This window comes from Schistocerca cancellata, chromosome 8 (assembly GCF_023864275.1).
Source record: "Schistocerca cancellata isolate TAMUIC-IGC-003103 chromosome 8, iqSchCanc2.1, whole genome shotgun sequence".
Taxonomy (NCBI): domain Eukaryota; kingdom Metazoa; phylum Arthropoda; class Insecta; order Orthoptera; family Acrididae; genus Schistocerca; species Schistocerca cancellata.
In genome coordinates this window covers 334,351,318-334,423,406 of record NC_064633.1, presented here as the reverse complement: position 1 = coordinate 334,423,406, position 72,089 = coordinate 334,351,318, and positions in this window count along the sequence as shown.

Below are 72,089 nucleotides of genomic sequence, written 5' to 3'. Positions count from 1 at the left end.
AAGCACCTACCGCCAAGCCGCTGTTATCTGGACAGTGTTTCAATTTCTCCTCCGCTATCACCGACTGCAGTCTGCGCCTTCTCTTAGTGCGCCAATATGTAGTTCCATTCCATGACGGAGTTCACTTTTCACGCTTGTACACTTATTCTTTTCTTGTTTTGTAGTGAGAACTAAAACGCGGCAAGCAGGTAACTTTCATGTGTCAGCTCACCTGCCGTGATGTTCTACGTGCATGCAGCCAGTGGAAAATACGACTAGTAAGTTATTTATGGAGTGCAAAGCTATTTTGAAACTGTACTGGTGTAAGGAGTGGAGCTTTGTCAGGAAGGCAGAGGAAGGCATCGGAAGGGACAGTTCAGACATAAAAGGGTGTACTGAAGTAAACTTTGCCTATATTCTGAATTTACGGGTTACATAAGCGTTCCTTCGGGTCGGACTTTGAGGGCGTTCGGGCAGTCTGGTTTATAGTTGCACACAGGAACGGGAAGAGGGTGAGAACATGGCTAACGTTCGAAGTAGCCGATGGCCGGTCGAGGAGACCAGAGACATGGGCAGATGGAGAGAAGCTTGTTTGCTCGGTCTGAAAGTCACAAGAGAGCGACGACCCTTCCCCACGCGGGGTGTCGCCAGCAACCACCGTGCGATTCCTTTATCGCGTCTCCTCTGTCTGCTTACGGGCGCCTGTGACTAGCTAATTCTGCACGGTGGTAGCGTCATGCTGGTTTATTGAGCAAAAAGCAGCAAATGTGGCGTGACGCTAACGCTGACAGGTTCCATCAAGCATGGATGTCACTGTGGGAAACATGCAGGTAGTTTGGTTGAAAGACGTACGAGAAAACTCTTCTTTTTAGTCATTATTGTCTTCTGACAGGTTCGATGCGGCCCGGCACGAATTCCCCTCCTGTGCCAACCTCTTCATCTCCCAATAGCAATTACAACCTACGTCCTCAACTATTTGTTCGATGTATTCCAGTCACTGTCTCCCTCTACAGTTTTTACCCTCTACAGCTCCCTCTAGTACCGAAGAAGTTAATCCCGAATGTCTTAACAGATGTCCTATCATCCAATTCCTTCCTCTTGTCAGTATTTTCTATATATTCCTTTCCTAGCCGATTCTGCGGAGAACCTCCTACTTTCTTTTCTTATCAGTCTGCCTAATTTTCAACCTTCTTCTGTAATGCTACATCACAAATGCTTCGATTCTCTTCTGGTCCCTATTTCACTACCATACAATGCTGGGCTCCAAACGGCCATTCACAGAAATTTCTTTCTAAAATTAAGACCTACGTTTGATATTAGCAGACTTCTATTAGCCAAGAATGCTCTTTTAGCTAATGCTAGTCTGCTTTTTACGTCTTCCATGCTCCGTCCGTCATGGGTTGGTTTGCTGCCTACGTAGCAGAATTCCTTCATCTGTTTCGTGACCATCAGTCCTGATGTTAAGTTTCTCGCTGTCCTCATCTCTGGTACTTCTCATTACTTTTGACTTCCTTCACGTTTTTCTCTATCCGTCCTCATTAGACTGTTCATTACATTCAACAGGTACTGTAATTTTTTTTCACTTCCAATCATAGCAGTGCCATCCGCGAATCTTATGATTGATATCGTTTCATAATGAATTTTAATCTCTCTCTCGAACATTTCTTTTATATCCCTCATTCCTTCTTCGATGTACAGATTGAATAGTAGGGCGGAAGACAGCATCCCTGTCTTACACCTTTTTTAATCCTCACAATTCGTCTTGGTCTCCCCTCTTACTGTTCCCTCTTGGTTCTCTTACATACTGTATACTATCCGTCTTTCCCTATAGGTTACCCCTATTTTCACAGAACTTCGAACATCTTGCACCACTTTACATCGTCGAACTCTTTTTCCAGGTAGACAGATCCTAAGAAGGTGTCTTGATTTTCTTTTTTTTTCAGTGTTGCTTCCGTTATCAACCGTAATGTAAGGACTCCCTTGCTGGTGCTTTTGTCTTTCCTAAAGCCAAACTGTTCGTTGTCTAACACATCCTCAATTTTCTTTTACATTTTCCTGTACATTATTCCTGTCGGCAGCTTAGATGCATGAGCCGGTAAGGTAACTGTGCGGCAGTTGTAGCACTTATCGACTGTAGTCGTCTGTTGCAAAATTTGTTAGGGACTCCAAATTCTTCCCAGACTCTCTGGTATTTGTGCAATACTACCAGCTTTCATAAGACCCACATTAGCGGTGGATGACCCTGGTGGGGACTTTACGGGAGGAATCTGTTTGTGTTTAATGTTGTAAAGAGGGGCTAACTGCTAATAGTCAAAAAAGTAATTCATCTCAGTTGTCACAATATATATGGTCCACTTACTTTAGTGCGACCACTGCCTATGTTTGACTTCATCGTGCAATACTCATCCACAGACAGAGGCGGCGGCACTAACAGTATATTACCCTACACGACTCAAAAGGTAGACATTATTATAAACTGTTGCAAGGAGCTTCCTTCGGAGCTCATTCACCAAAACAATTTTCAAGCGGCAAAATAGCTCTTGTTTTAGGGGACTTGCTCCAGTCTAGATCCCATTTATCAGGAGTACTACGCCACTGACGTCAGTGGTGCAAACAACACTGCTATTAGTCCGTGGAGAAGCTGAAGATGACTTCATGTACCACTCTGATGGCAGTGTGAGTATCTTCTGAATCGTATTTAGCAGAAAATGTAGCGACGACGGTGTTTGTGTAGGGCTGTTTCCCTAGTTTGCATCTGTGCTGTTAGATCAATGGCGGCAGAATGAACACAAATGCTTACGCACGTCTTTCCCAAAGTAGTATGTTTTTAACGAAAAATAGCGTTGTTGATAGATTCCAGGAGAAGTTAGGTATGGAATGAAACGCTCAGTTTATGTCAGAGAAGAATGAGCATACCAGCGCCGAAGCTACACTACTGGCCATTAAAATTGCTACACCAAGAAGAAATGCAGATGATAAACGGGTATTCATTGGACAAATATATTATGCTAGAACTGACATGTGATCACGTTTTCACGCAAGTTGGGTGCATAGATCCTGAGAAATCAGTACACAGAACAACCACCTCTGGCCATAATAATGGCCTTGATACGCCTGAACATTGAGTCAAAGAGAGTTTGGATGGCGTGTACAGGTACAGCTGCCCATACAACTTCAACACGATACCACATCAAGAGTAGTGACTGGCGTACTGTGACGAGCCAGTTGCTCGGCCACCATTGACCAGACGTTTTCAATTGGTGAGAGATCTGGAGAAGGTGCTGGCCAGGACAGTAGTCGAACATTTTCTGTATCCAGAAAGGCCCGTACAGGACCTGCAATATGCGGTCGTGCATTATCCTGCTGAAATGTAGGGTTTCGCAGGGACCGAATGAAGGGTAGAGCCACGGGTCGTAACACATCTGAAATGTAACGTCCACTGTTCAAAGTGCCGTCAGTGCGAACAAGAGGTGACCGAGACGTGTAACCAATGGCATCCCATACCAACACGCCGGGTGATACGGCAGTTTGGCGATGACGAATACACGCTTCCAATGTGCGTTCACCGCGATGTCACCAAACACGGATGCGACTATCATGATGCTGTAAACAGAACCTGGATTCATCCGAAAAAATGACGTTTTGCCATTCATGCACCCAGGTTCGCCGTTGAGTACACCATCGCAGGCGCTCCTGTCTGTGATGCAGCGTCAAGGGTAACCGCAGCCATGGTCTCCCAGCTGATAGTCCATGCTGCTGCAAACGTCGTCGAACTGTTCGTGGAGATGATTGTTGTCTTGCAAACGTCCCCATCTGTTGACTCAGGGATCGAGACGTGGCTGCACGATCCGTTGCAGCCATGTGGATAAGATGCCTGTCATCTCGACTGCTAGTGATACGAGGCCGTTGCGATCCAGTACGGCGTTCCGTATTACCCTCCTGAACCCACCGATTCCATATTCTGCTAACAGTCAGTGTATCTCGACCAACGCGAGCAGCAATATCGCGATACGGTAAACCGCAATCGCGATAGGCTACAATCCGACGTTTATCAAAGTCGGAAACGTGATGGTACGCATTTCTCCTCCTTACACGAGGCATCACAAGAACGTTTCACCAGGCAACGCCGGTCAACTGCTGTTTGTGTATGAGAAATCGGTTGGAACCTTTCCTCATGTCAGCACGTTATAGGTGTCGCCACCGGCGCCAACCTTGTGTGAGTGCCCTGAAAAGCTAATCATTTGCATATCACAGCGTCTTCTTCCTGTCCGTTAAATCAACGTGGTGTAGCAATTTTAATGGCTGGCAGTGTACATTTACAAAGTACTTATTTGCTTCTCTAAAAGACGTATTGTCTTCACTATATACTGTAGAAGTTCACTACTTGTTTTGAAGATCACACATATTGAAATCTAATCCACTCTTACCAAGCAAGGAAAAGCCATGGGTATGCACTAGACTCGCATTCTGAAGGCGCGAATTTCAAATTAACTTTGGATTTTCCGTGGTGATCCCAGATCGGTTAAGTCAAATGCCGAGAACGCTCATTTGAAACGGACTGCTAGTTTCGTTCCCCAAACATCCATGATCTGAACTCGTGTTCTGTATTTAATTACCTCTCCGTCGACGAGACGTTAAACCCTATCTATTTTATCCTCTGGTAATACTTCAAACAAAAATAATCGGGCACGTAACGTCCCGAAAGCACTCGGACGTGGCTGCGTGGTTAAATACTAAATTAATCTGAAAACCAAAATGAAATTTAATAAAGGAAAGAAGCAGTAGGAAGAAATTTCTCGACAGGAGGACATTCCAAAACAGTAACACTTCTATCTGCCAATAAGAGACCATTGAATATGGCTTCTTATAGTCCAGCTATAGCCCTTGTGAAACATGTTTAGCGTTAGTTGAGGAGTCTAGAGGGCATCGGATCAATGTGCCCAACAACTCGGAAATTCACTAAGCTTCGGGAAGAATATGAAGGAATCCCGCTTTCACATCGTGAGAGCTTAGTGGAAAGCCTTTCTCAGAACAAAAGGTAGATGACTGAAATTATACGTTCATGGCATACACATGCAAGGAATTACGAGAACTTGTGCTATGTGTCACCGGCTTTAGATGAAGTATAATTTATCACCTAATGTGTAAGCAAATAATCTTGTAAAATATATGATTGAGAGTAAATACAAGTTCTTGTTGTTGTTTGTATTATGAAAGTATATTCAGGTCACTGTATTTCCCTTTGTAATTAAACGATCCGTAAAGTATGATAAAAGTAAATGTAGTTTACAGCGTAGTTACTGTTCGTGCCTCGATCTGGTTAGTTAACTCAGACACACACTGAGAGGAGCGGCATACATGATTTTTAGTCAAGAAGTGAATTATTCGCAAGAGTCTGCACTTGCTCCGTACACTATGTTAATGTGCTTCATGATAGTATCATCTATTAATTAAGGGCACTAATAATTCAGATGATGAAAGGTAGAATGAGAGATATTTGTTTCATACGGAAAATAGATCAGGATGCGGCCGATACATCAAGGCGAAGGTAAAATCCCAACAGTTTCTTTCATAATTTTGGAAGCCTGTACGCGATTTATTCCAGTCAAAATTAATTTGAATTGTAAATTTTTAAAAAGGCAATACCTGGTGTTAGTACACAATTTTCCCAGTTGAGAATTGCAGTCCCGTAATCCATTGTCACATAGAATTGTGAAGTATCACATTATTAAACTGGCATATAATTGAGGAATATAATTACAATTGCCAATGGTAGATTAAGTCATACGCTTTTAATTAACCGTTAATCCGTTGCGTTTCAGAACGGGACCTTGGCTATTGATTCAGACTTCCCATTCCATTTGGTCTTTAGTAATAATAACTATAGATTCGTGGTTCATCAATGTTTGTTTTTCCCGTTCAGTTGTAAGATTAGCCTCTGTCCCTTTCTACTAAACGTAGGAAGTGTCTCGGTTTAAAATGGTTCAAATGGCTCTGAGCACTATGGGACTTAACATCTGAGGTCATCAGTCCCCTAGAACTTAGACCTACTTAAACCTAACTAACCTAAAGACATCACACACATCAATGCCCGAGGCAGGATTCGAACCTGCGACCGTATCGATCGCACGGTTCCAGACTGAAGCGCTTAGAACCGCTCGGCCACGACGTCCGGCTGTCTCGGTTTAGTTATGGAGTCCCTAGAAGATGACATGAGGTGTACAGTATGACTAGTCCTGCATTTCCATCCGGGTCTTTCAGTGATTAAGACAACCCGTCCTCAGATTATCTTTGTGAGTCGTCACATAGAATTACTTCCTGTCTGTTTTTTCGCAAAGGTCTCGTAGTTGATGTCCCTCGCAGAAGTAGTGTCAGCGCCATCGGATATTCTGGAATATGCTATTCTACACCCTGTAATTTCTAAGTGATGAAAGTGGGAAGCTAAATAACTTGCAATAACATTCGTGGATGCCCTTAAGATGGTTTATTTACGAAAACACCGTTATCTGACAATAATGAAACAGTCCATCACTCTGAGTTCAGTACTAGCTGTATCCTGAGTAAGGTCTTACGACGGTGCTAGGTCGAAAGGACCCTATCGGCGTTTGGCGGTTATGGTGCGCAGCCTAGGTATCGTACATACAATCGTGGATCATCGTAACTTTCCCTAAAACTTCGTTATCTTAAACAGTGTTTATATGTTTACTATTTTCTTGCATTGCAATGTTGTAATGTTGTATATAATGGAAAAAGTGGGTTTTATTAATAACTATTTATTAAACAAAATCATTTGCTTCGCACCAGAATGGATGTGGTTCCCCTAGGTATCACGCTCTGGTGTAACCATCTACCTCACAGCTATCCTCAGCACATCTCACCGTCTAATGCCCATGCCACAAGGTCCAACGGAACCCTAATCTTACTCCCTGCAATGTGCCCCGCAGTCTTGCCTCAGCTTACTAAATGCTACTGATATCTACAGAGGCGATATGAAATGTAAATATGGAAAATAACGAAATAAAATGAAGTCTGAAAATAGTGAGTGCCTTAGAGAGTGTGAACGTGGAGTGAAATTGTGGCTGTGCTGGGGGTGATAGTGATTAATTTTTAGCTTCCTCATGTTCTGGACTCTCGTTATGCTATGCAATGCACCATTATTAAGGTAAGGTCCGAACTATGGCCCAGCTTTTTATAATGACTTGTAAATCCATGAAATAGCTGGAACAAAGAAGAATACATGCGTCATCACGCACTCAACAATGTTCAGTATTTGTGCTAAGGTAAACTTTTGTAATACCTTCATGAAGTATGTAAAAGGTAACGATAACACAAAGAAGTGGCTTTTCTTTATTTATGAGAACGGTGATCCAGGCATAGCCCTTGTGTATTAAAGGCACGCAAAATTATCAGAGCTGGTAATAAAATAAATAATAATAATAAAAAAATAAAAATTTGCAAAAGTACTAGAAAATAACCGAGTACTTACATTTAGCTTTCAAAAAAATTATGAAAATAAACATAATTTTAAGTGAAATTCGCCCATATATTTTTCATGGGCCCACAAAAAGCATTGTTATTCTCCGAATCCATTTTTGACCTTTGCTGTCTTGCGAATATAGTTCATTGCACAATTGACATTTTGTATCTTCACCGCAGTCAGTTTCTTCACCATCATCTGATTCATCAGAATTCGAATGGAAATCATCTTCAGTAACAGAATCTTCAAAGGATTCAGAGGAAGAAACTTTTCTTTTGCTGCTTCCGTTTTCACAACCTGTCTTCTTTCTTGCAGTTGCTATCTTCTTCTCTTGCTGTTTCTGATGTGACTCCACAATAATATTTTTGTAAGGTGAAACTGTGATTAGATTAGCTGAACCTAGTCAATCGGAAGAGTTTAATTGGATGACAGGCACAGATCGACTTTCCTGAGGTACTATGAAGTGATAATCAACTTCGGGTGCAGGATCTCTTTCCGTTATATGTAAGTTGAGGATATTTTCACCCAAGGGGAAAATTCTCGTGGATCTATACAGGCTGTCAGCCGTTGACATATTTGCAGCTCTTGTGTAAGCACGAGCTAGCAGAGAATAATAACTCTATTGTCTTTTGGATAGAACTCTCTTCCAGTATCTTGGGCATAGCATGATTTAGAAGCGTTCAGTGGTTGCATTATATCAGGGTAGTGAGAAGATAGGCAAATTATGGAAACCGCAAACTATGTCAGCAGCATTACATCGGCCAAACGGAACGACGTCGACATTGCGGATGTGAGTCACGTGGCCATCTTAAATCAGGAGCACTGCATCGTCGTTGGATGGTTGGTCAGTATTTGTCAACCGCTGGAACCATTTCGCGAACAAGTCCAGCCGTATTCATTCAGAAGAATTAGTTGCACCTTTTGCACCTGGAGGAGTTCCGTAGTGTAATTCGGCCTTGAAGTTCTTGTGTAGAACAATAATCATGGACTTAACAAAGTGTCCGGATGCGGACTTGCACGTTGCAGGAGCCATAAATCAACCGCGTTCAGCAGAAGACATCCGGGCTCTTACAGCAACAATTTTTCTGTATTTATACCGAACTATCGCCAGGTTCGTTTAATCGGCATTAAAGATTTTCGTAGTATTTTATTTTCTCCATGTCCAGTTTCGGAACTGAAAAAATTCCCTTCTTCTGTGCGAATCCCTGGGTCTTGCCTTAGGGAACAATGTGGTGTTCTGAAGGAGATATTATGATATCTGAAAAGCATACGTTTAACGTCGTATGCATCTAAATCATAATAGTTTTTCACCATTGTCTGACAGTACTCGACGAGCAGAGCGTATAACGTGGGAGGTAAAATAGTTATACAACCAAGCGCAACATTCAAAATATGTGCAGAATCAGCGTTTTGTAACATAAGATTCTTCGAAGAGATCCTCAGTGTTGTTCTCGGTATCCAAAATGTAACAGGAACATTTTCCTCTTGATCAGCATTAGTTTCACAAATCTTTGAATTTTAGTCGAGTTTCATCTGAAGATGGGAAGAGAAGGAACATAAAGATATAATATTTTCCCAAATGTAACCCCAGTCCATAACTAGACACTACGTCTACTTTGCTTTCCTCAGATAGAGTTTTCAAGTCTCTATAATGAAGATGTAAGGGTGTTACAATATTTCGACCTGCGTATTTGAGTCAAAGATCTTTTTTTATATATAAAACTAAATAGGTCACTATTACGTGTCTCCTTGAGTGTAAAACTCAGTGTAATTGTCTGCGTCTGTCTGCTTGCCGACAGTTTGTACCAGATAAAAATTATGTCTTCAGAGCGCCAAAAATAATTAAATAAATCTGAAAGTTCCTTTTCTTAGTAGTCCATGTTACAACTGTACTGTCATTTAAATGTGGCACGTTCGCAGATTTCCCCTCTTCTCCCTCCCTGCTCTCATACAGCATGGCGTGATAGTGTGGGAAATGTAAACCGAGGATGAGCGCTTTGGCTTTCTTGCTCGGGCACGGCCTACGAGTCGAAATCTTGGCCACCCGAGTTGTAGAGATACTGCCTCACTGTGCAAATATTCATAGAGTTTTCATTGTGTTTTGCATTTTATGACTGATCGCTGTTACTCTGGTACCGCGTTCCGCGGAATTTGAATCTCCACCAGACGTCATGGACGTCTAAGACCCATAGAGGTCTCTGCACCATCGCGCCGTAAGCTGTGGCGGCGCGCGCCTCCTGGCCCACTTTTAGTGTGAGGGCGCCACAGTGGAACATGTGGTTCCAGTGGCCAATAGCGGCGCCCCCGATAGAGTACTTAAGCGCCTGCCTCTCGCTCAGCCAGCTCCAAACCTACGCCTTTCCTGTCAATTACATCCGTCTGATGGCCTCCTTCCTCTCCCGCCGCCCCTCCTATGTTACCATCCATAACGCCAATTCCCACACCTTCTACCCCTCTGCAGGTGTGCCCCAGGGCTCTGTCCTCTCCCCTCTCCTCTACCTCCTGTACACGGCAGATATGGCCTAACCCCCCCTCCCCTCCTGCACACCTCTTGCAATATGCCGATGACACCGCATTCCTTGCCCTTGCTCCTAGCCTCCAACTGTTCCAACACCTTCTACAGAGTCATCTTGACCTTTTTGCCGCATGGTGTAACCCGTGGATCCTGAAAATCAATCCTTCCAAGACCCAGGCAATCATCATAGGTCGTACCACTCGTTCCTTCCAGCTCCTTGATTTCTCCCTTACCGTCTGCACCCGTCCTGTCTGCCCCACCCCCACCCTCACCTACCTAGGCCTCACCATTGACCGTCACCTCACCTGGATCCCTCATCTTCGCTCCACCCAATCCAAAGCCCACAACTGCCTCTGACTCCTCAAATTCCTCTCTGGCCGGACATGGGGGTTGCACCCCTCTACCATCCTCCACACCTACAAATCCTTAATCCGTCCCATCCTCTGTTATGCCAGTCCCACCTGGATATCTGCCCCCCTCCCCAAATTCTATAAGTCCCTCCAGATCCTTGAGCGTCATGCACTCCACCTTGCCTTCCTTGCCGCCCTTCCCATCCCCCACGCGAATCCTCTGTGACCTCATTCCTTTCCCCCATCTGCTCCTGTTCCTTGAACATATCTGCATACTCTACACCTCGCGCCGCTGTGATCCCCCACACCCCCTGGTTGCTCCTCTCCTCTCCCATCCCCCCCCCCTGCCACGCCTTCACTGTTGTGTCCCCCCTACCCTCCATCTCTACACCCTTCATCTCCTTTCCCAAGGTGGCTTCCATCAACTCCCCTCCCGGATGATGCTCTCTCTCCCTCCATCTATCTCTCCTATCAACTCTGATCCCCCCCCCCCCTCCTTTCCTCCGTCCTTTCCCTGGGCTCCCTCTTCCCCCCTTCCATCCTGTTTTCTCCCCACCAAACCTCTCCATACCTCCCTTCTCCTCCCCCCCCCCCCGAGTCCTTTTGTCTTCCCCTCCTCTGCCTTCCCCACTCCCTGTCGCATCTGCCCAGCACTCCCCACCCCTCTTATGGGTCCTCATCCTCAATCGGCTCCTTTCCCACCTCCCCCCCCCCCCTTCGCTTTTCCTCTCTTTCCCCCCTTTTATATTTTCCCATCATCTGTTCAGTTTCCCCCCACCTGCTCTCGGCTGTGGTATGTCACATTTGCCAACTTTTTAGTGCAGTGCTCTAGTGAATGTTCAGTTTTGTTCGTCTTTCTCGTGTTGCGAACAGAAACCATGCTGTCGCTAAGTGTGAATTTTATGTCTTTTGCGAACAGAAACCAGACTGTCGCCGTGTTTTTTAATTGTCTGTCTATCGTTTTACCTGTCTGCTTCGTATGTATTTTATTAGCATCATCATCCCTCTGTTCTATGTTTTAAGTTCACGATTTTTTTCGCCATGTTACTATTTAAGTCTCCGATTTTATCGCCAGTTTTTATTATTTATTCGCTTCATCTTTTTAACAAAATCTGTAGGCTGAAGAGCGGCATATTAAGCTGCTGCCAGCCCGCCCCCTTCGGGGGGAATCGAAATTCAATAAAGGAAAAAAACAAAAAAAAAAGCTCAGCCAGCCAGTCTAATCTTGCGTACGTCTGTGGACACATCGCCTCGAGCTAGACAGCTTACTTACTTCTTGTTCTGTGTACGAGTGGACGTGGTTGTTAGGTTTCCTTGGACTCCGTTGTTCGATCTTGTTGTTGTTCGTTCTGTCCTTCGTTGTTCGTGTCCGTCCTCTCCCGTTGTGTTGTTGTTCGCAGGCCTCTCCGCTGGTTCCGCCGCGCTTTCCGTCATTTCAACCACCCCGACCGTCCCGGTCGCAGTTACAACAGTTATTCTTCGAATAACTCTCGTATCTTATGGAGCCACAAATACGTACTTCTACACTCCTGGAAATGGAAAAAAGAACACATTGACACCGATGTGTCAGACCCACCATACTTGCTCCGGACACTGCGAGAGGGCTGTACAAGCAATGATCACACGCACGGCACAGCGGACACACCAGGAACCGCGGTGTTGGCCGTCGAATGGCGCTAGCTGCGCAGCATTTGTGCACCGCCGCCGTCAGTGTCAGCCAGTTTGCCGTGGCATACGGAGCTCCATCGCAGTCTGGTAGCATGCCGCGACAGCGTGGACGTGAACCGTATGTGCAGTTGACGGACTTTGAGCGAGGGCGTATAGTGGGCATGCGGGATGCCGGGTGGACGTACCGCCGAATTGCTCAACACGTGGGGCGTGAGGTCTCCACAGTACATCGATGTTGTCGCCAGTGGTCGGCGGAAGGTGCACGTGCCCGTCGACCTGGGACCGGACCGCAGCGACGCACGGATGCACGCCATGACCGTAGGATCCTACGCAGTGCCGTAGGGGACCGCACCGCCACTTCCCAGCAAATTAGGGACACTGTTGCTCCTGGGGTATCGGCGAGGACCATTCGCAACCGTCTCCATGAAGCTGGGCTACGGTCCCGCACACCGTTAGGCCGTCTTCCGCTCACGCCCCAACATCGTGCAGCCCGCCTTCAGTGGTGTCGCGACAGGCGTGAATGGAGGGACGAATGGAGACGTGTCGTCTTCAGCGATGAGAGTCGCTTCTGCCTTGGTGCCAATGATGGTCGTATGCGTTTTTGCATAGTGCTCAGAGCCATTTGAACTTAACATCTGAGGTCATCAGTCCCCTAGACTTAGAACTACTTAAACTTAACTAACCTAAGGACATGACACACGTCCATGCCAGAGGCAAGATTCGAACCTGTGACCGTAACAGCAGCGCGGTTCCGGACTGAAGCGTCTAGAACCGCTCGGTCACAGCTGCCGGCAGCTGAAGTGATCCAAAAGTATATTAAGAGCATCACGTCCATGTAGCCAGACGAAAATGGCACCATCCACATATCTCCACAAGCACGTTTGTTTCAGACCCAAAGTCCTCAGTGCCATATCCTGAAGTTCTCCATAAACAAATTGGCGACTATGGGTGATAAAGGGCTACCCATGGCCACTCCGTCATTCTGTTCAAAAACGTTGCGGTTAAATAAAAGGATACGTGGATGTCAGCACATGACGACAAAGCTTCACCAACTCTTCATCCAGTTTTTCACTAATCAAACTAAGGGCTGTTCCCGAGGGATTCGTGTAAACGGAGATACTCACTAACAGATCTGAAAGACTCAGCCTCAAAGAATTCAATCGTCGAATAAAATCCAACGAATTGGAGATATGGTGTTCACACTTGCCAACATATGGGCTGAGAACAGATGATAAATACTTGGCCATGTTATAAGTGGGTGCACCCGAATTACTAACAATAGGGCGTTGAGGAGCCCCTTCTATAGTTGATAATATTATGGTCATTAAAAAAGAAACTAGCCGGAAGATGTCAAATGAAAACCAGTAAAAGGATCGTAATGCCAATGCTTACGGAAGAGCGCCGAGGCCCCAAGCTTGTTGCTAGAGGGACACTGACGCACATCCAGGTCACGAGTGGCCACACGCAGCGTAGACGGTTCACTATACCGAGTCGTACTGAAAACGGAAAAATGGGGGCTCCAGAAGAAGAGCAAAAGTGTAATACTGCATTTTGTGACGGTGGAACGAGTCTGGGGAACGGAAATTCATCAACGAATGACACAGGTGTACAAAGAGCATGTCCATTGTAAGGATCAAGGCATGGCAGAAGCGATTCGAGGAAGGCACTATTTTGCAACATGTGAATGCCCTCACTACTGTAGACTTGCGAGTTTCGGTGGCAGCCATTGTTCCAGAGTCCGGGCTGGACGTCGTAATTGCCACACACTCTCAGCGCTCTCCGTACTCTTGCGCCATCCTTCGACGCATTTCCGTTCCCAGCACGAGATCCCTTTTCTCTTCGTTTGGAGCTGCCGTTCTCTGTTCTCAGCTCTAGTGAGTGCCATGGACTTTCGACGAGCGCACGAGCTCTCCCTTTCGTGATATGGGTGTGCGCCCACGTCCCTCTAGAGGCGGGTCGGGGACCTCAGCGCTCTTACAAGAACCAAATCTTCTTCCGCAGGCAACGGCATTACGGTCCGGTGATCGGTTTTCATTTTACAGCCTCCGGTGAATTTCTTTTTGAATGACCCTAATAGAAGGAAAGATCAAGGATAAAAGACGAAAAGAACGAAGAAGAATAAAGCATTGACAGGATTACAATGTGCAGACCAACTACTACATACTGCGGTTCATTGCATCATCAAGTATAATATTTCTCGAGTCAACATCCCTTTTCTCCTCACATATTAATCGCACCCGGATGAATGAGGCATCGTCAGAAAGGTTCTTTAAGCAGTTTCTGAAATTGCAAACCTATTTTGTGCTAAAACCTAGTCTTTGTGGAAAGTTTTAGCATAAAAGAGACTTTTCACTAATATACACAATAGGGGATCATGGATGCCCAGCTTCATACATATATTTTACGAACCTAGCTTATTAAGAACGAATAGGAGACTCCCTTTTCATATTATCTTATTACAAATACCATTTTATTTGTTTTAAAGTTCTAATTAACTGGATAACTTGTATACAGTATTGTCATAGTTAATAACCGTGACCCCTGGGATAGTCCATTATCTTTGCCCGTCATACAGGTTGACATTTGTACAGGGTTCAATCCCGTCTCCGGCCATCCTGATTTAGGTTTTCCGTGATTTCCCTAAATCATTTCAGGCAAATGCCGGGATGGTTCCTTTGAAAGGGCACGGCCGATTTCCTTCCCAATCCTTCCCTAACCCCAGCTTGCGCTCCGTCTCTAATGACCTTGTTGTCGAAGGGACGTTAAACACTAACCACCACCACCACCACCACGAATATACTTTCCGAAATGACGAACATATTTGACATCGTCGCCTCGAATGTGATTTACTTATTGCTACTACAGCCTACACAAAGCTTACATAAAATACAAAGTGAAATTATAGTCTCCAAATACAGTTAGAGGTTATTATCGTCTTAGTGATGTACCAGATAAGAAGCGAACCTTACGTTCTAACTTATATATTTTGCATTTCTTTACTTATTCATACTTCTCATTAAACTTCTCTACAACAACAGATAAAGGTAAAAAATATTACTGTCGATTGTTAGAAATTGCGAGCCACAATGAATGGAAATGTACATACAAGAATGTATAATAAAGTCATGACTTTTATTTCACGTCTGCTCATTTTTAAACATTTTTTCCTTCATTCCCACAACGACCCTTATTCCAACGACTACACTTATTCCAAATACTGCTATTACAGTAGAGCCTCGCTAACCCGTCCCCTACGGCATCGGGAGTATGGTCGGAATCGAAAAAAGGCGGTTTATCAGAGTAACACTTTCATTGACTCATACCACCACAACCACATTTCAACTGGAAATGCTGTCTGAAACATTATTCGATATTAAAACAGTAACAAAACGAAAAGAAAACGTTCACGCACTAATAAGTGTAAAGTACAACGGTGCCTGTACTATAAAATAAGTTTGTACCGTAAGGTATGATATTGCTACTGTGAGTGAAAGTTTAACATCCGTTCTTACAGCATGTACTGCCGTGCAACTAATTTGCACTTAACGGTTTAAAACATGAGAAACCAGACGGTAAAAAAATTTTCTGTTCTTAAGCAGGACGAAAAACGTCTGTAATGTTCGCCGACGCTTACCACACAACAACTCTGATTTTGTCGCTACGTATACCATCATTTGTTAATTCACAAAGTGTCTATTTGGGTAGATGCAGAGCTTTGCTCGATGTAGTGAAGGGCTATATAAACTGCATTTTTAGCATGTGTATGTGATACTCGAGCCGTAGCGTCATTGACTTCGTTCTCGTCATCATCTTTGTCGTTGTCATTGGTCGTTCGAATTACAATGAGTTGGACGTCAGTTAATTCTGTTTCCCTTGCACATTCAGCATCATCTATACTGATCAACTCATTTACTTCAGTTAGCTCAACGTCCGGCTGTAAAGACAGGGTCACATGTTTACACGGAATTGGTGCCATAATTTAGTTTAACATGTAAGAAAAACACTGTCACTAACTTGACTGCGTTAAAAACAACATATTTCATACTAAAACTGACCGAAGTATCACACCTAACTTTCGTTAATTGCCTACTGGTCCATATCGATGAGGTTGAGTCCTGACTGTAGTAGCTGCCTGGTAAAGATGAATCGTGTGGTCGTCAACATTAAAGGACAGGAAGAAGAAGAAGAGGAAGAAGCTACTTCGTGTTATTTAAAGGGGCTCGTGCAAACTGTCTTTCGTACGTCAAGAGGAAAGAAGCAGAAGGGTAAGCTGCTGGGGCTTGTGCATGAGCCACAGCTGTCGTCAAGTGTTTCGGCTCGTGGCCTCGTCTCCTAGCAACCGCCATGCGACCACGGCAGCGGTTTCTCTGTCTGTAGCACAACTTCCTAGGCCCTGGAGCGGGCGCACTCTGTCAATTTCCCGCACCCTACGCTGTTCCCTGTTCGAGAAACTACAGACCTGCGAGACGTAGTTACCAGAAGACACTCGGGGCTCACTTTAACGGTCCTCCGGCTGCATCGTCTGACAAACGTATTTACACACCGGTAGTAATCACGGGCTCATCGACCTGCATCTGCTGCCGGATGCAGCACGGCGTGCCCACAAAAGCGTTGGCAACAAGAAGGTGCAACGCGCTCTGGACGTGTGTTAATATGTCTAAGCCTTCACTAGTTGACAAACTCACTGAAAGTCATCAGTTTTCAGGATAAGTACATGCAGATGCCAGGGGCGTTTGAAAAGTCCGGGCAAAAATAAAAACTACTTACTTTTAGACTTATACACTTCGTCCAATGCTGTACTAATTTGTTGATCCCCTCCGAATAATAAGAATTGTCCAAGTCTGCAAAATAGCTATTAGTTGCTGCAATCACTTCCTCGTTTGAATGAAATCTTTGTCCCGCCAGTTATTTCTTCAAATTGGGGAGCCAATGGTAGTCCGAGGGAGCCAAATCTGGAAAACAGGGGGGATGTGAAACGAGTTGGAATCCTATTTGCATTAATTTTGTGACGACAACTACTGAGGTGTGTGCTGGTGCATTGTCGTGATGGAAAAGTACTTTTTGCGGCCCAATCGCCGGCGTTTTTCTTGCAGCTCTGTTTTCAAACGGTCAAATAAAGATTAATAATATGCACCTGTAATAGTTTTACCCTATTCCACATAGTCGATGAGGACTATCCCTCGCGAATCCCAAAAGACAGTCGCCGTAACCTTTCCAGAGTAAGGAACGGTTTTCGCCTTTTTTGGTGCAGATACTCCTTTGGTAACCCGTTGTTTAGATTGTTGTTTGGTTTCAGGAGTATAGTAATGTATCCATGTTTCATCCACAGTGACGAAATGACGCTTAAAGTCCTGCGGATTCTTCCTGAACAGCTGCAAACCATGCTTGCAACACTTCACACGATTTCGTTTTTGGTCAAGAGTGAGCAATCGCAGAACCCATCTTGCGGATAGCTTTCTCATGTCCAAATGCTTTTTCTTTTGAGATGCCCACAGCACTAGCAATCTCACGCACCTTAACTCTTCTGTCATCCATCACCATATCATGGATTTTATCAATGATTTCTGGAGTCGTAACCTCCACAGGGCCTCCAGAAGGTTCAGCATCACTTGTGCCCATATGGCCACACAGAAAATTTTGAAACCACTTAGAAACTGTTCTAATCGAAGGTGCAAAGTCACCGTAATGTTTATCAAGCTTCTCTTTAGTCTCCTGAGACGTTTTGCTTTTCATAAAGTAATGTCTAATCACCACACTAAATTCTTTTTCGTTCATTTTTTTACAATCACTCGACTTCCTTGGTTCACCTGAATGCCAAACACAAAGAAATAGACCAATATTGCTGAAACTTGGCGTGTGTTCTATCCAAAGATGACACTAACTAAGCATGTCCTCGATATGCGCTGGTGGTGCCATCTCTCGGACTTTGCACGAACTTTTCAAACGCTGCTCGTAAACGAGGAGTGCTGTTGCGAAACCAGGAAAAAATCCAAGTACCCGTTTTACGAGCAACTCTTAATAAACGCTAACTTCAGTGACTCGCAGACTTAGACGTACGAGGAGAAAGCGTCGAGGACGACATATCCACATCTGTGGCTATAGATGCACTTGCAAGCTGGCCGTGCCTGAGACTAGCAGTGAGGAATACATTATTTTAAAATACAACCCCAATAAAATAATATGTTTCTTCACATTTATCGAGGCTGTGGTGCCCATCCAGAAGAAAACGACAGAAGGAAATCACTTATGTAAAATGTCCTCGTTACTCCGAACCTTCAAACCTTGAAATAATCAAAGAGCTAAGGAAAATACCGAGCAAGGACGCTGTTTCTTTGTACAATAATTTCTTTCATTGTAGGACCGGTACCAGCTGAAGTCCTTTCTCATTGACAATGCTTACAGAAGACAAAAAGACTGTGGAAATGACTAAAATCCAAAGTAAAACGTCGTCGAAGTCGCGAAATACATGGATGAAGGATAAAAATTATAACAATTACATATAGTTATCACGAATAACCATGTCGATAAATAGTTACATTTTGCATTACTCACACTGTCTGATCAAAAGTATCCGAATGTCCCTACACAGTGTGAAACTGACCCTTAGATGTCAGGAGAGTCGGAGCCGCCAGTATAAAATTTCGCGGGGTGTATTGTGTCGTAAGTAGAAAAGCAATAATGGAAACGCGTTGCAACAACGACAGCTAAACCACGGTCACACAGACCACATGTAGTGACGGACAGGGTCGTACATTGCGGAGAGATGTTGTAAGAAACTCCACGAAATCAGCGTAAGGAATCACTCGTGAGTTCCAAAGTGCTGCCAGCAGTCCAGCTACCACAGTGACTTTGTGTAGGGAGTTAAAAAAAGAATGGAGTACGTCGGTCGAGCAGCTCCACATGGGCCACACATTTCTTTAATCAGTGCTAAGTGATGCTTGAGGCGGTGTAAAACGCGACACCACCGGATCGCGAATGACTGAAAAAGAGTGATTTGTAATTGAGTCATTCTACACTCTGCAGAAATCCAACGGGAGGCTCAGGGTTTGATAAATGCATGGAGAACGTACGTGTCATCATGTATAGTGCCAACAGTGAAGTACAGAATAGGTGGTGTTAAGGTATGGGGGGGAGGGGGAATTTTCATGGATGGGATGTGTTACCCTCATTTTCCTTAAGAGATGATAAATTTTGAAGGATATGAACACATTTTATAGCATTGTGTACAGTAGAGGAACATTTCGGAAGTGATGATTGTTAGTATAATAAATGCCGTGTAGCTAGGGCCTCCCGTCGGGTAGAACGTTCGCCTGCTGCAAGTCTCTCGAATTGACGCCACTTCGAAGACTTGCGCGTCGATGGTGATGAAATGATGATGATAAGGAGAACACAACACTCAGTCCCTAAGCGGAAAAAATCTCCGACCCAGCCGGGAATCGAACCCGGGCCGTTAGGTATGACATTCTGTTGTGCTGACCACTCAGTTACCAGGGGCGGACATTGTTAGCACAGTGAGGTGACTAAAGTCATGGATTAACGATATGCACATTATACAGATGGTGGTAGTATCGCGTACAAAAGATATAAAAGGGCAGTACTTTGACAGATCTGTCATTTGTACTCAGGTGGTTCATGTGAAAAGGTTTCCGCATGAGTTTAGGCGCACTACGGTAATTAACAGACTCTTAACGCGGAATGGTACTTGCAGCAGCTAGACGCGTGGGACATTCCCCTTGGGTAATCGTTCGGGAATTCTGTATACCGAGATCCACAGTGTCAAGACAGCGCTGAGGATAACAGTCTACAGTCATTAGCTCTAACCACGACAGAGAGCACCGGCGTTTGCGTCGAGTTTTCAGTGCTAACAGACAAGCAACACTGCATGAAATAACAGCAGAAATCATTGTGGGACCTACGATCGCCTACATCGTCTACAGCGCCCGTCCTGGACTCGTGACTGTATCTATTTGACCCTAGAAGACTGGAAAACCATTACACATCTCCTCCGCGTCCAATCCAACAATTTGGGGATTGTATCTGCAACTCATTTCTAGCCATCAGCGAAAAATGTACAGGACACCCATCGTGTTGATACAACATTCTGTTCCTTGTTCCTAAAGGTATTTCTTCCAATAACAGACGTAATGTTTCTTGCAGGAATGTGGTGTACTTCCTACCATTAAGATTTCCTTCGATGAAATAGGGCACTATAATTCCGTCCTCCAGAATCCCACACCATACATTCACCGACCACAGTTTTAGATGTGCAACTTGCCGCAGCCAACATAGATTTTCAGTTGCCCAATAATGCATGCTATGCAAATTAACATTTCCATGGTTCGTGAATGTAGCCTCATCAGTAAATACACTCCTGGAAATGGAAAAAAGAACACATTGACACCGGTGTGTCAGACCCACCATACTTGCTCCGGACACTGCGAGAGGGCTGTACAAGCAATGATCACACGCAAGGCACAGCGGACACACCAGGAACCGCGGTGTTGGCCGTCGAATGGCGCTAGCTGCGCAGCATTTGTGCACCGCCGCCGTCAGTGTCAGCCAGTTTGCCGTGGCATACGGAGCTCCATCGCAGTCTTTAACACTGGTAGCATGCCGCGACAGCGTGGACGTGAACCGTATGTGCAGTTGACGGACTTTGAGCGAGGGCGTATAGTGGGCATGCGGGAGGCCGGGTGGACGTACCGCCGAATTGCTCAACACGTGGGGCGTGAGGTCTCCACAGTACATCGATGTTGCCGCCAGTGGTCGGCGGAAGGTGCACGTGCCCGTCGACCTGGGACCGGACCGCAGCGACGCACGGATGCACGCCAAGACCGTAGGATCCTACGCAGTGCCGTAGGGGACCGCACCGCCACTTCCTAGCAAATTAGGGACAGTGTTGCTCCTGGGGTATCGGCGAGGACCATTCGCAACCGTCTCCATGAAGCTGGGCTACGGTCCCGCACACCGTTAGGCCGTCTTCCGCTCACGCCCCAACATCGTGCAGCCCGCCTCCAGTGGTGTCGCGACAGGCGTGAATGGAGGGACGAATGGAGACGTGTCGTCTTCAGCGATGAGAGTCGCTTCTGCCTTGGTGCCAATGATGGTCGTATGCGTGTTTGGCGCCGTGCAGTTGAGCGCCACAATCAGGACTGCATACGACCGAGGCACACAGGGCCAACCCCCGGCATCATGGTGTGGGGAGCGATCTCCTACACTGGCCGTACACCACTGGTGATCGTCGAGGGGACACTGAATAGTGCACGGTACATCCAAACCGTCATCGAACCCATCGTTCTACCATTCCTAGACCGGCAAGGGAACTTGCTGTTCCAACAGGACAATGCACGTCCGCATGTATCCCGTGCCACCCAACGTGCTCTAGAAGGTGTAAGTCAACTACCCTGGTCAGCAAGATCTCCGGATCTGTCCCCCATTGAGCATGTTTGGGACTGGATGAAGCGTCGTCTCACGAGGTCTGCACGTCCAGCACGAACGCTGGTCCAACTGAGGCGCCAGGTGGAAATGGCATGGCAAGCCGTTCCACAGGGCTACATCCAGCATCTCTACGATCGTCTCCATGGGAGAATAGCAGCCTGCATTGCTGCGAAAGGTGGATATAAACTGTACTAGTGCCGACATTGTGCATGCTCTGTTGCCTGTGTCTATGTGCCTGTGGTTTTGTCAGTGTGATCATGTGATGTATCTGACCCCAGGAATGTGTCAATAAAGTTTCCCCTTCCTGGGACAATGAATTCACGGTGTTCTTATTTCAATTTCCAGGAGTGTAAAATAAAATTAATAAATGTGTCAGGCCGGCCGGAGGGGCCGAGCGTTTCTAGGCGCTACAGTCTGGAACCGCACGACCGCTACGGTCGCAGGTTCGAATCCTGCCTCGGGCATGGATGTGTGTTGTGTTCTTAGGTTAGTCAGGTTTAAGTAGTTCTAAGTTCTAGGGGACTGATGACCTCAGAAGTTAAGTCCCATAGTGCTCAGAACCACTTGAACCATTTTTTGAATAAATGTGTCATCTCTCTCAAGCTGAAGTTGAACCCATCGCCAGAATTCAGTGCGACGCTTCTAATCCGTACCAGTTAATTCTTGGTGGAGACTGATGTGGTAAGGATGATACGTATTGCGATTCAGAACACGAACTACGCTACTCTGGCTCATGCTAGATTCCCTTGCGATTTGACGCGAACTAAAACACGGATCTCGATGGTAACTTTCCTTTGCCGGATATGTTTCCCATGCGTTATATCATACACATATTTAAATGTACGACGTGTAGGGTGGGTACGCTGAGGATATCTTTCAGCGTATAAGTCTCTAGCTCTCGTTGAATTTCTCGGTAAATGAGAAGCATATCGACTAGTTCTTCGAGGGAATACGTCATTCGCATTCGTTGGATTCGACAATACTAGTCTTATCTTTCCTATTAGTGTTGTATCGCGAAACCGTCGAATGGTATATACATGTCAACGGCAATTTAGATAGATTCGCCGTATTCGCGAATATTTATTATTTGCACGATATACGAGAGAGAATTGTCACAGCATGTGCTTCGATAAGTGCCGAAGTTCTAAGCGATACCACTAAGTCCATTATAAGAAGATTGCAACAGTACATCGATACCAATGGTCATCACTTCGAACACCTTCTGTAAATGGACGTTCGTGCCACCTTTTTGACCTTCGTTGACCTTCAAAGACCTCACTGTTACACATCAGTGGATTCGTCTCGATAGCCGCTGTCATAAAATAAGTACCGAACTACAGCTTCCCATTTAAAAAAAAAATAACAAAGTTGCCCTTCATATCTCTGACGTGACCCCACCTAGCAACAAAAAACCAACGTCATATTACGGCCCCGTTGTCCCATGCAACATTTCTCCGACAAACTTTTCAGCTGCTATCATACTTTAGGAGTTATTGTAGGTGGCAATAGTTAGTGACTCACCCTGTATATCCCTTATAGCAGCCAAATTATCAGGGACACTATTCTGTCGCCGCTGCTGTGTATCATCGAACTGAATACAGCTTGGTATTTCTGTAAAGCTGTTCAAGGCCACAGAACTATTGAAAATAGGAAGGTCTTGTTTTTTGTTCCATAAATTCACTATTCCCTCATTGTGACCTTTGTACGTCGTTGATGTTTAAGCAGGTCAAGAAAACAGTCATATTCTTCTCTATCAACATATATCCATTTGTTCCCAAACGTAATGTTATCTTCTTTGTTGGTCCACTTAAATATATTCTGGGAAATGTTGGGCTTCACATGCCGACCGCATACTATTTACATTCCTTATACTATGCCACCTTGGCCCTGGAGCAATCTCCAATATGTTTTCTCCTGGCTCCCTCACATGGAATCTAACAGGACTATTTCCCCATGTCTCTTTTCCATTTTTGAACCTGAAAACAATGTCTTCACTATATCACATATTTACTTACATATTATTATTATTATTATTTTCCTTTCTCAGACGTTATGTCTGGTTAAAAATGGAAAGTGACGCGGACCTTGATCAAGCGTGATTTCCTTTTAACTGTACGGTATATGTTACACTGCATTTAGGAACTTTCGGGTAATTGAACATGTATCAATAATTACAGATTTCTGTAGTTGTATATATGCGTTTGGATGTAGCTGTATTGCGTTGATTTACTGGTGGATATTGTGTGGTATGACTCCTGTAGTTGATAGTATAATTGGTATAATGTCAACTTTATCCTGATGCCACATGTCCTTGACTTCCTCAGCCAGTTGGATGTATTTTTCAATTTTTTCTCCTGTTTTCTTCTGTATATTTGTTGTATTGGGTATGGATATTTCGATTAGTTGTGTTAATTTCTACTTTTTATTGGTGAGTATAATGTCAGGTTTGTTATGTGACGTTGTTTTATCTGTTATAATGGTTCTGTTCCAGTACAATATGTATTCATCATTCTCCAGTACATTTTGTGGTGCATACTTGTATGTGGGAATGTGTTGTTTTATTAGTTTATGTTGTATGGCAAGTTGTTGACGTATTATTTTTGCTACATTGTCATATCTTCTGGTGTTTCTGTATTTGCTAGTGTTGTACATCCGCTTGTGATGTGATCTACTGTTTCTATTTGTTGTTTGCAAAGTCTGCATTTATCTGTTGCGGTATTGGGATCTTTAATAATATGCTTGCTGTAATATCTGGTGTTCATTGTCTGATCCTGTATTGCAATCATGAATCCTTCCGACTCACTGTATATATTGCCTTTTCTTAGCCATGTGTTGGATGCGTCTTGATCGATGTGTGGCTGTGTTAGATGATACGGGTGCTTGCCATGTAGTGTTTTCTTTTTCCAATTTACTTTCTTCGTATCTGTTGATGTTATGTGATCCAAAGGGTTGTAGAAGTGGTTATGAAATTGCAATGGTCTACCCAATGTATTTATATGAGTGATTGCTTTGTGTATTTTGCTAGTTTCTGCTCGTTCTAGAAAGAATTTTCTTAAATTGTCTACCTGTCCATAATGTAGGTTTTTTATGTCGATAAATCCCCTTCCTCCTTCCTTTGTGCTTAATGTGAATCTTTCTGTTGCTAAATGTATGTGATGTATTCTATATGTGTGGCATTGTGATCGTGTAAGTGTATTGAGAGCTTCTAGGTCTGTGTTACTCCATGTCATTACTCCAGATGAGGAGGTCAATATTGGTATAGGACAAGTATATATAGCTTTTGTCTTGTTTCTTGCTGTCAGTTATGTTTTCAGTATTTTTGTTAGTCTTTGTCTATATTTTTCTTTTAGTTCTTCTTTAATATTTGTATTATCTGTTCCTATTTTTTGTCTGTATCCGAGATATTTATAGACATCTGTTTTTTCCATCACTTCTATGCAGTCGCTGTGGTTATCCAATATGTAATCTTCTTGTTTAGTATGTTTTCCCTTGACTATGCTATTTTTCTTACATTTGTCTTTTCCAAAAGCCATATTTATATCATTGCTAAATACTTCTGTTATCTATAGTAATTGGTTGAGTTGTTGATTTGTTGGTGCCAGTAGTTTTAGATCATCCATGTATAGCAAATGTGTGATTTTTTGTTGGTATGTTCCAGTAATATTGCATCCATAATTTGTATTGTTTAGCATGTTGGATAGTGGGTTCAGAGCAATGCAGAATCAGAAAGGACTTAATGAGTCTCCTTGGTATATTCCACACTTAATATGTATTGGCTGTGATGTGCTATTATTTGAATTTATTTGGTTATCAAGTGTGGTTTTCCAATTTTTCATTACTATGTTTAGGAACTGTATCAATTTAGGATCTACTTTGTATATTTCCAATATTTTTAGTAACCTTGGGTGGGGTACACTATCAAATGCTTTTTGGTAATCAATGTATGCGTAGTGTAGCGACCTTTGTTTAGTTTTAGCTTGATATGTCACCTCTGCATCTATTATCAGTTGCTCTTTACATCCTCGTGCTCCTTTGCAAGAGCCTTTTTGTTCTTCATTTATAATTTTGTTCTGTGTTGTATGTGTCATTAATTTCTGTGTAATAACTGAAGTTAATATTTTGTACATTGTTGGAAGGCATGTTATGGGGCGATATTTTGCTGGGTTTGCTGTGTCTGCTTGATCTTTAGGTTTCAGATAAGTTATTCCATGTGTAAGTGTATCAGGGAATGTGTATGGGTCTGCAATGTAACTGTTAAATAATTTAGTTAGATGTGAATGTGTTGAGATGAACTTCTCCAGCCAGAAATTTGCTATTTTATCTTTTCCAGTGGCTTTCCAATTGTGCATAGAATTAATTATTAATATCATTATTGACTTTTTTTCCTCAGACTTAAGTCTGGTTAAAAATGGAACGTGACGCGGACCTCTGTCAAGCGTGACTTCCTTGTAACTGTATGGTATATGTTATATTGCATTTAGGAACTTTCGGGTAATTGAACAAGTATCAATAATTACAGATTTTTGTAATTGTATATATATGTTTGGATGTAGCTGTATTGCATTGATGTACTGGTGAATATTGTGAGGTATGACTCCTGTAGTTGATAGTATAATTGGGATAATGTCGACTTTATCCTGATGCCACATGTCCTTGACTTCCTCAGCCAGTTGGATGTATTTTTCAATTTTTTCCCCTGTTTTCTTCTGTATATTTGTTGTGTTGGGTATGGATATTTCAATTAGTTGTGTTAATTTCTTCTTTTTATTGGTGAGTATGATGTCAGGTTTGTTATGTGGTGTTGTTTTATCTGTTATAATCGTTCTGTTCCAGTATAATTTGTATTCATCATTCTCCAGTACATTTTGTGGTGTGTACTTGTATGTGGGAACGTGTTGTTTTATTAGTTTATGTTTTATGGCAAGTTGTTGATGTATTATTTTTGCTACATTGTCATGTCTTCTGGGGTATTCTGTATTTGCTAGTATTGTACATCCGCTTGTGATGTGATCTACTGTTTCTATTTGTTGTTTGCAAAGTCTGCATTTATCTGTTGTGGTGTTGGGATCTTTAATAATATGCTTGCTGTAATATCTGGTGTTTATTGTTTGATCCTGTATTGCGATCATGAATCCTTCCGTCTCACTGTATATATTGCCTTTCCTTAGCCATGTGTTGGATGCGTCTTGATCGATGTGTGGCTGTGTCAGATGATACGGGTGCTTGCCGTGTAGTGTTTTCTTTTTCCAATTTACTTTCTTTGTATCTGTTGATATTATGTGATCTAAAGGGTTGTAGAAGTGGTTATGAAATTGCAATGGTGTAGCTGATGTATTTATATGAGTGATTGCTTTGTGTATTTTGCTAGTTTCTGCTCGTTCTAGAAAGAATTTTCTTAAATTGTCTACCTGTCCATAATGTAGGTTTTTTATATCTATAAATCCCCTTCCACCTTCCTTTCTGCTTAATGTGAATCTTTCTGTTGCTGAATGTATGTGATGTATTCTATATTTGTGGCATTGTGATCGTGTAAGTGTATTGAGTGCTTCTAGGTCTGTGTCACTCCATTTCACTACTCCAAATGAGTAGGTCAATACTGGTATAGCATAAGTATTTATAGCTTTTGTCTTGTTTCTTGCTGTCAATTCTGTTTTCAGTATTTTTGTTAGTCTTTGTCTATATTTTTCTTTTAGTTCTTCTTTAATATTTGTATTATCTATTCCTATTTTTTGTCTGTATCCTAGGTATTTATAGGCATCTGTTTTTTCCATCGCTTCTATGCAGTCGCTGTGGTTATCCAATATGTAATCTTCTTGTTTAGTGTGTTTGCCCTTGACTATGCTATTTTTCTTACATTTGTCTGTTCCAAAAGCCATATTTATATCATTGCTGAATACTTCTGTTATCTTTAGTAATTGGTTGAGTTGTTGATTTGTTGCTGCCAGTAGTTTTAGATCATCCATGTATAGCAAATGTGTGATTTTGTGTGGATATGTTCCAGTAATATTGTATCCATAATTTGTATTATTTAGCATGTTGGATAGTGGGTTCAGAGCAAGACAGAACCAGAAAGGACTTAATGAGTCTCCTTGGTATATTCCACGCTTAATCTGTATTGGCTGTGATGTGATGCTATCTGAATTTGTTTGGATATTAAGTGTGGTTTTCCAGTTTTTCATTACTGTGTTTAGAAAGTGTATCAATTTAGGATCTACTTTGTATATTTCCAAAATCTGTAGTAACCATGAGTGGGGTACACTATCAAAGGCTTTTTGGTAATCAATGTATGCGTAGTGTAGGGACCTTTGTTTAGTTTTAGCTTGATATGCCACCTCTGTATCAATTATCAGTTGCTCTTTACATCCTCGTGCTCCTTTGCAGCAGCCTTTTTGTTCTTCATTTATAATTTTGTTCTGTGTTGTATGTGTCATTAATTTCTGTGTGATGACTGAAGTTAATATTTTGTATATTGTTGGTAGGCATGTTATAGGGCGATATTTAGCTGGGTTTGCTGTGTCTGCTTGATCTTTAGGTTTCAGATAGGTTATTCCATGTGCAAGTGTATCAGGGAATGTGTATGGGTCTGCAATGTAACTGTTAAATAACTTAGTTAGATGTGAATGTGTTGAGGTGAACTTCTTTAGCCAGTAATTTGCTATTTTATCATTTCCAGGGGCTTTCCAATTGTGTGTAGAATTAATTGCTCGGGTGACTTCATGTTGCAAAATTATCACTTCAGGCATTTGTGGTATCATCTTGTATGTGTCTGTTTCTGCATGTATCCACCGTGCATGCCTGTTATGTTGTACCGGGTTTGACCATATGCTGCTCCAGAAGTGTTCCATGTCTGTTATGTTTGGTGGATTGTCTATTTTAATGTGTGTGTTATCCATTGTTTGGTAAAATCTCTTTTGGTTTGTGTTGAATGTTTGGTTTTGTTTCCTTCTATTTTCACTTTTTTTGTATCTTCTAAGTCGTTTGGCCAATGCTTGCAATTTCTGCTTTTTTTCATCTAATTGCTCTATTGCTTCTTGTTGTGAGATTTTACCTAACCTTTTTCGTTTTTTGTCTGATATTTCATTTCTTATAAATTGTGTTAGCTGTCCGATGTCTTTTCTCAGTTTTTCTATTCTGATCTGTAACCTGTGTTGCCATGCTGGTTTTGTGCGTTTCTTCTGTGTGTTGGTTTGTTCTGATCTCTGCCTAGTGTGTATATTTAGTGTAGTGAGTGCTCCTATATAAACCAGTAGTTGTAACTCTTCCATAGTTGTGTTTTCATTTATTTTGTTGTGTATGATTGTGTTGATAGTTTTTATTGTTGTTTCGACTTGGGGGTTATTTGGCGGTCTATGCAAGAATGGTCTAATGTCTGTATTTGTGTCTTTGTATTCTATATATGTCAGCTGAAATTTCTCTTCTATATCTAACACGTGTGTCTCTTCGTGTTCTATTTGTGCTTGTTCTGGTGGCTGTCTTAAGATTTCGTTTTCCTCTGATTGTTTAATTGATGCGTGTTGGTCTAGTTTGTTTGCTCTGGGATGTTTGAGTCCATTACTGTGTTTTCTTCTTCTTCTGATTGCACATTATTTTGTTCCAGTATTTGTTGTACTTGTTGTTTGATGTTTTCTAATTCTGACTGGGGTATCCTGTTATTTTTGATTATTACACGGATCTGATCAGCTAGTCGTTGTTCTGTTAAAAATTTTAATTCCGGGTATCTGGTAATAAATGTTGTGTATACTTGTGATCTGTATCCAGTTGTGTTGGTTCCTAGGTTTGTTGCTTGGTAATAACAGAACATGAGGTGTCGATTTACTTCATCTGACCATCTCATCCTCTGTCTTTGTTTTCCTTCTAGGGTGGTTGCAGGAAGCATATCCTGCAAAACACCTCTATTCGGATTTAAATCATTTTCCATGTGGCTAGCAGTGTCGTTACCATTGTGGGCGGGCATAGGGTTCAAGCGTCGTCCCCGACCATGACGGCGCTTGTCCGAGGCTTCTTTAGTTCTGTCCTGAACCAAGTAATCACACTAAAAGGGGGGTTAGCCCTATTAGTGGTTTGTTCTTTTCGTCGCCTTTTACGACTGGCAGAACATACCGGAGGCCTATTCTTTTCCCGGGCCTCCACGGGGTATATATCATTATTATTATTATTATTATTATTATTATTATTATTATTATTATTATTATTTCTTTTTATTCTCAGACGTTATGTCTGGTCAAAAATGGACAGTGACGCGGACCTTGATCAAGGGTGACTTTCTTTTAACTGTACGGGACATGTTATATTGCATTTAGGAACTTTCGGGTCATTGAACATGTATCAATAATTACAGATTTTTGTAGTTGTATATATATGTTTGGATGTAGCTGTATTGCATTGATGTACTGGTGCATATTGTGAGGTATGACTCCTGTAGTTGATAGTATAACTGGTATAACGTCGACTTTATCCTGATGCCACATGTTCTTGACTTCCTCAGCCAGTTGGATGTATTTTTCAATTTTTTCCCCTGCTTTCTTCTGTATATTTGTTGTGTTGGGTATGGATATTTCAATTAGTTGTGTTAATTTCTTCTTTTTATTGGTGAGTATGATGTCAGGTTTGTTATGTGGTGTTGTTTTATCTGTTATAATGGTTCTGTTCCAGTATAATTTGTATTCATCATTCTCCAGTACATTTTGTGGTGTGTACTTGTATGTGGGAATGTGTTGTTTTATTAGTATATGTTTTATGGCAAGTTGTTGATGTATTATTTTTGCTACATTGTCATGTCTTCTGGGGTATTCTGTATTTGCTAGTATTGTACATCCGCTTGTGATGTGATCTACTGTTTCTATTTGTTGTTTGCAAAGTCTGCATTTATCTGTTGTGGTACTGGGATCTTTAATAATATGCTTGCTGTAATATCTGGTGTTTATTGTTTGATCCTGTATTGCAATTATGAATCCTTCCATCTCACTGTATATATTGCCTTTTCTTAGCCATGTGTTGGATGCGTCTTGATCTATGTGTGGCTGTGTTAGATGATACGGGTGCTTGCCATGTAGTGTTTTCTTTTTCCAATTTACTTTCTTTGTATCTGTTGATGTTATGTGATCTAAAGGGTTGTAGAAGTGGTTATGAAATTGCAATGGTGTAGCTGATGTATTTATATGTGTGATTGCTTTGTGTATTTTGCTAGTTTCTGCTCGTTCTAGAAAGAATTTTCTTAAATTGTCTACCTGTCCATAATGTAGGTTTTTTATATCTATAAATCCCCTACCACCTTCCTTTCTGTTTAATGTGAATCTTTCTGTTGCTGAATGTATGTGATGTATTCTATATTTGTGGCATTGAGATCATGTAAGTGTATTGAGTGCTTCTAGGTCTGTGTCACTCCATTTCACTACTCCAAATGAGTAGGTCAATACTGGTATAGCATAAGTATTTATAGCTTTTGTCTTGTTTCTTGCTGTCAATTCTGTTTTCAGTATTTTTGTTAGTCTTTGTCTATATTTTTCTTTAATATTTTTATTATCTATTCCTATTTTTTGTCTCTATCCTAGATATTTATAGGCGTCTGTTTTTTCCTTCGCTTCTATGCAGTCGCTGTGGTTATCCAATATGTAATCTTCTTGTTTAGTGTGTTTTCCCTTGACTATGCTATTTTTCTTACATTTGTCTGTTCCAAAAGCCATATTTATATCATTGCTGAATACTTCTGTTATCTTTAGTATTTGGTTGAGTTGTTGATTTGTTGGTGCCAGTAGTTTTAGATCATCCATGTATAGCAAATGTGTGATTTTGTGTTGGTATGTTCCAGTAATATTGTATCCATAATTTGTATTGTTTAGCATGTTGGATAGTGGGTTCAGAGCAAGACAGAACCAGAAGGGACTTAATGAGTCTCCTTGGTATATTCCATGCTTAATCTGTATTGGCTGTGATGTGATGTTATCTGAATTTGTTTGGATATTAAGTGTGGTTTTCCAGTTTTTCATTACTATGTTTAGAAACTGTATCAATTTAGGATCTACTTTGTATATTTCCAATATCTGTAGTAACCATGAGTGGGGTACACTATCAAAGGCTTTTTGGTAATCAATGTATGCGTAGTGTAGCGACCTTTGTTTAGTTTTAGCTTGATATGTCACCTCTGCATCTATTCTCGGTTGCTCTTTACATCCTCATGCTCCTTTGCAGCAGCCTTTTTGTTCTTCATTTATAATTTTGTTCTGTGTTGTATGTGTCATTAATTTCTGTGTAATGACTGAAGTTAATATTTTGTAGATTGTTAGTAGGCATGTTATGGGGCGATATTTAGCTGGGTTTGCTGTGTCTGCTTGATCTTTAGGTTTCAGATAGGTTATTCCATGTGCAAGTGTATCAGGGAATGTGTGTGGGTCTGCAATGTAACTGTTAAATAATTTAGTTAGATGTGAATGTGTTGAGGTGAACTTCTTTAGCCAGTAATTTGCTATTTTATCATTTCCAGGGGCTTTCCAATTGTGTGTAGAATTAATTGCTTGGGTGACTTCATGTTGCAAAATTATCACTTCAGGCATTTGTGGTATCAAAAGGCCCGGGAAAAGTTTAGGCCTCCGGTATGTTCTGCCAGTCGTAAAAGGCGACGAAAAGAACAAACCACTAATAGGGCTAACCCCCCTTTTAGTGTGATTACTTGGTTCAGGACAGAACTAAAGAAGCCTCGGACAAGCGCCGTCATGGTCGGGGACGACGCTTGAACCCTATGCCCGCCCACAACGGTAACAACACTGCTAGCCAACTGGAAAATGATTTAAATCCAAATAGAGGTGTTTTGCAGGATATGCTTCCTGCAACCACCCTAGAAAGCCCGCATCTCGTGGTCGTGCGGTAGCGTTCTCGCTTCCCACGCCCGGGTTCCCGGGTTCGATTCCCGGCGGGGTCAGGGATTTTCTCTGCCTCGTGATGGCTGGGTGTTGTGTGCTGTCCTTAGGTTAGTTAGGTTTAAGTAGTTCTAAGTTCTAGGGGACTTAAGACCACAGCAGTTGAGTCCCATAGTGCTCAGAGCCACCACCCTAGAAGGAAAACAAAGACAGAGGATGAGATGGTCAGATGAAGTTAATCGACACCTCATGTTCTGTTATTACCAAGCAACAAACCTAGGAACCAACACAAATGGATACAGATCACAAGTATACACAACATTTATTACCAGATACCCGGAATTAAAATTTTTAACAGAACAACGACTAGCTGATCAGATCCGTGTAATAATAAAAAATAACAGGATACCCCAGTCAGAATTAGAAAACATCAAACAACAAGTACAACAAATACTGGAACAAAATAATGTGTAATCAGAAGAAGAAGAAAATGCAGTAATGGACTCAAACATCCCAGAGAAAACAAACAAAGACCAACACACATCAATTAAACAATCAGAAGAAAACGAAATCTTAAGACAGCCACCAGAAAAAGCACAAATAGAACACGAAGAGACACACGTTTTAGATATAGAAGAGAAATTTCAGCTGACATATATAGAATACAAAGACACAAATACAGACATTAGACCATTCTTGCATAGACCGCCAAATAACCCACAAGTCGAAACAACAATAAAAACTATCAACACAATCATACACAACAAAATAAATGAAAATACAACTATGGAAGAGTTACAACTACTGGTTTATATAGGAGCACTCACTACACTAAATATACACACTAGGCAGAGATCAGAACAAACCAACACACAGAAGAAACCCACAAAACCAGCATGGCAACACAGGCTACAGATCACAATAGAAAAACTGAGAAAAGACATCGGATAGCTAACACAATTTATAAGAAATGAAATATCAGACAAAAACGAAAAAGGTTAGGTAAAATCTCACAACAAGAAGCAATAGAGCAATTAGATGAAAAGAAGCAGAAATTACGAGCATTGGCCAAACGACTTAGAAGATACAAAAAAAAGTGAAAATAGAAGGAAACAAAACCAAACATTCAACACAAACCAAAAGAGATTTTACCAAACAATAGATAACACACACATTAAAATAGACAATCCACCAAACATAACAGACATGGAACACTTCTGGAGCAACATATGGTCAAACCCGGTACAACATAACAGGCATGCACGGTGGATCATTGTTGTACAAAAACGGTAGCTAATATATATTTAGTGGAAAAATTCAGATTTGAGATGTCATCAACTTCAGAAACAGTCCTTTCCAAATCTCCAGCATCTTCATCAGAATCATCAGCTGATTCACTGCCTTCAGAAATAATACAATAAATACCTCTATCACTATCGGATGATATTTCACTTAAGTCCTCTTCTTCACTCAAAATTGGAGGACTGTGCATACGTTTTCTACCGAAAATGTAATTATACGGCAGGCTGAAGCAAAACAGTGATAACAGGTAATACACAACAACAGCTGAGGGAAGAAACCCTAACAATGGGTACAAATGGGCGGGAAATGTTATTTTCATTGCTGCATGTGTTTCGCATAGCAGTTGCACTACTTAATCTAACTTAAACTAACTTACGCTAAGGACAACACACACACCCATGCCTGAGGGAGGACTCGAACATGGGGGGGAGGGGGGCGGGGAGCAGCGCGAACCGTGACAAGACGCTGTAGACCGCACGTGTATCCCTCGTGGCTATGTTTTGAAAATAATAGTTTTAAAAACAAGGAAGAGATGTGTATTTCATACGTGCTTATGGGATCATTATGTCCACAGTGGAACCAGGAAGTGTTAACAAGAGACGTGACACTAGTTAACAACAACACTAACTGCTGAATTAGGTTTGTTTGATTATTTGATTTCTTGTGAATTAGCGTTAACTGTCTCGCTACTTTAAAATTTCTTTCGTTATGGTTCATGGGCACCGCATCGAATAATGTTGTGAAAGCCATACAGTATTTCAACAACACAGATGCTCTTCATCTTCAGATGCTTACTGATGTGTTGCTGCCTCCCCCCCCCCCCCCCCCCCCTTATTGTGATTTCTTTCCCCTGCTCCATGTGGGCAGGCGAGGGCTGTCAGCAGCACAATCCGCCACTCTTTATTAGCCGAGTGACATGACAGCTAATACAAGAAGAAAATTATACATATAAAGGCGATAAAACACGGGGACGAAAACAGAGTAAGGGGAGATAATGGAGGTAAAAATACACTGACATGGAGACTTTCATGGGGGACTATTAAAAAAGTCGACATAAAGTTTAAAAAACACAGTTGGCGATTTGTAGAGCACATACACACAGGTGACAGTCACACACGCAGGTTAAAAGTTGGCCACGGTATTAAAAACGCTCCAGACCAAGACACTTTAAACCCACATGGAGAGATGATGCACACACGACGAAGAATAAAACTGCCAGGAGAGACCTGCCGAGGGAGAGGCCTGAGAGGATGGAAAGGAGAGGAGTGCAAGGTGCAGCAGGGGAGGTGGCGGGATGAAAAGAGTAGGGGCATCAGGGGGTGCACCAAGAGGCAGGAGACTTGTGGGGCAGGAGATGAAGAGAGAGGACAAGGCAGGAGGTAGTGCAAAGACACTGAAGGGGACCACACGAGAGGGAGGGGGTATAGGAGGGGAAGGCCGCTCAGGAGAAGGGAGGGGGCGGAGAGGGAGCCCTGAGGAGGAGGCAGGAGGAAGGTTGGGGTTAGAGTTGGTAGGAATGGTAGACGCAGTGCGAAGCTCATCATCATGGAGGCGTAGATGCTGGAAGTTGCGTTGGGAAAGGAAGTGGAGGGTGTGGAGATGGTGAGAGGGTGAGACACAATGGTAAAGGCGCGACAATGGGCTGGGGTTGGAGAGGAAGGGAGGCACCAGAGGGGGAGAGGGGGATCGAGGTGGCGGACAATAAAGAGGGTGCAGATGAGTTCAAGGAAAAGGAGAAGGTGAGGGAAGAGGATGAGGTCGTAGAGGATGCGCGTGTGGGTATGGGACAGAAGTCGGATGCGGAATATGAGGTGGAGTGCATGGCGTTCGAGGATTTGGAGGGCTTTATAGAACCTGGGAGGGTGGAAATCCAAGCAACACCGGCATAATAAAGGATGTGGCGGATCAAGGATTTTTAGGTGTGAAGGACGGTAGAAGGGTGGACGTTTTGCTGCAATGGCTCGCCAATATATGCACTGACTCGCTATAAAAGCGCAGACGCCAAGGGGTGGGGCTATAACATCATCGTAGACGAATCACTGAGCACGGCGACATCCAGTACCCCCTGCCGGAGAAACGGATTACGGTCTTCGCATTCGCGACACGGGAAACACGCACAGCAAATAGCGGCCCAGCGCGTGTTCAGGCAGTGTGTTGCCGCCCGGTTTATGCGTGCGCAGTCTGATTCTCCGTCTGTGTTGACTCAGATTCGTTCTTCTGCGGCCGAATATGCCTTAGTACAGCCACTGCTGGTTGTCATCCCTTGCTGAATTGAAATCCCGTGTCTCAGGTCGTTACTTATATTTACATTGACTGCTTCTTTAATGATGGAGTCCCAGTATGTGGAAGCGATGAAAGGATTTTTGTCTCTCCGTAGTGCATACTGTGTCCCGTGTCAAGACCGTGTTCAGCCACAGTAGACTTTCATACCTGACCCAGTCTAATGTGACGCCTATGTTCAGCGCATCTATACTTAACAGTGCGACACATCTAGCCAACTTATGATTTCCTGTACTGGCACGGGGTTTTATATATCCCTGGTCTCCATAGACCTAGGTTGTGTTTAACAGAACACAGCGTAGTTTGCTCAAGGGACGGAAGACACATTTTATTTGATATTTTTTGAACAGTCTCGCAGTTTTAAAGGACACGCCACCAACATAAGGCAGAAAAACCATTCTAGTGGAGTTCTCCGTTTCTTCTGCCTGTTCTTGAGCTTTAGTGCGTGCAGGTTTCAATGCATTACGGATCTTTTTGTCCGTACCCGTTTTGTACAAACACACAGCGAAGATAGCTAAGTTCTGCTGATAACCTCCCTGCACCTCCGATAATTTTAGCCCTGTGAATGAGAGTCCGCAACACGCCACTACGTTGAGATGGGTGTTGGTAGCTCGTAGATATAGAGGGCCTGAGTCGGTTTACGAGACACCCTGTGACCCAAGGAACCATCTTCTTTTCTGCGGACCAAGACATCTAAGAACGGGAGGTCTCCATTTTTCTCCATTTCCATGGTGAAGCAAATGCTCGGATAGAGGGAGTTATAATGTTCCAGAAATGCAGGAAGCGTTTCTGATCCCTGTGGCCAAACCACAAAAGTGTCGTCCACATTTGTGCAGAAATATTTAGGTTTCAACACCGCTGACTGAAGTTCTTTTGCCTCGAGGTCTTCCATAAAAGGTTAGCTGTTATGGGAGACAAAGAGCTATTCATAGCGATTTCAGTCTGCTCAAAATATTGTTCGTTAAATAAAGAATAAGCCGAGGGTGTAAGCACGTCTTTACCTCGACTTACTTTCTTCAACCATAGAAGCAGACTACACAGCTTCTAACACATAGAGCGTGTGAAATCTTGAGTTTGTAACTTTCTTGTTAGATTACATGAGTGGTTTATATTAATTTAAATTTAGTATTATTTTTTTGTTTCTACATTTCAATTCATATAAATAGTTTCACATGCATATTTCTCTTCTAGAAAATCCCTCCTCACAGAACCTGTAGCAATATGCCTGACTGTATACTATACCTGCAAGAAGTTCGCGATTGCTAGGCACAGGAAGAAAATTTCGCCCATTTAAAGAAAGCCTACAAACACTATTTTGGAACAGAACTTGCTATCAAGATAGGGACGGGGCACCCCATTTTTCTTACTCCACTTGTTACGTTAAACTGATAAACTGATGGAAAGGTAGGAGTAACTGCGCATTATTTGCGATACCAGTGGTTTGGAGGGAACAGAGTGAATGTTACTTTTGTTTGACAGTTGTTCATAGTTTTACAAATCGGAAATCTAAGAGACATATAGTGTACCTCAATGTGCCTTCAACAATCAGAATGTACCAGGTGATCAAAAAGTCAGTATAAATTTGAAAACTGAATAAATCACGGAATAATGTAGATAGAGAGGTACAAATGGACACACATGCTTCGAATGACAAGGGGTTTTATTAGGACCCAAAAAATACAGAAGTTCACAAAATGTCCGACAGATAGCGCTTCATCTGATCAGAATAGCAATAATTAGCATAATAAAGTAAGACAAAGCAAAGATGATGTTCTTTATAGGAAATGCTCAATATATCCCACATCATTCCTCAACAATAGCTGTAGTGGACGAATAATGTTGTGAACAGCACTGTAAAGCATGTCCGGAGTTATGGTGAGGCATTGGCGTCGGATGTTGTCTCTCAGCATCCCTAGAGATGTCGGTCGATCACGATACACTTGCGACTTCAGGTAACCCCAAAGCCAATAATAGCACGGAGTGAGGTCTGGGGACCTGGGAGGCCAAGCATGACGAAAGTGGCGGCTGAGCACACGTTCATCACCAAACGACGCGCGCAAGAGATCTTTCACGCGTCTAGCAATTTTTTTGTTCTAATAAAACCCCATGTCATTCCAAGCATGTGTGTCAATTTTTACCTCTCTACCTACATCATTCCGTGGTTTATTAAGTTTTCAAATTTATACTGACTTTTTGATCACCCGGTATATTACACATACTTTTAGATAATTTGCAGTCTGATATTACATTATAACACGCTAAGCGTCGCAGAATGACCAGTAATTATTTAGACTTTAGACATCATCATCGGAATGGCCAAAAAAAAAAAGCCAAGTTCAGGTTCATGTCTTTATTTGGCTTGCCGCTGCAGTACTATACCACTCATACAGTCATCTTACAGAAACTAAATTACTAACATCTTATTACACAAACATAAATAGAGTGGGTTAATAGGGCTAGCCATTCATGCTGATGCCAGTCTGTAGTGTATATGTTTTTTTTTTTTTTGGCTCTCTTTCCTGTGATACTCGACAATTTACTTACAACAGCTTTTGTATCTACTCGTACTAACGTGATCATTTATTAGCTGCCTACCCAACTGTGTGCTGTACAGTAAAATATCACGTCTGTGATTTATTTTTGTTTTATAGAAAATTTTACGTATAAATGTTAATAAACCTGTTGATATTGACTTTATAAATATGGCAATAACTTTAGTGAGTTCATCTCTTTACCGCAATTTCAAAGCTGTCCTTAGATTTTCTGTTGGCTGTTTGGATGTGGTTTTTGTGTTTTTAGCGAATGTCTGAAGCTTTAGTTTAGAGCAGTCAGAGGCTGTCCAAACTGCTTAGCGCCCATAAGCATGCAGCAGCACAGTTTATCCAGCCGCCATGAAATTTCCTAGTAGCGAGCGCACAGCAGCCTGCGGACAGCTATCCCCCCACTCCACACCTCTTTTCGCAGTTCGCTGTAGCGACTCGGAATACTCCACAGCAACTGGTTACCTACCTCCCCCAGCCCCTTCACAACTTGTCAGCCACAAGACGCTCAACCAAACTCGCCGTTGTAGAATACCTTGCATAGCAGACACATTGCTCATTACGTGTTGCATTCTTATTACACGAGGGTTGTTCAATAAGTAATGCAATGCTTTTATTTTTCTCTACCAATTTCGGCTCAAAATGTGCAGAATTTGTTGTGAGACATTGAAGAATATTCCCGCTGCAGTCTCTACAGTTCCATAAAGTTCCGATAGATGGTGGCGCTGTACGTAACCTTCAAAATGGCGTCTGTAATGGAGGTGCGTTCCCAACAGAGAGCAGTCGTTGAGTTTCTTCTGCTGTAAAATCAGAGCATCGCAGATATTCACAGGCGCTTGAAAATTGTCTACACGGACTTGGCAGTGAACTTAAGCACGACGAGTCATTGGGCAAGGCTTCTATCATCATCGCAAAGAGCAAAGCTGTTCAGTCTCCCGCATACCGGCTGGATGGGCACAGGTGTGACTCCTGCAATGCGGACGCCCTCATTCGTGGTGATCGACGAATCATAAACACCTCGCTGCACGACTGGTGGTCTCTGTTAGCAGTGCCGACACACTCGTCCGCCAGTTGGGGCACTCAAGGGTATGTGCCCGCTGGGATCCTCCCCGCCTAACATGACTTAGTGGCCGAAAACTAGAAGCCACGGATGAGAGCCCAGGAATGCACCTTTTATATGGCACCCTGCAGTCTGTATTCAGCAAAAACGATAGTGAAAGAGTAACAGTGCCGAAACCATCAGGGAGGATGACACTGCAGTCCCCACCACTGCACATAGACCATTGACAGCCACTAGAAAAGGGGAAATGATACAGATCCCTTCAGGAGCCCACTGCCTTGTATATGGGAGTTACTGTGAGAAGCACCAGTTGATCCAGAAAGTACAGTGTGTCAAGAGATTCTGGACGAAAATCGAGAGCATGCCTCGGAGCCTCCTCTCATGTAGGGTAGTGAGGACGAGATGATGCCATGTAGCGTCATAAGCCTTTTGCAAATTGAAGAATACAGTGATAAGGTGACCACGTTGGGCAAGACCTGACCAGATACCAGACTGCACACAGACCAAATTATCAGTGGAAGAATGGCATTGGCGAATACTGCCCAGGGATGGAGCCAAAAGACCATGAGACACAAGGTACCAAACAGTTGCTGGCCCACCACACATTCGAAAAACTTGCAGGGAATGTTAGTGAGACTAACTGGGCGATAGCTGTCCTTCTTAAGGGAGTGTTTACCCAGTTTCAGTACTGGGTCAATCAGTCTTTCTCGCCACTCTCACTTCAGATACGGTTCAAACTGACGGGGATGTGATGTTGGAATTCCACCAAAATATGTTTGAACATTTGGCTGTGGACGCAGTGTGATCCTGGAACCATGTCAGGATAAAGGGCTAAGACGTTCCAGGCGATGTGTAGTGAAAAGTAACTGAATTAGCTCTGCCCACTGACCATAACGAGCAATGAAGGACCATCTGTGCGGAATTGCTTGCCCGTTACCAGGCTAATTGTGACAATTTTTTGTCGAACATCGTCAAAGGCGGTGAGACATGGGTCCATCACTTCGAACAGAAAACAAAACGGCAATCCTGGAATGGTGCCACGCCACCTCTTCTTAGAAGAAAAAGTTCAAAGCCGCACTCTCAGACGGTAAACTCATAGCGACGGTGTTCTAGAACTTTGGAGGGGTTCCGATTGATGTCCTCCCGCAACTTTCAACTCTGAAATTCTGCTACCCTCAGGAAACATGAAGAAGCGACTTTAGTGTGTTCCTAGCCTCAAATATGCAAACGAATTTCTCCTTCTCCATGACAATGCGAGGCCTCTCATAAGTCTGCTCACCCCAGAGGAGCTCAAAAAACTGCCCTACCTCATCCACCCTACAGCGCGGATCTCGCACCTTCTCACTTCCATCTACTTGGCCCAATGAAGGATGCACTCCGCGAGAAGCTGCACGTGGATGATAGGAGGCTGTCGGTGCAGCAAGGCGCTGGTTCCAACGCCCACCAGTAGGGTGGTACCATCAGGCATACAGGTCATCCCATAAAGTGGCGTAACGCCGGCCGCTGTGACCAAGCGGTTCTAGGCATTTGGGTAAAAGAAGAAATATTGAATTTAATTGATGAAAGGAGAAAATATAAAAATGCAGTGAATGAAGCAGGCAAAAAGGAATTCAAACGTCTCAAAAATGAGATCGACAGAAAGTGCAAAATGGCTAAGCGGGGATGGATAGAGGACAAAAGTAAGGATGTAGTGGCATATCTCACTAGGGGTAAGATAGATACTGCCTACAGGAAAATTAAAGAGACCTTTGGAGAAAAGAGAGCCACTTGTATGAATATCAAGAGCTCAGATGGAAACCCAGTTCTAAGCAAAGAAGGGAAAGCAGAAAAGTAGAAGGAGTATATTGAAGGTCTATACAAGGGCGGTGTACTTGAGGACAATATTATGGAAATGGAAGATGAAATGGGAGATACGATACTGCGTGAAGAGTTTGACGGAGCACTGACAGACCTGAGTCGAAACAAGGTCCCGGGAGTAGGCAACATTCCATTAGAATTACTGACGGCCTTGGGAGAGCCAGTCCTGACTAAACTCTACCATCTGGTGAGCAAGACGTATGAGACAGGCGAAATACTCTCAGACTTCAAGAATAATTTAATAATTTCAATCCCAAGGAAAGCAGGTATTGACAGATGCTAAAATTATCGAACTATCAGTTTAATAAGTCACAGCTGGAAAATACTAACGCGAATTCCTTACAGACGAATGGAAAAACTGGTAGAAGCCGACCTCGGGGAAGATCAGTTTGGATTCCGTAGAAATGTTGGAACATGTGAGGCAATACTGACCCTACGACTTATCTTAGAAGAAAGATTAAGGAAAGGCAAACTTACGTTTCTAGCATTTGTAGATTTAGAGAAAACTTTTGACAATGTTGACTGGAATACTCTCTTTCAAATTCTAAAGGTGGCAGGGGTAAAATACAATACAACGCGTAGCGTTGCGCAGTTGGAGATGAGCCGCCAGCAGTGGTGGATGTGGGGAGAGAGATAGCGGGGTTTTGAGAGCGGACGATCTGGACATGTGTCCATCAGAAAGAGTAAATTTGTAAGACTGGATATCATGAACTGATATATATATTATGGCTTTCGAACACTTTTAAGGTAAATACATTGTTTGTTCTCTATCAAAATCTTTCATTTGCTAACTATGCCTATCAGTAGTTAGTCCCTTCAGTAGTTACAATCTTTTATTTAGCTGGCAGTAGTGGCGCTCGCTGTATTGCAGTAGCTTGAGTAACGAAGATTTTTGTGACGTAAGTGATTTGTGAAAGGTATAGGTTAATGTTAGTCAGGGCCATTCTCTTGTAGGGATTATTGAAAGTCAGATTCCGTTGCGCTAAAAATATTGTGTGGCAGTTTAAACACACTCATGTATAATTTTTCTAAGGGGATGTTTCAGTATTAAAATTCATGGAGAAGAAATAAAAACTTTGAGGTTCGCCGATGACATTGTAATTCTGTAAGAGACAGCAAAGGACTTGGAAGAGCAGTTGAACGGAATAGGCAGTGTCTTGAAAGGAGGATATGAGACAAACATCAACAAAAGCAAAACGAGGATAATGGGGAGCAAAATAATTGATGATGGTCGAAGTAGAGAGGATATTTAAAATGTAGAAAGGGCAATGGCAAGGACAGCGTTTCTGAAGAAGAGAAATTTGTTATCATCGAGTATGGATTTAAGTGTTAGGAAGTCGTTTCTGAAAGTATTTGTATGGAGTGTAGCCATGTATGGAAGTGAAACATGGACGATAAATAGTTTGAACAAGAAGAGAATAGAAGCTTTCGAAATGTGGTGCTACGGAAGAATGCTGAAGATTAGATGGGTAGATGACATATCTAATGAGGAAGTATTGAATAGAATTAGGGAGAAGAGAAGTTTGTGGCACAACTTGAAAAGAAGAAGGGACCGGTTGGTAGGACATCTTCTGAGGCATCAAGGGATAACAAATTTAGCGTTGGAGGGCAACGTGGAGGGCAAAAATTGTAGAGGGAGACCAAGAGATGAATACACCAAGCAGATTCAGAAGGATGTAGGTTGCAGTAAGTACTGGGATATGAAGAAGCTAGCACAGGATAGAGTACCATGGAGAGCTGCATCAAACCAGTCTCAATACTGAAGACCACAACAACAACAAGTATAGGGGACTGATGACCTCAGATGTTAAGTCCCATAGTGCTTAGAGCCATTTGAACCATTTTAAGGCCGTTCCATTGAATAATGAGGTTTTGTAGCAAAAGTGTGGGGAATAATACGGTGTACTGGAATATCGAATAAAATCAGCCTACCTTCAGAAAAAAAATTCTTACAATACTTATTGAACTCCCCTCGTATACGTACGAAGTTCCAAGAACCAATAGGCCCTTTATGTGAGGAGACTGGGAACATATGGAAGAACGGGGTAAGCTGCCACTTAACATATTCATGTTTGCAGGCAGTTTGTTTTTCTCTACATCTAGATCTACATCTACATGATTACTCTGCAATTCACACTTAAGTGCCTGGCAGAGGGTTCATCGAACCATTTTCATACTACTTCTCTACCATTCCACTCTCGAATAGCACGTGGGAAAAAGGAACACTTAAATCTTTCCGTTCGAGTTCTGATTTCTCTTATTTTATTATCATGATCATTTCTCCCTATGTAGCTGGATGTTAACAAAATATTTTCGCATTCGGAAGAGAAAGTTGGTTATTGAAATTTCGTAAATAGATCTCGCGGCAAAGAAAACCGCCTTTGTTTCAGCGACTGCTACCCAAACTCGCGTATCATATCAGTGACACTCTCACCCCTATTGCGCGATAACACGAAACGAGCTGCCCTTCTTTGCACTTTTTCGATGTTCTCCTACAATCCTACCTTGTAAGGATCCCACACCACGCAGCAGTATTCCAGCAGAGGATGGACAAGTGTAATGTAGGCTGTGTCTTTAGTTGGCACGTATTAATAATATGGCCTTTTATTATTTTGACTTATTGTCGTAAATGTTTATTTTAATACAATCAGAGTTGTTTCGGCAATTTCAAAAGATAATTCAAAAGGGCCAAAAAATGTTCAAATGTGTGTGAAATCTTATGGGACTTAACTGCTAAGGTCATCAGTTCCTAGGCTGACACACTACTTAACCTAAATTATCCTAAGGACAGACACACGCACCCACGCCCGAGGGAGGACTCGAACCTCCGCCAGGACCAGCCGCAGTCATGACTGCTGCGCCCGAGACCGCTCGGCTAATCCCACGCTGCTCAAAAGGGCCATCTTGCCTCTAAACTGAAGGAAGATGACTTTTAGCGATGCACAAGACAACAATACTAAGAAAAGATGAATACATTTTTATTCTTAGAAATTATAAAACAGTACATTAATTAATTAAACACTGCTATGTATTTCTTATCGGATAGTATTTAATGAAAGGATTATTAACGAAGTTTGACACCCGACATGTGAGGCGTTTGTAAAACCATATCCAATATTTTCCTGGCCGGCCAACGTACAATCATCCCATGCAAACACTGTAATCTGCCTTCCGTGGCAGTTTTGTTAATTGTATTAAAAGTTCTTTTCCCGCTTTGTATGCTTCATTATCAACCAACATCGGCTTTTATTTGTAAGTTTGTTCATTGCGTGCTGTAACTTTTCTTACTCTTTTTGCACATGGCTTTCTTTAGTTAGCCGTAACTGAGTGGTCAACGTAGGTGGCTGCCATGCGGAGCACCAGAGTTCAGTCCCCAGTGCTGCCAGGGACTTTTCCTTGGTGTGAGAACTGGTTCGGGGTGCACTCAGCCTCGTGATGCCAGCTGAGGAGCTGCTTGACCGAACCGTAGCGGCTCCACGCTCTTGAAAGTCTGCTAAACCACCTGGAGTGCTGTATGCTGACCATATGCCCCTCTGCACCGCACGGGCTTAACACCGCAAGGCAGCGGGTGACACGGCAGCCGGTAGACACAGCTTCGGCCTTCACGGCAGGCGAGCAGCTCTTCTTCTTTAGGAAATGGAATAAAATCTAAAAGACCACCGTTTTGGCTTAGTGGGAGCAGCATACGTTGAAGTTCTTGGTTCTTCAGTTTATTCCACCTGATATTCGAAAAGCGATTCATCAGGAGTATCTGTGGACTGGCCTTTATGTGCTGCAGCCTCAGCTGAGGGTCTTTCAATTTCAGCATGGTCCGTAACAAGAACTCGGTCCGTTATTTTCAAGACACAAAAATCGAGCTCATTAAACACAAGGGTACCCATTAACCCAATAACTGTTTTACCAACCGTACCTGCTTTTAAAAAGCGAGAGCTCAATGTGTGACAAGGTCCTTAATGTTTCCCCAGTCAACTTGACCCAGTCGGCTATATCAAAAAGTTTTGAAATTAACAGGAATAAGACATAAATAAATAGTGAGTGTGAAACCAATAAGGTCTACATAATCATCTTTAACAGTGAATAACCAAATAAAAACATTCTAAAGTCGAGGTCACATAAATATTTATTCATTTGGAACAACCGTTTTCGACACACTATGCTGTCATCTTCGTGTCTTAAAAAGTCTTTTTGTATGAAACGTGTTCATTTTAAGTTGTACCTCACGCCAAATTTACCGTGTGGATAAAAGACAGCACATTGTAAAATGTTTGTCATAACTAAAATATTTAAAAACATGAGCCACCTTGTGCAAACGGCCATGCCCATTTATATATACGTCACATAAACACAGTACACAGTAGCACATCTGTTTACACAACCAGCACATATTCTAAATATTGAAAATCCCCCTTAAACGGCGTATAAAGCAGTCTTTCGAACTCGGATATTTTGAATAAAGAAATATTTGTACGATCTTGGCTTTAATATAAATTTAGCAAGTAAAACAGGTCGCTCCTTCTATCTTCTCAAAAGGAGAAAATTCAATGGAACAACCAAACATGTTACCAACTACGTTACTTTCAATGTCATGAGACTCACAACACATCATTGAGGAAGAGGGTCGGAGCACAATTACTTTCATAAAGGTCTTGAACGTGAATGTTAATTTCATCCGATAATAAGAGGAAAGAATAAAATTTGTTTATGCGCTATTTTTCATTTCTTGATATGTCCTTCTGTTCCTTTCTTAACAGTCAGTGATGATCTTCCAATGTTTTTAGTCATGTTGTTGTCCTTCATCTGGACAATATGTGACTCTACATACTTCGAGCGAAGAAGGTGCACAGAAACTCCACAATCTGGGAGTTCGGTGTTTGTTATCACTGAACACTCCTTTACGTGTGCTGGCTACTACTAATGATGATTTTCAGTGACAATACCAGTGTCAGGCAAATTTCTTACTTTCCACAAAATCTGACATCTCGCAAGCAATGCATTTTTTGTAGGAACTCGCAATGGACTGTGTCGGCGTCAAGCCCTGAGCCCGTCTCACAACTTCCGGTATACTTTGATGAATGATTAAGCGTTATTCGCTTGTCATGTTGTCTGGTTATCTAAGGCAGCAAGCAAAGCCAGGAAGAAAGCAGTTTTAAAAATCTATTGAAAGATCTCCTTACAGCACTGCTACGTAGATTTCTATGCGCCTAGCAATGTCCACGTCGGCAACCCGCCACACCGCATGTTCCAGCGCCAGTCGCTTTACGGACCACTTTGTTGCTTGTTCACAAAAGTGCGGGACAACTAGCAGAAAGTCCGTAACTTCTTGCAAACACATTTCGAAGACGAGTCTTCTGGTATTTAGAGGTGTATATTGGCGAAGGTAGATCGAACGCCTCTATTCCAGACCGTATCGCTCAAAGCGTGGTGTTCTCTTAATATACACGGCGGTCAGAAATAGCACGAAAAGCTAGTAAGTCTGGTAAAGGGTGGGGGGGGGGGGGGCTGTAGTGAGAACTGTTAACAAATAAATTCGATACGTTACGTCTTTCCCGAGTTACTTAGCACTGAAATTAGAGAATCAGGCGGCCCTCCAGAGACTGTGTTGCCAAACGTGGTCTTCCTTTGGTTTCCGAAAACGGTAGTAAGGATCGAATCTTAGTCAAAGGCTGAGCATTCTCGTGCGCTATCATCTATGCTACGAGAACTGGCACTAATTGTGTCTGACTGGCGACCTGAATTTGCGGGCCAACGTTCTGATTGGCTAACTTAGATGCTAATTAACTGGAAAACGGCGCAACGTACCGAAATTTTTCTTAAAAATTATTTTTAGCCCAACCTACACTCTTCTCAGACTGTTTCTGACCACCCTGTCGATTATAATTAAAGTTAAACTTTCAAACCACTGTAGAAATAATACCACTGGTCAGAATGACATCAAATTGCAACGGAATATTATCGCAGAAGGGGGGAAAACGTATGGCAGAAGAAAAATAAATTGGTTACAAAATGTAGCAATAGATGGCGCTGTAAGTATCATAATTTAATAGTGGTCGACTACAAATGACTAATGAATCATACAACAATGCCTAAGGTGTACTTTTGAAGTTAAACAAACAGTTCTACTCAGTCTGCATGGGTGTAAAGGTGTGATCTATTAGTTACGTAAGCCCATCCACCATGGCAAGGTCATATCACATCGGGTGGAAAAATCGGTTTTTAATTGTCCTGTGGCCAAAAACCGCATAAAAGCATCAATCACATCGGTTTTTAATTGCCCTGCGGCCAAAAATCGCATAACGAGCATCAACAAAATCAAATCGGATTATTAATTTCCGTGTGACTGGCGCAAAACATGTTCAGTATGCTGTCACCATTTTCTGCAACGAGTTAAAATCGATAAGCAGCATGTTGCATAACTGATCGAAGTGTTTCCGGGTTCACGTTCAGAATGTGTTGCGCTATAAGTGCCTTCAATGCAGCTAAGTTTGCAATCGGAACACTAAACACAACGTCTGTCAGATATCTCCACAGCCAAAAGTCACACGGATTAAGATCAGATGATCGGGACGAAAATGCTGTGTGGAAATGGCGGCTGATAACTCTAGCATTTCCAAAATGGCGCTTCAGCAGCTGCTTAACTGGATTTTCAATGCGCGGAGGTGCGCCATCTTGCATAAAAATGATCCCATCCACGCTGTTGGAGAGCTGGAATGACGTGGTTGCGCAAAAGACGCTCATAGCGCTTACCAGTGACGGTACAGGTAAAAGGATCGGAAGCACCTGTCTCTTCGAAAAAATATGGCCCTATGATAAATGATGTCGTAAACCCGCAACACACAGTGACCTTTTCAGGATGAAGTGGTACTGGTTGATTTGCGAGTGGATTATTCGTTGCCCGTATTCGACAATTCTGTATATTGACATATCCTGTCAGATGGAAGTGAGGGTTCGTCTGTCCACAAAATCCTCCACGGCTAATCATTCTCCACTTCCACTCGAGCAAGAAATTCTAAAGCAAAGGTCTCTCTTGCTGCCAGGTCAACAGGAAGCAACTCCAGCACATATGCAATTTTGAATGGATAGCAAAGAAGGATGTTTCGTAGATTTTTGCGCGCCGTGGTCACGCGTATATCCAATGTTCGGGCAATTCTCCGTGCACTACACGTTTGCACACCACCACTCGTCTCCTCCTCTTCGAGGTACACAGTGGTGTAAAATGTGCTCTTATCGATCCGAATTTAGCTTTTTCTTAAGGGGGGTAGGACGTCAAACGGGCCGTCTTGGAGAAAGAGAGACACCACAGGACATCTTAATTTCCATGAAAGGGTACAGTACCGCCCGACATTGAAAATATGTACAACATACTTCATTATTCTTGTCAGAACAACACATTTTTTGTAAAAATAACTCAATTTCAATTAATACAGCGAAGCCGGATACCAGTGTGGGAAAGAATGACAATTTATTTATTTAATTGATCACATGTGCACTCCCACAAAATAAATCCCTGCATCCAGTTTGGTGAGATCTGTGAAATGAATGAATGTATGGTCGTCTACTAACCGCAGATAGTGAATGTGAATATATGATCATCTTCGAGACGATGCTTTGGCCACCTTTGGTGGGACCAAAGAGATGAAATTTACCTGAGCTTTGAGCGCCTGATATGTGGCTGACCAATACGGTAGCAAGGTGCTCCCCACTTCGGCAGAGGTGCGAGAGGACCTGAAGAACGCCCATGTTTCGGCACTCTGCCGCTGGATCTAGTGTTGGTAAGGCCTGTCCTAGGCGAGCTCCATAACGACAAAAGAGTTGAGACATGGTATGCATGTGAAATACTTAAGAGTAGTTTAGAATAATAATTTCTCTATTTCAGGAACTTTTGTGGGGAGAATTAAATGTCAGGCAGGTAACATTAATGGGATCGTAGTAATCTTCGGAAGTGACCAACAGTCACAATAAAACCACGTGTAGCAATAAGTTGAAATACTTCCGAGTGCTTAAGTTAAGCTGAATTACTAGCGTGTGTACTATAAGTTGGAAATATTTAAGAAATGGCGTGTGCAGGACTTGAAATTAGAGACGAGTACTTCCACGTGGTGAGTACTGTGTGAGTCTCAATCTGTGTATGAGACAAAGGATAAAGAGAAGTACTCGTCCATGGTATCAGTTGAGGACTCGCGCGTGTAATGAATATGTTCTTAATATTACTTTGCGTGTTGAGTTTCCGTGTGACGCTTGATTCAAACTATAATACTCTGAGAGAGAAGCAAGGTGAGTCAGCCGTCTATCCAGCAACGCCACTTGGCTTGCATTGCACAGGAAGACGTGCATATGACGTCCAGAGTTCGTAGTAGGAAAGAAAAGTTACGAAGTGGGGCAGTGTCGTGTGGAACTGGGATGAATACTAATTGAAGTGGGAAAGCTGAAAGTGATGTGATTATAATGTTGTGACTATTCCTGATGCCGTATTCCATGTTGCAGTGTGGTGTATGTCATGTAATTTAAGTATGTGTGGTTTGCATGGGAGAGTAGCAAGGTAGTTTCAGAGGTAGTGGGTTATGCATGTTCCTTTTGTACCGCTCGGTCTGGAAGAAAGTTTCGTGATGATGGTTGTGAGAGTCGAAGTGTGAGATATAGAAAAAGATCCACCATCCTATCCAGAAAGTACACTGTACCATTAAATAATTACGAGACCATAAGATAGAGAATCACCATGCCCACTGGGCGGAATTTCTCATACGTTATTGTTGTAGGTTATAGAATTTGTGTGTTTAGGTTATAGAATTTATCGGAATAAATAAGATAGTGAAAAGAAAAAGATTGGTGGCCTTTTCCTTCGAGTTGTATGTTGTCATGATATCCAGAATTTATAATGTGTGCGTGTTTCATATTCAGTGCGATGTCCACGTGTTGAACAAAGCCGTTAAATAAGAAAGAAAATGTGGTATTGCCAGTGCGTAGTGAACAGTCAGAGTTCTGTAAATTACTGATAGTCAGATGTGCGTTTCCGTTGCGTAATATTCATACAGGAGGATAATTTGTAGCTTAATTGTGAGTACGAGAGTTCATGTTACTCGATAAATAAGAATGAATCCACTGGCTTGCCAGACCACTCATCTTGCAGGCCTGACTGCTTGATGCCACAGTATGAGCAAGGCATGTGGGTGTCTCTCATCCACTGTCTACACTTTTACGAATAAATTTATAAAACTTTGTCAGCATGACCAGGAAGGATTCAGGATTCACAATCATAGCAGTGGAAGTTCAAAAGAAAATAACAAAATAATTTTTTTTACATGTGAAAATTCATCATTTTTTCACTTCTGTTGCCGGCCGCCGTGGTCTCGCGGTTCTAGGCGCTCAGTCCGGAACCGCGCGACTGCTACGGTCGCAGGTTCGAATCCTGCCTCGGGCATGGATGTGTGTGATGTCCTTAGGTTAGTTAGGTTTAAGCAGTTCTAAGTTCTAGGGGACTGATGACCACAGATGTTAAGTCCCATAGTGCTCAGAGCCATTTGAACCATTTTTTTCACTTCTGTTGGCTGCGTTTGTTGCTATAGGTACACGTTTCTTCATAAGTAAAAAAATGGTTCAAATGTCTTTGAGCACTATGGGACTTAACATCTGAGGTCATCAGTCCCCTAGAACTTAGAACTACTTAAACCCAACTAACCTAGGGACATGACACACATCCATGCCTGAGGCAGGATTCGAACCTGCGACAGTAGCAGCAGCGCGGTTCCGGGCTGAAGCGCCTAGAAACGCTCGGTCACAGCGGCCGGCACTTCGCAGTCACATCACCAATAACACACTTGGGCATCTTTATAAGGACTGAAACGTTCCTGGTGACATCCAATAACTGGTCCACATTCGACGTCACTGAGCTGTTACTGCTTCTCTACTGACGAAAGAATACTCTGCAAGTGAGGCACTGGTGTAAGAGAAGCTGTGAGGACGGGCCGTGAGTCGTGCTTGGGAAGCTCAGTTGGTAGAGAGCATTTTCTTGCGAAAGGTAGAGCTCCCGGTCCAGCACACAATTTTAATGTGTCAGAAAGTTTCGTATCAGTGCACATTCCGCTGCCGAGTGAAAATTTCTTTCTAGAATTTTCCCTGCGTCGCTTTTTACTGGCGGGCTTACCTCTCGTAATATCTAGCGGTCAATTCCATATTACGTAAGTGTATACATCTGCATTTTTGATCAGGTATTATGCAGTGCTGAGAGTGGAGGAAGACAGTACTGAATGTTACCCAGCAACAGATGTATTAAGATGTGCACTTTTGAATAGGTTACCTTTGTTGTGGTTATTATCCCTGCATTTGACACTAAAATCTTGTTTTTGTTTTTCGTTTTTTTTAGTTTCAAATTATTTCTTTTGGTTTTTTTCCGCTGCTCCCCTACTGACCATTAAAATTGCTACACCACGAAGATGACGTGCTAAAGAAGCGAAATTTAACTGACAGGAAGAAGATGCTGTGATATGCAAATGATTAGCTTTTCAGAGCATTCACACAAGGTTGGCGCCGGTGGCGACACCTACAACGTGCTGACATGAGGAAAGTTTCCAACCGATTTCTCATACACAAACAGCAGTTGACCAGCGTTGCCTGGTAAAACGTTGTTGTGATGCCTCGTGTAAGGAGGAGAAAAAGGTCGGATTGTAGCCTATCGCGATTGCGGTTTATCGTATCGAGACATTGTTGCTCGCGCTGGTCCAGATCAAATGACTATTCGCAGAATATGGAATCGGGGGCTCAGGACAGTAATACGGAACGCCGTGCTGGATCCCAACGGCCTCGTATCACTAGCAGTCGAGATGACAGGTGTCTTATCCGCATGGCTGTAACGAATCGTGCAGCCACGTATCGATTGCTGAGTCAACAGATGGGGACGTTTGCAAGACAAAAACCATCTGCACGAACAGTTCGACGACGTTTGCAGCAACATGGACTATCAGCTCGGAGACCATGGCTGCGGTTACCCTTGACGCTGCATCACAGACAGGAGCGCCTGTGATGTTGTACCAACGACGAACCTGGGTGCACGAATGGCAAAAAGTCATTTTTTGGATGAATCCAAGTTCTGTTTACAGCATCATGACGGTCGCATCCGTGTTTGGCGACATCGCGGTGAACGCACATTGGCAGCGTGTATTCGTCTTTGCAGTCTGGCGTATCACCCGGCGTGATGGTATGGGGTGCCATTGGTTACACGTTTCGGTCACCTCTTGTTCGCATTGACGGCACTTTGAACAGTGGACGTTACATTTCACATGTGTTACGACCAGTGGCTCTACCCTTCATTCGATCCCTGCGAAACCCTACATTTCAGCAGGATAATGCAGGACCGAATGTTGCAGGTACGGTATGGGCATTTCTGGATAGAGAAAATGTTCGACTGCTGCCCTGGCCAGCACATTCTCCAGATCTCCCTCCAATTGAAAACCTCTGGTCAATAATGGCCGAGCAACTGGCTCGTCAAAATACGCCAGTCACTACTCTTGACGAACTGTGGTATCGTGTTGAAGCGGCATGGGCAGCTGTACCTGAACACGCCATCCAAGCTCTATTGCTCAAGCGTGTCAAGGCCGTTATTACGGTCAGAGGTGGTTGTTCTGGGTACTGATTTCTCAGGATCTATGCACCCAAATTGCGTGAAAATGTAATTACATGTGAGTTCTAGTATAATATATATGTCCAATGAATGCCCGTTTATCATCTGCATTTCTTCTTGGTGTAGCAATTTTAATGGCCAGTAGTGTAGAGCCACACTTATCCGATAGATATGCTGGCGGTGCAAAACATTTTTGAGCAATTTATTACTTGCTATTGGAGATATATTCACAATGCCATGTTCAGTACGTAACTGTGGCCAAATGGTTGTTTCAAGCCGTGGAAAGCGAGTGCTGGGTAATGGTCTGTGACGAGGCAAACGAAGCGCTCCGTAACGCTGGTTCCCACGGCTAGGGTTAAGTGCTCCCTAGTTCACTTCGTGCGGCACGGCCCGTTCTGGCAGGCGTTCCCCTGAGAAGAGAGACGCGAACAGCAGAACGTCTTCCAGCGCCGGAGATCTTTCTCAGCCGGCAGAGGCGGAGGCGGCAGCAGATATTCATTCTGCTGTCTTGCGTGGCGTGGCGCGCACAGTTCCAAGCCATTGACTGCGGTCCAGCGGGAATGCCCTGCGGAGCCGAGTCGAGTAGTGGGGACGGCTAAGGGTAGCTGAGAAGCAGGGGTTGAGGGGGGAAGGAGTGGCCAGAGCTGCGGATGGGAGTGAAGGTAAACTTCCGTCACAGAGGAGGGACCCAAGTCCTGCTCGCATTAGTTTCAGGGCATGTCAGAGCGATGGAACTGATGCGGATCTCAGTGTTACTCTTGGAGGAGAGGATGGGAGTTTATTGTGGAAGCGTTCGGCTGCTATTCTCATGGGCAGAAGACGGATATAATTTTATGCTGGGTTTATTTACAAGTCTTGAATATCATCATCAGTCCGCTGCTACTAACCAGCGCCGCTTTCGAACTAAATACCGGAACGTTCAAGTAGAAGGCTCAAAAATGGCTCTGAGCACTGTGGGACATAACTTCTGAGGTCATCAGTCCCCTAGAACTTACAACTACTCAAACTTAACTAACCTAAGGACAACATACACATCAATGCCGGAGGCAGGATTCGAACCTGCGACCGAAGCGATCGCGCGGTTCCAGACTGTAGCGCCTAGAACCGCTCGGCCACTCCAGCCGGCTCAAATAGAAGGTATGATACTTTCAACTGTATTTATAGGTGTTATTTTATTTGCGACATTTTAGTGCTAAATTAAACCATCTTCAGGTCTTTCTATAATGCCAGGTGATATGTGGATACAGAGTTATCATCATTATACATCTCATGGAGGGTACAAAAAAAACGATACACTATGTTGAACCTTCTTTCCTACTTGCATGAGTGCCTTTCCCTGTGTTTCATCCTCACTGTATGTAACAATTTTAGAGATTTTATCCACATTCGTCCCTTTTAAAACGCACCACGGCGCTGGTATCTCGCCGTTGTGCCCCCACAGAGTCAGAACACACACACACATATACATACACAAACTTCCCTGCTTATGGTGTGAACGCCAGTGCACATCAGCTATACTCTACATTTAGTACCTTCCTTCCGAAACTTTATTCGTATGCGGTACGCCAAATTTGTTGAGACGGGTTGCTTATGCAAGGGGAAAAGCAGTTGGCGTTCCATAGAGTTAGAAGCAGCAGATCGGGGAAACTTATGTCTGTATCCCTAAGAAGCCGACTTAAAGAGGCAGCACGGAACTAAATATTGGTCACCCACATTATGACGTGCGTTACCGACGTGAATGAAGGCAAAATGTTTATGGAACAAACAAGTACTCTTAATAAACATTGGTTTGGAAACCAATTGCTTCCCGATACGACATATTACGACTGAGTACATGAACACCTCACAACAGAGTCCCCGTACGTCCAAACTGAACCTAAGCGCTTGAAGACGACCCATTGCAACATGACCACCGTTCTCCTCATCAATGCCCGTACACGTTCCGAGGCCCCAGGTGTGTTCCGAATGCATTAATAGCCATCGACAATGCGCTCCAGAAGTTCATTAGCAGTGTCAACAGGGCTATAAAACATGAAAGCATCTAAATATCTCCACACACAAAAAATCCAGCGGGTTCAACCCGGGGGATCTGGTAGGCCGTGACATTCGCCAGCCAATATTGATACCCTTGTTGTGGAAGATTCGTGCTACGTATTCCCAAACAGCCACGAGAAAGAATGCCATGCACCATCGTGCACTTACCATATACACATCCTTTCACCATAAGAAACATCTTCCAAATAGACGATAAACTTGTGCATAAATACACTTGTGCAGATGTCGTATAATGAGAGCCATTGATTTCCAGGGCTTTGTTTACTAGAATTATTTGATTGTTTCATTCTCCTCTACTCAACCCTTTTATGTGTACCACTAACAATTAAACATCCTCTATTTACACTCACAGCGCTTACAACTGGGTCAACCTTTAATAGGTAGTGAAAGGACGTGCGGAAGAAGATGGCTTTCGTGACAGTTTTCACCGACGAGGCAACCTTTTATGCAGCAGTAAGATAATACATTCACATTTTGGGAGTAGAAAACCCCCATTACTATGAGGAGCATGTACTGCACGTGACTCTTCCAGACTGAACGTATCATGATCTGTTGTGAAGACGATCTACATGTCTTTCATCTTCGCTGAACAGATAGCGGCAGAGCTGAAACTTCCAGGGGCTCGAACGCGGAACCTTGTCTTCCATGGACAATGCTATTTCTTCCTAAGCCATCCAGGCACGACCTGATAGTACCTCTCCCCCACTTCCCATTCTACGCAGACGTTCTCCTGCATACCGAGCAGGACTGGCACACATGTAAGAACGTATACAGTCTACACTTCAGCATTTACATTTTAAAGGTTGACAGCCCGTGTGGCCTCCTCTGTTTTCTGGTTTTATGCATCGTCCATAACCAACAGCTTAGATATTGCAGGTTATGCTTCTCTGATGACGTTAGGTCGACTACCCTAACTTGTAAACAATACCGCAGCAATCTTATAAAAACAAATATCTGATTCAGTCACTGGTTTATGATACGTCTTTGCTAAGTTTGATGAGAGCGGCAGTGGGCTGTCAATTTGCGCACTTAGTACTAATAGAAAAATGTATAACATAATGGAGCATATACAAATTTCTAGCACTCGTTTTAGATGTATGTGTATCTATAACATATTAGAGTATCTGTTTTGCCGGCCGGAGTGGCCGTGCGGTTCTAGGCGCTACAGTCTGGAGCCGAGCGACCGTTCCGGTCGCAGGTTCGAATACTGCCTCGGGAATGGATGTGTGTGATGTCCTTAGGTTAGTTCGGTTTAATTACTTCTAAGTTCTAGGTGACTGATGACCTCAGAAGTTAAGTCACATAGTGGTCAGAGCCATTTGAACCATTTTGAGCCAGTATGTGTTTTAATCTGTCAGCGTATATTGTATTTTTAAGTATTTCATATTGATTTCATCTCTCAGGTTTTCTCGGTGTGATTGATTAGTGGCGCCCTTTTGGGAGTTCAGCCGAGTTTGTATTTCCATTTTCGATCAATATTTCAACGACCGACTCTGCTGTCTTCTTTAGGTGTCAGGGCGCACACACGTCCACAGTACTGAATACTTGTCAATAATATTGACCGTCTGAGATCAGTTTGACGTTTCGCGCAATATAATGAAGAAGACTGGACAGCTTTAAAAATATATATACTGTATTGTCCCGCGCAAGGGAGGTATTACGCAATACACCACAGTTCCTACAGAGACCGAAAGAAATTCACTTCACTTCGAATGAGTTTCCGCAAAGAATTAAAAAAAACTAAATGACAAAAGATCATCCAATGGGGTGGAAGATGGATATAGAAGCACTATGTGCTACTTTGGAGAAATCAAGTTCATAATTGATCACGTAGCGTCAGATTCATCGTTGTCCACAAAAGCACAGGAAATTGAAGATAATGATATCGTGACAGTAAGCATAAATGTTTTATTTTACTTGTAGCAGTTCTCAGGCTATAGAAATAGGACCAGCCTAGCTGTCCAGTGAGCTACATGTTCATTTTTTTCTTGTAGGGTCATGTAAACTTGCAATATCATGTAAACTTGCAAGATCATGTAAACTTTCAATCAGTAATCAGTAAATAATTGTTTTCTTTAATTAGCAAGAGTCGTTAACAGCAGAGAAAAACATGGGAATCTGCACATATATATGATAAATTACGCAATTCACTTAATTTCATTTGTAATTAGTTGTTGATGTGGTTTACGAATCGATGCCGCCGTGATTGAATCGCTGGTTCATTAAAATGTTCACAAGACTTTAGGCTTGTTTCGCCCATTCTGCATAGTTTCTACTTTCGTTTTAAAGGCAGGCAACACAATCACTGTTCATGCAAATACCACGTCATTGACCTCCAACATGTTCGCTGACGCTTTCCAGCCATAAATATTGAGCAATATCAATTAGCCGTTTTCGGCCTCACACTTCTGGGCAATATATTGACGCAATTTTAGCGTGTCAACGATACTGAGCGTGTGAGAAATGTTTTATTCTATTATATATATTCGCTGCCTGGAATTCAACCAGACTGAATGGAGGCCAGATAGCGGATGCACATAACTCGCAGGACCTGAAGAAGAGGGCAAGGTCAGTCGTCGAGTTATTGTGCGGAAATGCAAATACTAACTCGCCTTAAGAGTCGGGAGTGCACTATTATTTCATTAAGATTGCGAAAATGAAGGAAACTGGCTGGTACTAACTGGGAGTCTAATACAAACACCCTGAGAACTACAACATAAGCATGTATCCTATTGTCCAATACTGTTCTCCTTCTTGGAACAGAAATAGCCATGTCAACGAAATACTACTAGAACAATTCAGTTTTTTTCAGGAGAATTGGATTAAGGAATCTGAAAAAACTGTGACGAAGAAGTTCGAAATACAATGGAAGGCTAAACTAGAAAGACTGCAATTTTTGTTTATTCAGAGTAAAAAAAATTAATTAATTACAGTTAGTCCAAAAACACCAGAAGTAAGAGGGAAAATGAAGCTGCACAAAGATCATAAAATGTATTCTGGTTGTTTTCAATGGAAGGGCTGCAGTTAATGAGTTCTTCAATACTGACTTGTACTGTAAATTAAAGCCAGCTCATGGGCTCCACTAGGCGTACAATGTTAAAATAGTGTTTGTTTTGTGAACGAAGTGGAAGAAATAGCAGTTCCAGAGGATTACGTCCTTGCCTCATTACACATGCGACCCTCCAACCGAATACACCTATTTCAGAAACTTTAGAAATTGTTGCGAATAATGTGGTAAGAAAGATGTCAATGAATATGGATGAAGTTCTTGAATTGTTGGGTTTGCTACAGTTCATGTTGGCTTTTAATTTTATTTTTAACGAAAAGTTTTTATACGAAATGAAGGTTTAGCCTTAGAAAATTTTCTACCAGGCATTTTGGCCAAAATTTCTGTGAACAATTTCGAGAACATAATTTTCAGCTCTTTAAACGAAATGAAAGAGAGGATGATTTATTGCAGACGGTACATCGATGACTCTAGTTTGTTATTAAAGCGGGAAAAAATGAAGTAGCGGAAATGACAGAAATACGAAATGAGCAGCATCCAAAAACCCGATTCATATTAGAGAGTGAAAAAACTGAGAAATTAACTTTTTATATTTGGCCGCAAAGAGGGAAGAAGCATCTTCAAGAAGGACACTTGTTCACATAGTATTATAGCAGTGACCTCGTGCTACCCATTTCACACAAGAGAGCATACTTTTATGCAATGGGGCATGAATGTGTGTGATGTCCTTAGGTTAGTTAGGTTTAAGTAGTTCTAAGTTCTAGGGGAACTGATGACCTCAGCAGTTAAGTCCCATAGTGCTCAGAGCCATTTTATGCAATGTGTAACTGAGGCCTCAGACTGCCACTCTTGGAAGACGAACTACAAAGAGAATTTCGCGTCCGTCGGCCGTCGTAATTTAATATATTATTTATTGATAACGTTAATTGTTGCTGACTTACGTGGTGGGCCTTAATCAAAATGAAGCTTCACTTTAATTTTGAGTTACAATTAAACGCTTTTGTGAAGTTCTCTTTTTTTAAATACACTCCTGGAAATTGAAATAAGAACACCGTGAATTCATTGTCCCAGGAAGGGGAAACTTTATTGACACATTCCTGGGGTCAGATACATCACATGATCACACTGACAGAACCACAGGCACATAGACACAGGCAACAGAGCATGCACAATGTCGGCACTAGTACAGTGTATATCCACCTTTCGCAGCAATGCAGGCTGCTATTCTCCCATGGAGATGATCGTAGAGATGCTGGATGTAGTCCTGTGGAACGGCTTGCCATGCCATTTCCACCTGGCGCCTCAGTTGGACCAGCGTTCGTGCTGGACGTGCAGACCGCGTGAGACGACGCTTCATCCAGTCCCAAACATGCTCAATGGGGGACAGATCCGGAGATCTTGCTGGCCAGGGTAGTTGACTTACACCTTCTAGAGCACGTTGGGTGGCACGGGATACATGCGGACGTGCATTGTCCTGTTGGAACAGCAAGTTCCCTTGCCGGTCTAGGAATGGTAGAACGATGGGTTCGATGACGGTTTGGATGTACCGTGCACTATTCAGTGTCCCCTCGACGATCACCAGTGGTGTACGGCCAGTGTAGGAGATCGCTCCCCACACCATGATGCCGGGTGTTGGCCCTGTGTGCCTCGGTCGTATGCAGTCCTGATTGTGGCGCTCACCTGCACGGCGCCAAACACGCATACGACCATCATTGGCACCAAGGCAGAAGCGACTCTCATCGCTGAAGACGACACGTCTCCATTCGTCCCTCCATTCACGCCTGTCGCGACACCACTGGAGGCGGGCTGCACGATGTTGGGGCGTGAGCGGAAGACGGCCTAACGGTGTGCGGGACCGTAGCCCAGCTTCATGGAGACGGTTGCGAATGGTCCTCGCCGATACCCCAGGAGCAACAGTGTCCCTAATTTGCTGGGAAGTGGCGGTGCGGTCCCCTACGGCACTGCGTAGGATCCTACGGTCTTGGCGTGCATCCGTGCGTCGCTGCGGTCCGGTCCCAGGTCGACGGGCACGTGCACCTTCCGCCGACCACTGGCGACAACATCGATGTACTGTGGAGACCTCACGCCCCACGTGTTGAGCAATTCGGCGGTACGTCCACCCGGCCTCCCGCATGCCCACTATACGCCCTCGCTCAAAGTCCGTCAACTGCACATACGGTTCACGTCCACGCTGTCGCGGCATGCTACCAGTGTTAAAGACTGCGATGGAGCTCCGTATGCCACGGCAAACTGGCTGACACTGACGGCGGCGGTGCACAAATGCTGCGCAGCTAGCGCCATTCGACGGCCAACACCGCAGTTCCGGAGCAAGTATGGTGGGTCTGACACACCGGTGTCAATGTGTTCTTTTTTCCATTTCCAGGAGTGTACATTGATCTTCAGTGGAATTAGACTCGCTGAATCTTAAAACATGAGTATATAAGTTGAACAATGGAATAAACTTTTCATAGTAATTTCCTCGGTTAGTTAGTTCACTTTAAAGCAAAAAATCTTTAGTTGTTAATTACAATTGCGGCCCACATACGCGCGAGAGTATTTTTTCTTACCTCCGTTAACCATTGCATTGTAGTCGGAGTCCTGGCTCTGGCTCTCAGCTGTGGTACTGAAAATAATAATCTTAAAGCTACGTCGCTGTTTTGTAACAGTCCACGCATCGCATTCTAATCTCGCATTATTGTACTCACTGAAATTACAGTCTGTCCCAAAAATATTGACTGTGGGTTCACTTCACGTTAACAATTCACATTTATAAGTAAATTCACAGTTTTTCGTGCGTAATATTGGCGTTTGGCGTCTTCACCGCTGTTGAACGTTCAATACTAGCACTTCACTGTCCGTATCACAGTTTCACCTTCACAGTTTTTCACACTGTTTAAAGTAACTGTTTCGATTAGTTCACAAACACTAATGTATTTCATTCAGTCTGAACTGGATTTTGGCTCGTGCTGGATTTTACCAGTCTCTCGCACTAATTACCTCGTTACATTTTCCACTATAGTCGTACTTGCCTTCAGACTTTTGACTATACAACTGTATTTCCCTCTCATCTGAGATACGTCGCCATGTCATGTCTACCTACTCATTGTGTACTTGCCCTCCAGAGCCAGGCTCGACTTTACAAAACTTTCCCTCTCGCATTATTTGACACATTTTGTAATCTAGGCCTAGCGTGCAAGTTCCTAGATTAGTATTAGATTTGAGACTTTTGTTTACACGATAAATTAGTGCAAATCTCTGCCTTAGCAGATGGCATTATATTTTAACAGTGCTTAGCATTAGTCGCGTGTACAGATTTGCTTTGTACCTTGTCCACAACACATGAGGTAACTCAGGTGATGTACACCCTGCGCTCATGTTGTTTAGTAAATTATGATTGATCATATTTCAGGATCGGTATAGACATAAATACGTGGAATAACATATACACTATAATATTGAATTTCATAAGTTTCATTACTACTACAGTTCAAAAATATTCATGAGACACTAATGAAAAATTCTTTCATCATTACATGCTGTTGAATTTATTTTTAAATATTTTTAAAGCATTTTTAAAATTGAAATTTGTAAAGTATTCTTAAACCTACGTTCATTTTTCTTTCAAAATGCAACTGCTTAAAAATACTGTTATTCCTTAACATCTACAATATTGAATCGCACTAATCCTGTGTGCCTCATTGTCTTTAAATGTTACACTAAAACCTGAACATTTACACACAGATAAAAATACGAACTTAACCTATTATACACATATGTAAAAGTTGCTCTACTGAGCCAACGTCTTTAAGTCTTTGTAAGAATTTTTCATGTTTCCTTCGTAATAGCCTTCTTCTTTGACCAAGGGGTGGTGTAGTTTGCGTGACAGAAAGTATCGTGAGGTATCACTTCGATGTTATATATGTAGCCCTTGATAACACCGGGTTTTTCCGAAAACACATTCTCATAATCTGTAAGTATCTGAGTCAATTCGTTTTGTTGTGCTTCAGTCAAATATTCTGACTCCCTGACTTTCATGGCTATCAGTTTCCTTTTTTCCTCTCTGTCTTCAGTAATAAATTCTTTATAATATGCTTGTCTTGTACTTAAGTACAAATTCATTACCTGTATTCCTTCGAATCTAGACTGAAAGCTCCGGCAATATTTACCGTGCACTTCCCGTGACCTCAACAACGGCAAAATTACACGTCTACCCTCATTCATAGGACTTACTTCCCCGCACAAGAGGTCGATTTTTGCGTCCCTCTGGCGTAAAAATTCCTTCCCCAGGATACAAGCAACACCTAATCCCTTAACTACTAGGAACGAGCTTTTCATTGCTTCATTTCCTACCGTAAACTCGACTTGCACCTGGTGCTTTATGATATGAGATTGTGCACCTATTGCACCTGTTACACGACAATTCTTCACTGGCAATACTGGTATTCTATTATTTTGACTCAAGTACTTGTAAAAATTTTCACTCATGACATTGGTTGATGCACCGGTATCGACTGTTATCTGTATTGGTGCTGCGTACATATCTGCTTGCAATATAGCCCGCACAACACTTTTGTCGGTTCGGTTACATTTCTGCGGTATGTCTACAAGTTCCTTTCCTATTTTTATTCCCTCATTGTATCTCAGCATACAAAGTTTATGGCTGTCATCCGTGAATGTGCCCTCACTACACCATCCTGCAGCCAACAACGGAGAGAGTATTGTGGCTGTCTTTAGTTTAACGGATGAGCATTAGTGGGTTGACAGTTGTCTGTCACTTCCACTAACCTCACATTGTGGTTCTGGTTGTTGTTGTTGCTACTGTTGGGTTGGCCGCCCTGCCTCCCCGATGGCGTATTTTGATATTGTGTATGGCTCTGGTTTGGCGGTGGTCGGTTGTAACTTCCTGACATGTTCTGTGATGGACCTGGGTTGGCGTTCCATTGTGGCGCTGTGTTTTGTTGCCACTGTGGTGTCAGTCCATTACTACCGCGCCACTGGTTTCTGTTGTTCCGCCATTACGGATTGCCGTTACCATTACATCCATTAGTCATGTGTCCATCATGATGTCTCTTTCGATTTTGACGATTATAACCGTTGCCGTTATAACCATTGCTCTTGTTTGTGCCTCGATTCTGTTGCCGGTGCTCTTGTCTATTCCCGTTACCATTTGGTACTAAGTTACTATCGTTATTGTGGCTGCCATTGTAATCGGCTTTTTGTTGATTACAGCCTGCATGGTTCCACGTGTTTTCGGTTTTAATATCTTCGATAAATAAATCAACAGAATCCACTATTTCCACGAATGTTCTATATCGTATTCCGGCACATTGATGAAATATCTTTTAATTTCACTGGGCAACTTCATTTTTATTAATCTGATTATGTCACGATCGGACATTGGCTCGTCCCAATACCTGGTTTTGTTTATATACTTTTCGAAATATTTGCGTAACGTTCCCACCTTAGGATTGTACATTTCTCGACTGTACAACTCCTTTCGTAGTCTTTCTTGGACGCTATCGGACCAGAATTTTTGCAAGAAAGCACCTTCAAACTGTTGCTTGTATAAAGGAGACCACGAACTGTATTCTTTGTCTTTCCGTCCATGCCCTGCGAAACACATTCCTGAAGCTCTTAATGGGTACCACAGGGTGGACATTTCGTTTTTCTCTATTGAAGGGTTGGAATGTCCTGTGTTTTATCACATTGTCCTCCTTTTTGCATATCTGATTGCTACCTTTTGTGGCATTCATTACTTCGTGATGTGCGCTGCACGGTATCGCATGTTGTTCGTGCTCATAATTCACATTAGGTTGCGGTTGCACACTCGCATCCTGCATACCGTCAGCGTTATTATAGTAATCAGTACGCGGAGTCGGATTCATTATCTGTCCGCTACTGTTTACATTGCTTTCCTACACAGACAGTCTCCGCGCGACCTCCTGTTACCAATTCGGCAACTCCGCTGTAACACGGGATTTGATCTGTGTTAATTCGGCATGTAGTGCGGCAGCGCTAGCGTCAGTATTTACAGTCGCGGCCGCAGTCGCTTGTTCTACAGCTGTTTTTACGTCGCTTTCAATTTTCGCAGATATCTCGCGATCCTTTACTTCGAGCCATTCATTAAGTTCTTTTTCGACTTTTTGAGCTTGAACTTCCAAATATGTATCAATACTTTTCCGTGCATCAATCTCCACATTATCCACGCGGCTGGTTAAAGTTTGGACATTGTCTTCAAGCCTAGCCTGCGATATCTGTAGTTTTTGTATCTCACCGGCATAACTTTGCACAAGATCGGGTATTTCTTTGCAAGCGTCCCGCATCTCGGCAAGTTCGCTTTAGATACTGTCTAGTTTCGCTTCACTGCGCTGCTCTTGCTCAATGAGCTTTTGCGTTAATTTTTTCTCCTACTCATGAAGCATCTGAGCCAGTTTTTCGTCTCTTGGTTGCCCTTGCTCATGGAGCATCTGAGCAAATTTCTGATATCTCTCCCTATCTCTTTCTTCTAACCTGCGCAGAAATTCTGCAAATGGGTCGGCAATCGGTGAGCATACTGGTGCCCCGCTTAATCTAGTACTCGATTGGCCCCCCTGCCTAGGCAGTGGAGTTGTTGTTATTCTATTCACATTCTGCTGTGGAGCGTCATTCACCGTCCACAGATCCTCGCCCCCCGCTCCGGAAATTATGTTATCCGAGGCGGTGGCTTGGATTTGGGATTCGTTTACATTTTGCAAATGATCCTCACTTTCCATATTAACAAAATTTTGTTCGTCTGGTACGGATGCTTTAGCTTGTCCTATCTTACCCATAATAAATTCACTTTAAGCCACTGACATATCTTTAACACTGATACATACACGAATAATTATCCCCTCCAAAAGTAAACACATAAATACACAAATACACACAATTTAATTTGCACTTTACTTACTATTTTTTCACCGAAGGTATCTCATGTGCATATGGGTTCGATATTCCGCACAGAGCTTCACAGGATGCTTGCACAATAGGCCTTACCTTAGTTATTTTTCTTTCTCGAAATCCTTTTTCATTTCAACACTTTTTCTTCTCCAGATCTCCTCTGGGTGTGGTTTTGTTGTTGTACATGTAAAAGAATTCATGTAGGCATTAATATTTTACAACAATTAGGCACATACATAATTACATTCATTACAATAGAATCAGATATATAAATTTCACCATTTCTTTGATCGGGCCCCAAAGTTGCGGCGCCAATCTCGCGTCCGTCGGTCGTCATAATTTAATATATTATTATTATGTTGATTGTTGCCGACTTACGTTGTGGGCCTTAATAAAAATGATATTTCATTTTATTTTGATTTACAATTAAACGCTTTTGTGAAGTTCTCCTTTTTAACAATAATAATCTTAAATTATTTGTTACGTTAATGAATGTTAGACTCGCTGAATCTTAAGATTTGAGCATATAAGTTGAACAATGGAATAAACTTTTTGTTGTGTCTAGACAAGACAGTCTAGACACAATGAGAGGAAGCCGAAAGCACGCGCTTAAACTCACGCAGGTTGGCGTGAGGTCTGAAACAGGATACGTAATGAATGCTATAAAGAAAAGTACGTAGCTTCTGGAATACTTAACTTTAATCCACATTTGTAGAACATCGCTCTTGATGATACATTAATAGAATCTCAATATCAATTGAATACGGCGCCTTGCTAGGTCGTAGCAAATGTAGCTGAAGGCTATGCTAACTATCGTCTCGGCAAATGAGAGCGTAATTGTCAGTTAACCATGGCTATCAACGTCGGCTGTACAACTGGGGCGAGTGCTAGTCCGTCTCTAGACCTGCCGTGTGGCGGCGCTCGGTCTGCCATCACTGACAGTGGCGACACGCGGGTCCGTCGTATACTAGCGGACCGCGGCCGATTTAAAAGCTACCACCTAGCAAGTGTGGTGTCTGGCAGTGACACCACACTTTTCATATTAATTTCCTCGGCTAGTCAGTTCACTTTAAAGCTAAAAATCTTTAGTTATTAATTACAATTGCGGCCCACACACGCGCTAGTGTATTTTTTCTTACCTCCGTTAACCATTGCATTGTAGTCGGAGTCCTGGCTCTGGCTCTCCGCTGTGGTACTGAAAATAAGAATCTTAAAGCTACGTATTTTCTGCAACGTCGTACGGCTGTGGGGAAAAATGAACATTATGTTAATAGCGGGCGAATTTTTCGCTTCCGCTAATTTTTTATAAGTTAATATCGCCACGTAATGGCGTCGTTGGCTGCATCGGCTCTACATCTACATCTACATCCATACTCCGCAAGCCACCTGACGGTGTGTGGCGGAGGGTACCTTCAGTACCTCTATCGGTTCTCCCTTCTATTCCAGTCTCGTATTGTTCGTGGAAAGAAGGATTGTCGGTATGCCTCTGTGTGGGCTCTAATCTCTCTGATTTTATCCTCATGGTCTCTTCGCGAGATATACGTAGGAGGGAGCAATATACTGCTTGACTCTTCGGTGAAGGTATGTTCTCGAAACTTTGACAAAAGCCCGTACCGAGCTACTGAGCGTCTCTCCTGCAGAGTCTTCCACTGCTGCGATTGTTGAACTGTAAATTACTCGAATGCAGGTCAATTCAAAGGAAGGTGGACATGAAATCAGGATCACCTCTTACAAATTAAAAGTGCACAATAATATTAAATCTATGTACAGGGCTATTACAAATGATTGAAGCGATTTCATAAATTCACTGCAGCTCCATTCATTGACATATGGTCACGACACACTACAGATACGTAGAAAAACTCATAAAGTTTAGTTCGGCTGCAGCCGCACTTCAGGTTTCTGCCGCCAGAGCGCTGGAGAGCGCAGTGAGACAAAATGGCGACAGGAGCCGAGAAAGCGTTATGTCGTGCTTTAAATGCACTCACATCTGTCAGTCATAACAGTGCAACGACACTTCAGGACGATGTTCAACAAAGATCCACCAACTGCTAACTCCATTCGGCGATGGTATGCGCAGTTTAAAGCTTCTGGATGCCTCTGTCAGCGGAAATCAACGGGTCGGCCTGCAGTGAGCGAAGAAACGGTTGAACGCGTGCGGGCAAGTTCACGCGTAGCCCGCGGAAGTCGACGATTAGAGCAAGCAGGGAGCTAAACGTACCACAGCCGACGGTTTGGAAAATCTTACGGAAAAGGCTAAACCAGAAGACTTACCGTTTACAATTGCTACAAGCCCTGACACCCGATGTCAAACGCTTTGAATTTTCGGCGCGGTTGCAATAGCTCATGGAAGAGGATGCGTTCAGAGTGAAACTTGTTTTCAGTGATGAAGCAACAGTTTTTCTTAATGGTGAAGTGAACAGACACAATGTGCGAATCTGAGCGGTAGAGAATCCTCATGCATTCGTGCAGCAAATTCGCAATTCACCAAAAGTTAACGTGTTTTGTGCAATCTCACGGTTTAAAGTTTACGGCCCCTTTTTCTTCTGCGAAAAAAACGTTACAGGACACGTGTATCTGGACAAGCTGGAAAATTGGCTCATGCCACAACTGGAGACCGACAGCGCCGACTTCATCTTTCAACAGGATGGTGCTCCACCGCACTTCCATCATGATGTTCCACATTTCTTAAACAGGAGATTGGAAAACCGATGGATCGGTCGTGGTGGAGATCATGATCAGCAATTCATGTCATGACCTCCACGCTCTCCCGACTTAACCCCATGTGATTTGTTTCTGTGGGGTTATGTGAAAGATTCAGTGTTTAAACCTCCTCTACCAAGAAACGTGCCAGAACTGCGAGCTCGCATCAACGATGCTTTCAAACTCATTGATGGGGACATGCTGCGCCGGGTGTGGGAGGAACTTGATTATCGGCTTGATGTCTGCCGAATCACTAAAGGGGCACATATCGAACATTTGTGAATGCCTAAAAAAACTTTTTGAGTTTTTGTATGTGTGTGCAAAGCATTGTGCAAATATCTCAAATAATAAAGTTATTGTAGAGCTGTGAAATCGCTTCAATCATTTGTAATAACCCTGTATTATCTGCTTAAATCATACAAACATGCTTACACTTGGTAGCAATCGCAAGATGTCCGTCTACACGCAACCAAGACAAGAGAAGAAGTGAAGACGACTAAAAAATTAACAAAACAGCGTATCTTGTCGTCTCTTTAGATCATTTTGTTATATTGCTTTGCACTCGAAACTTACACAGAGAAATTATTATTTTACGAGTACATTATAATATATATATTACTCAATTTTTTAGTGTCTCTTCGTTATAAATACTGTTTTTTACGTGTTTTCTTATTACCTCACTGGGGACGCTATAAGTTGTTGAGAAAATTGATCGCATATGATTGTGACATATTAGTAACCAGCAACACATAGTACTCATATGAACAATGGTAAAGGTTACAGGAGGTGTTCAAAGCACTGCATAATGGAGGAATGAACTCTAAGCTTCGCAAAAGTGAATTTGTAGTCACAGAATTGACATTTAAGTACATCACCTAATTTTCACTAGTAGAAAATAAATGCATTTTCTGTTCGTAAGAAAATCTAAGAATAGGAAAGCAAATAACGTCAGTTGATGGATTACATACCTTCTACCAGACGTTCATCAATGACTGTGGTTTAAACCCATATAACCTGTAGCGATTATTGAAAAAGAATGTTACATGGAGTTGCACATCTGAGTGTAATGAGGAATTTGAAGCCATGGAGAGCAGCTTATGCAATAGTAAAGCGCTGTATTATCCTGAAATATCCTTACGTTTTGGTATTGATCCTGACACGTCAGGTTATTGTGTGGGAACGGTATAATTTTAAGAGTAATGCATTACCATCACACGCATTACTATCACCCAGCGGAGTTTCACCTGCAGACTGAGTGATCATACGTCGTGTCTCGTCAGTAGAGTGAAGTAAACACGTCATTGAGAAAATAGTCCTCATCATCCTTGTGTGCTAACGAGTTGTCGTGTATTCAGACTACGATAGGTGGGCTTGATCCTCGTTATTGGCACCAGCATTATGAAGGTGGCACGACAGCAAACTATACGTACATATATTTAGTCATCATTCTTCCCGTACCATCAAGGAATACTAGGAATCATGGACACTTGTACGTTAACTTTGAGAAAATAGATAGCTACTACCAGGGTTTGTGGAATCAACAACTATTTTCACCTATACATCTAAATAGTATTGAGCGAAGTAGAAGCACACCCAAACTTGTAACATGAAACCGCTGAGTACTCGTAATCAAATCCAGTGTACTTAATTCAATGAGAAAATAATGTGCACCACTGTAGTCCAAAAGTTGACAATACACTCACGGGTTACTAAATCCCAGCAACTAATGAGCCGAAGGGGAAAAACTTATCACTAAAAGAGTACACACTTATAAGGAGTACTTAAAACCATAAATTAACCAGCATCCAAATTAGTCACTGAGGGGGAGGTATATCACGTGTGCATCACTTCCTTCTAGCTTTCCACATATCTATCATTAGACTTACTTAATCTTCGAAATAACTTATCATAACCTGTCATATCTCAACTAATTTCGTGGACATTATTCACGTCGAAAGTACTGTAACTATTAGCTTAGAGGAGATGAACTGGCGGGACTAGTCTCTACCACACATGAAACTCAATAGAAAAAAATACATAAAACAGCAATTAATGCAAAATCAGTAATACAGAAAAATAGAAATGTAGGAGTTCAGCAAAATGTTAAAGTAGCACAGTGAGAAATGTAAGAATAAGCGGCGTAATAACTGGAGCAGTGGTGCGAGCTGTTAGCTCACCATTATGCAGTTGTATCAGTCATAGTATCTCCTTTCCACTGAACGTAAAAACCACAGTGTTATTTGTCACAAATTGATTGTGAAAACTGTATCTTACACTTATTTTCGTGTCACTGATGTTTTCAGTACCGCTGCCTTACGCAAATGAAGACGTGAGTGATAACCAGTCGTGTTTTAAGTAAATTAGTATACTATTTTGCAAAGAAACCCCGCCAGAGCCAGGCTCTCTCGGTCACAAGCCAGAACAAAATGGTTGAAATGGTTATGAGCACTATGGGACTTAACATCTGAGGTCATCGGTCCCCTAGAACTTAGAACCACTTAAACCTAACTAACCTAAGGACGTCACACACATTCATGCCCGAGGCAGGACTCGAATCTGCGGCCGTAGCAGTCGCGCGGTTCTGGACTCAGGCGCCTAGAACCGCTCGGTCACAGTGGCTGACCTAGAACAAAGGGGTGAGTAATAGAGCAGTAACACCTTTTGGAGAAACCTTGGTTCAGCTGGCTCTGCTGGCTCGGCTGATAGTACCTTGTGAGGGCCCCTGGCAGGGTGACGGTGAAGATGGTCAACGGTTTTGAAGGCGGAAGACGACAAACATGTCCCAACGGTGGATAAAGCGGATGAAATACCTTCATTTAGCAGCGTCTGTTCTTCAGAGAAGCGGCCGCGAAGGGCGTCTGACTCCAGAGGAACGGCCTATTATCAAGCTCCGGGGCTTACAACATCAGTTCTATTACTGGGAAGGATTTGCCTGACCCACATTAGTTTGAACAACCAAGCATCATGGAACGTCGTCCTAAAAAGTACACTACCCCAGGTAGTACCTCTTTGAGGGAATCTACCACTCTTAGGAGTGCAAACAGGCATATGGATTCTGAGGAGTCTGAACCTAGATGCTTTGAAGACACGACAACGCATACGAAATTCAAGACAAAGTAAAATTACTATTTTGGGTCTTTGAACGTCAATTCTCTGTTGAAAGTTGGGAAACACAAAGAGTTGACGATGATGGACAAACATGACATAACCATCTTGGCCATTCGAGAAACCAGATACTAGATGAAGACACAATGGTCATTGAAGATTACAGGACTTATAAAGGCAAAAATGCGGTCAAAATAGGTAAGAACATGCCTGTACTTGGCACAGTTTTTATTGTTCGTAAGAAGGTTGTCAGTTAAATCGCGGAGTTCTTCAGCCCTTCTGAGGGACTTCCTATCCTAACTCTCAGCTGTGGTAACAAAGATACGCACTGATCAACGCGCATGCACCAATCAGTGAAGACAACAGTCGTAATTCCGAGAAAGTTGAACAGTTTTGGGACCTTTTTGAAGAAAGGTTAGAGAAAATACCATCTAAGAACATAAAGATCCCACTAGGTAATTTTAACGTTCAGCTGGAAATATAAATGCAATTCAGATCAATAATTTAAAAGTACCCTGCTCGCAAGATGACTAAAAGAAATGGTATAATACTCGCCAATCCGTGTCGATCCTTCAATCTTCAGATACTGTCAACATTTGACAAACACAAGCCAAGTAAACAGAAGACTTGGTGATCACCAGGCAATTGTGCAATTGTGTGGAGATAAACAGATTGATCATGTAGCAATGTCTAGGCGAGATATCAAGGAAATAATGAATGTTGAAGTACAGAGAGGTGCCCAGTTTCACTCGGATCATTAGCTCTCCAAGATCAAAATGAATTTCATCCCTCTCATTAAGGCCGCGAAAACAGGAAATAAAATTCACAAATACGATGTTGCGAAGTTCAAAATCAATGAAAACGTATTGGAACAATGCCACCAGCAACTGGCATTTGAATCTCATAAATGGACGGACATCGCCTCCAAGATCCAACAAGCAACTAATACTGCAATTCTGACAGCTAAAAAGAGAAAGTATAGCTGGTGGAATGAGGTTTGTCATGAGGTGGTGGCTCGAAGAACAAATGCCTGGAAAAAATGGAACTCCACCAGGAGACCTGAAGATTTTGATGTATTCCGTGAAGTTCGAAATTATGCAACCATAACTTTACGAAGGGCTAAGCGACTGTATGGGAAACAGCACTCATAACAGATCAATCAGGATAAACAGTGCCAGAGACTTCTTTCAGACGTTCAAGTCAGATATGAAAGGACACCAACCCCCTAGCGTTTCTTTTAGAGACGAAATTGGAAAGCTTGGCCTCACCAACAAAGAAAACTGCACGATCATGTCTCGTTATTTTGAAAACCTACCCAATTGTGATGAACCGAAAGAAAGATTCCCTGTATGTGTCCCGGTACACGAA